Source organism: Fukomys damarensis, unplaced genomic scaffold, assembly GCF_012274545.1.
Source record: "Fukomys damarensis isolate Sample0158 unplaced genomic scaffold, DMR_v1.0_HiC HiC_scaffold_23, whole genome shotgun sequence".
In the NCBI taxonomy this organism is placed as follows: Eukaryota; Metazoa; Chordata; class Mammalia; order Rodentia; family Bathyergidae; genus Fukomys; species Fukomys damarensis.
Window position 1 is genome coordinate 57893538 of NW_022900935.1, and position 71213 is coordinate 57964750.

General features: G+C 51.2%; 1 long non-coding RNA gene across 1 annotated transcript; it reads right to left on the bottom strand.

Annotated features, from left to right (window-relative positions):
- Nucleotides 1–18214: 18214 nt before the first annotated feature.
- Nucleotides 18215–19117, bottom strand: LOC104866580. Its single transcript, XR_781476.2, has 3 exons — nt 18746–19117; nt 18468–18596; nt 18215–18302 (listed from the first exon to the last, which is right to left on the bottom strand). It is a non-coding gene; the product is annotated as an uncharacterized LOC104866580 (long non-coding RNA).
- Nucleotides 19118–71213: the final 52096 nt, after the last annotated feature.

Below are 71213 nucleotides of genomic sequence, written 5' to 3' on the forward strand. Positions count from 1 at the left end.
ACAGGACAAGTTAGATGATCATTCGATCTTCCAGACAGGTCTAGAGGGAGGTGTGGTGGGGTGGCCAGTGTTGGAAAAGATGATTATCTCACCAATATCTGAAACATCGATGCTCCATTTATGCACAGCCACCTCTGTGTCCAGGCCTACTAGTCACCCTGTGTGTCACCCCTACTCCACCCCTGGAAGAACAAAGATTTTGACTCAGCCCCTGTTAGCGAGCAGAGGGTATCCAGGTTCAGAGTCCTTTCTCTTTGATTGCAAAGCCCACTGGAAGTTCTCCCACTGGCCCAAGTCCCCTCCTCTGCCGTTTAGCTCTCTCGCTCTGTCACGGAGCCTTCTTCAGTGAAGTCAGTGCCCTCACAAAAGAGGCTCCAGGAAGCCCCCTTGCCTCACCTACTCTGTGAGGACACAGGGCAAAGGTGGCCCCTATGAACTGGGAAGCCGGCCCTCACCAGAGGCAGAATCTGTTGCCTCCAGAACTGTGATTGATAAACTGCTATTGTTTATAAGCCCTGAGGCAGCGAGCTAGAGACTCACTGTTCCTTCACACCCTAAGGTCCTGCTTCCTTGCCTGTCCTGGGAGCCTGCACAGTTGTGCAGGGCTAGAGGAAAACCCCTAGAAAGGGGAGGAGAGCAAACTGCACCCCTGGGAGAAGGTGAGGGCTGATATGTCTGAGCTGGGGGTCCCAGCTGTATCAGTGCCGGCCTGCCTTGGCCAGGGTGCCAGGGGAGTGGGCCTGCTCCCATCCCTCATCCTCTGGGGGCTGTCATGGGAAGGGCAACACTCAGTGGGGCAGAGATTCCACCCCGCCTCAGCAGCACGGCTCACCTGATGGTAGTAGCCCCAGGGGTGGGCTTTATCTTCTTTATGTCTTGTCTGGTGCCAGCCTTGAGGCCAGCCCAGAGCACATCACAGTAAATAATGGTGATGAACACTGTAACGAGGCTGGCAGAAGACAGGCTGGGCCCCAGGTGGTTCCCTTCTGCCTCTCATTTTTGGAGGTGGAGAGGAGGAAGATGGTGAGTTGCTGCCCAAGTTCTGGGCTTTAGGCCTTCACTCTGCATAGGACTTTGCCCGGATGTTGCTGCTCTCTGGTACTCAGCCGGGGCAGCGACCTCTAGTTCAGGAAGCCTGGCAGATGCAGAGCCGCCCTGTACCGTGGGTGTCACCTCTGAGTGACGGAGACACTCCTAAAGCGGACAGCCACCAACCAGGCTCCATGTGCAGCTCGAGGGGGGCTGCTCTGCACTGCAGGGAGAGAAAGAAAAGTCTGGCTGGGTTTCTGGCCCCTCGTGAGTCCCAAGAGCAAACCTGTTCTCTGGGGAGCTTTCCAGGAGGAAGGGTCTGGCTGCTGATGAACCCTGCCCTCTAGAGGGCCACCTCTCCCTCCCAGCCTCTGCTTGCTGCTTTGCTGACCTCAGAGCACGGCTGACCTGCAGGACACACCCGCCCCCATGTCGGTGCTGCAGCCCGGGCAAGCAGTGTGCCCTCCTGCGGCAGGACCTGCCTGCAATGCCACACACAGATGAGCAGATGCCCTCCATGCCTGGCTCCTGATTAGGCAGAGCACCCAGCACTGCAGAGTTTGCTGGGCAGGGCTTGCTCCGCCCATTCTCTGCAGGTAGCTCTTCCCTGTTCCCTTCAGGACTATCTGATCTGCAAGACTGTTATAAAGGCCCAATACCCTTGTCCCCGAGGGCAGAAACTACCTGTGCTACGATTCACACTTAGGTGAGACTTTTCCCTGGAGCCCTCTTGGCCTAACTGCCTTTCTGTCCCGGCCCAGGGCCCTGGCTCTCTTACAAAACCTTCTGCAGCCATCCCATTCTGCACAAGAATCTCTGAGCCAGGCCCTGCCTCCAGAGAACCTGTCCCAGGACAGTGGAGTCACACCACAGGGCGTTTGTGGTTGTCGAGGACCCTGGGCCGGATGATCTGCCCCCACCCTCTAGCAGAGCTGCGTGTCTTAGGATCAACTAGCATGATCCCATCTGCTCACAGCAACTGTGTGCATGCACACACACACACACACACACCACAACCACACTCGCATGGACACACACACACAAACCACGCATGCGTGGGTACACACAGGCACACACGTGTGTACGCACACACAACCATACACACTGCACGCTGGGTTTTGACAAGTATCTTCCTCCCTGGGGTTCCAAGGCTCTGGAATTTGAAGGGTGAGAGAAGCTGATTGCTAAAGCTGTCAGCTTTGCCTCAAGGCCAAGGTTGTACTGAGGGTTCAGCACCCCCACTCCCTTCCTTCATTTTCCCTTTCTTGAGAGAAGAATGATCTCCTAGGAAGTCTCCAAGGTTGGAAATTGATTTCTCTATTTCCACATGCACTTTGCTTCCAAGTCAGGGCATAGAAAAACGCAAGCCCTTCTCTCATTGATCCTCGGCTGTAGGCCGGCGGCTGGAATCAAAGGGGCAGGGGCTGGGGGATTTCCAGGTATCCTCAGGGTGTGCAGAGCAGCCAGGCTTCAGAGGTGCTGATCTCCTTGTTAGTTTTTAAGATCTATAATCTGTTTTGTTTGGTTCTCCATTTGTTTTTTTCCTCCTTCTACTATAAACAGCATAGGCACAGGGGGCTTTCAAACTGTTCTCTTTGGGCTGGAATTTCCTCTTCCGGGGGCCCCCGTCATTCTCTGGGAAACACTTGTTTACTCCACAGCATGCCCTGCCTGCAACCTGAGTGATAGACCATCTTGCCAAAATACATTGCAGGCAGAATCCTCAGCTCACCAGAGAAAGTGTAATTGTAGACACACCTGCGGTGGTCTGAACGTGTCCGCAGGGCTGAGGGCAGGATCTCCCCCTCCATCTTCTGATTTCTGCCCTGGGATGGCACAGCAAGAAGGCCATCACCAGATGCCACTACAGTGATCTTGGACTATGCAGCCTCCCGAATGATGAGGAAGCACATTTCTGCTCTGTACCAATTACCCCGTTTGTGGCCTTCTGCTGCAGCAGCTTAAGGCAGGTGAAGACCTTGCCCCGTCCGCAGAGTCCTGGCTGCAGGCTTTAGCCCCCAGGCCTTGTTGCTCACTGACAGAAGGGCAGGAGGAAACCCAGGGCTCTCTCACTGAAAGTGGGGTTCAGGGATCTGGGTGAGACAGGCCTTTGCGAAGCTCCCAGGCCAGTTGCCTTGGCCCTGCCTGCCGGCCCAGGTGTCCCTTGGGGTCTGCTCCAGCCCTTCCCTCCCCTGTTCCAGGTATTATGGGCTGAATGGTGTCCCTTCACCCTAGCTCATATTGAAGAGCTGTCAAAGCCTTAACCTCTACAACCTCAGAATGCAGCTGTATTTACAGAAAGGGAATTTTTTTCTTTTTTTTTTGTGGTTCTGGAAATTGAACCCAGGGCCTTTGCACTGAGTTTCATCCCCAGCCTTTTCTTTTTCTTTTTTTTTTTTTTTTTTAACTTTTAATGTTGAGGCAAGGTCTCACTAAGTTGCCCAGATCCTCCTGCTTCAGCCTCCCAGAGTGCTAGGACTACAGAGGCCCATTAATTGCAATGAGGCCATCAGGATGGGCTGAATGACTGCTGTCCTATAACAGGAGGAAGTTGAGACATAAAATGATGTGGGACTTGGGTGTCCGGAGGAAAGACCATGTGAGGATGCAGCCAGGAGGCAAGCCAAGGACAGAGGTGTCAGGAGGAGGTGAACATGCTGAGCCATGGCATTGGATTTCCAGCCTCCAGCACCGTGAGGAAGTTCTGGGGGGAACCTGGTAAACAGCTGCTTTGCTAAAGTACCTGTTGGACAGGAGGGTTGAGCTCAGGTGGGTCCTGGTGAGGGAGTGTCAAAGCCACACTCACTGCTGCGTGGCACTGGGCAGTCCTTGCCCTTCCTGTACCTCTGTGTGATGGCAGCACCTCCTTCCCGGGAGGCTGTGCTGATGCAGGGTGTGGCTTCTTCTCAGAAAGCATCCAGAGCGGTCTCAGAACCAGGGCTGCCCCTACCAATGAATAAGCTGGTACTGGGGTGGTGGTGGTCTGAGGCTCAGACTAAGGCAGACACCCAGGACCCTGGCCTCCCAGATCATGTTCCTTCCAGGGCCCCCTCTACAGAGCTCAGGGACCAGTGTCTCTCACACCTATGGCGAGACAGAGTTTTGGAGGGTCCCAAAGCCAAAACCACAGTGAGTTTGGAGCTGCATTTGTACAAGGACCTCTGCGCTCATCCACCTGTGCCCAGGATAGCCCAGCGGGCCTCTGACTGCAGGGTGACCCTTTGTCTGTGTCCCAGACAGCTGCAGACCTAGGCTTCGATCTCATTCTATCACTGAATAGCCTCTGTATTTGTGCTGTCATCGAATTTCGACTGATCTTTCCCCCTCCCGCCTCCCCTTCCTCTTCCTCCTCCTCTTTCTCTTCTTCTTCGATATACTGGGGATTGAACCCAGGACCCTCATATTGAACTGGGGATCCAACTTAGGACCTTACACTTGCCAGGCAGCTACATCCCCAGCCCTTTTCATTTCTTTGTATAGAGACAAGGTCTCACTAATTTGCCCAGGCTGGAATCGTGATCCTCCTGCTTCAGCCTTCCAGAGTGCTGAGATTACAAGTGTGTGCTAGCATACTTGTGTTTACCCCCCCAGGAGCAATCAAGCCTAGGGCCTTGTGCATGCTAGGCAAGCACTCTATTAGCGAGCTATACCCCAGGCTCAATATCTTCATCTGCACCCGAGGGATTGTGCTATGTGTGTCCCACAAAACATTACAGCAAGGGTAAAATAATATTTTAAGAACATCACAGTAATAATAAGAGGATGAGAGCTATTGACTAAATAGTATTTACTAAAGGAAAAAAGAAATACGCCAGAATGAGGGTGTGTTGTTTAAACACCCCTTCTCCAGTTTCATGCCTTTAAAAAAAATAACACTCCATTATTGACCAGGAATATTCCTGAATATTGGGAGTCCCGCAGACTCACAGCTAGCTGTGCTCTGGTTAATGGATTCAAGATGATTCCTGTTGAGTAATTGTGTTCACAGAGGCTCTGTCAATATGATTTTCTGTCAATTTTCACTTTGTGCAGTGTGAGGGCTCACGGCCTCTGGAGCAGGTGGGCTCAGGTGTGTGCAGCCTGATTGTGTAAGAGCAGTGGTGCTCCTGCCTCCCTGGATCCGCTGCTCCTCATGTCCCCACTCCCCCTGTCCTCCCAGGCCCGGGCAGGGGACAGGCTGTGCTCCCTGAGCAGCGAGACAGGCTACACAAGGAACAGTGGTGCCTGCGTATTTTCAGAGGCCCCCAGGATGACAAGTTAGGGCGGGGATAGCACCTCTGTGTGTGTGTGTGTGCGTGCATGTGTGTGCGTGTGTGTGTGCATGCACGCCACCCTATCGGAAGGGTGACTTACCGAGTTGATTGAAGTTTTATTAACCTGTCACCCACCAAGGGGAGTAAATCAAAGAAGCCCACATTATTCAATCACTGGCTTTAGGGACACAGACATCGTCTCTGCCCCAAGTGCCCTGGCTGCATGATACAGCATAAAACACAGTCACCTTTCCGATGTGTTGGGCGCAAAATCCGGAGCCTTAGCTAATTAAATTCTATTTCTTTTGGGCTTTGAAACACTCAGTTTGGCTTCTTCTTATTTGAGTCACAGCCCATTTGTATTTCTTGTCTTACTGGCTTCACTTGACATTGAAATCAGGTTATCTCTAAGTCCATACCCACACTGGACAAGGGGTCAGTTGTTCCCGAAGGTGCTCTTGAAGGAAAACATGGAAAATCAACTGTCAGAGAGCGAGTGTTTCTGTGGCTCAAATACAATTCCTTCCTTCTCTGTATCTTCTGAGCTTCTTTCCTGCTTTCCCTCTTCCCTCCCTCTTTCCCTTCCTGTTTTCTTGCTTCCTTCCTTCACAACTTCAACTGTCTCTATATATTTATTTGTTCATCTATATGCTTATTTCTCCAAAAATTTTTGAATTCCTGTGCTGGGAACCAGGAATCCAACTACAGGTGGCATCTGTCCTGCTGTGTAGCAGATTACATGGATCAAAGACAGCAGCAAAAGCACCTCCCATCCCACTCACTTCTCTGAGGTGGTCTTGCCACGCCCCCATCGAGGGGTGGAGCCTACATCCTTCTTGAGTCTGCATGTAACTTACAGAACAATGACTCTCTTCACAATGCAGCCGGGAGTCCTGTGACCCTAAATGACTTGTAAGGCCAACTCAGAAAAAGCCATGCAACTCACTCTAGGTGCTGCAGGAAGTCTAAATGCCCTGAGACCACCATGCCTAGGGGGCACATGTAGATATTCTGGTCACCTGAGCTTCTGGCCAACAGCAATCGACCTCTAGGCCACTGAAAGCGCCATCTAGGTTGCCCAGCCCAGCTGAGCCTTTGGCTGATCACAGCCCACATCAGAGATCCAGGTGGAAAAGTGTCCAGCTGAGCCTTCCCCAGGTTCCTGACCTACAAAGCCATGAACAAAATATGATGACTTTTTAAAAAACTACTAAGTTTGGGGAAAATCTGTTATATAGCAATGGGTGACTGGACCATGCTCTCTGGGAATTTAGCCTCCAGGTGGGGAGATGTTAAAATTTCCTACAAAATAAGCATAAAATTATACGTGAGGTCATGGCCAACACTGAAGAGCTCTGCCGAGTCAGAGAGTGCACTGGCTCAGAGATGTCAGAGGAGCTTCCAGAGAAAGTGGTGACTGATTTGGCTCTGAAGAAAAAGCAGGAAGTTAACAGGGGATGAGAAGATTGTTCTGGCATAGGCAAAGATCCTGTGGCAGGAAGGAGAAACTGAATGGACAGTGGAGTTCCAGGGTGGGGAGCAAGGGAAAGAGAGGAACACAAGGTCTGGACCCTACATGGCCACCTTTGCATGTTGTGCTGAGATCTTGGGCCTTTACAGGACAGCAGCTGCAGGCCCTGTCTGACAGGCTGGGGTGGGAGTTGTGGGTGCTGAGTAGGGTGGTTAACCAGCAGGGCAAGCATTCTCCTAGAAAATGAGCTCCAGGATGAAATGATACATGTGAAGACCAATCCTCCAACAGCACCCAAGTTCTCCGGGGGTTGCCTTCCTGCCCAGGGTCCCAATGCCAATCTTTCCTAGAAAAGGCTGCAACTTTGAATTTAATTGCATGAACTTGGGTAGGTCACGTCACCTCCCTCGGGATTGGACTTGTACAGATGATTTATAGGCCCTTTCAAATTTTGTGAACCTGAGAATCAATCTTCAATGACTCTGCCATCATGCATAAAGCACTTCTTAAAACTTCCATAAATAGATTAAACAGGCCAATGGCACAAAATTATTTTATTTGATAGGATTCAATATTATTATGTGCTAGCTATAGTGATCTCTTTCTCCCTGATGCAACACAGGGTTTAGGAAAGGTGACCACCAAGCCGATGCCCAGTGACTACCTGGGGGATGCTGGCTCAGAGGAGAAACTAGTGTTGGGCCCACGGCTGTGGTTTGAGCACAGAACCGGCTCCTGCCTGGCCACTCGCTCTTGGATGCAGATGCTAGTCAGCAGCCTCGTGCACTAGGGAAAGGGTTGTGCTGCAGACCCCAGTGTATGGCGCTTGGGAAGACCCCGACTCAGGTCTGTAGAGCAGTGTGGGGAACAGTGGCACATGCTGGCTTGAGGTCTTTTACTCTGCATCTTTGGACCAGCTATTTGGTGCCTTCAAGTGCCTCAGCCATTTTCCTGTAGGTGAAAGGAAGGAGGAGGGTTTATTTGGGCTTACAGTTTCAGTCCGTAGTTGGTCTGCTTCAAGGGAGAAACGGCACGGTGGAAGGGCCAGGCGGAGAAAAGCTGCTCATTTCCGGTCAGGCCGGAAGCAGAGAGATAAGGGAAGAGCAGGGAAGGGAGAGCTAACCTTCAGGCCACGCCCCCAGGGATGTGCCTCTTCCAATCAGACCCCGCCTCTCTTCAGTGCATTGATCCGCAGATGAGTACAGCGCCCCCATGATCCTGTCACCTGTCTCACGCTTGAGGATCCTGGGGAACCTCTTCGATCTAAACCATAACAGCAAGCAGCAATTTCCTCTAAAAGAGCGATGAAAATACCAAGGTTCCTACCTTCAAGGAGTGACGCAGAGATTAAATGCGCTAATCCCTGTAAATTTCTGTAGACTGCGCCTGGCACGCAGTTTGTGCTGAGTAAGTGTTGACGATTATTATTCCGGTCCATCCTTCAGCTCGCTTCTCCAATAATTGAAGCGGCGCACAGTTGAGATTACAAATGTCAAACCCACAAAAACCAAGGCCCTGTGTATGTATTTATGCTTAAATGGACTGTTCAGAAAACAGAGAGCAGGTTCGGCTCGTCTCTGTGGTCCTTTTTGCTGTTTTTATACAGTCCCTGGTTAAAAATGAAAACAAAAAGAAAGCAGGAAGTAAGGTTAAAGAGAGGTGCCCCGCCCAGGGTCCAACTGATGTCTGGAGTTGCTCTGAATCCCCAGCGGGCCCCTCCCTGACCCGGGATGCAGGCTCTGGGTTTGTCACGGTGCACACGGCACACACACAGGCATCGCCAGATCGCTTGTTGCTGAGAGAGTGTGTCTGGAAAATTAACTCCTGTTTCCTTGACACAGCCCTGCTCTGCTCTCGGAGATGAAAAGCATCACACCTCCCGCGCCGGCAGCCTCGCTCTGGGCTGATGAGGGCAAGAGGTGAGGCTGGAGGCGGCAGGGAGATGGGGCGGGGAAACAGCACCTTGCCCGCAGCTGCCCGGCCCCTGGACGTCCACGGCTGGGGCCACGCGTCTTCAAGGCCGGCAAGATAAAACAGTTGCGTCTTGGATCCATCTAGACAGTAAATTTTTTGAGTCCCTATAAGCTAAAATCAATATTGGCACAACTGTGTGTCATTAAAAACTAAATGAACATGACAAAACCAAACTGCTGCCTATTAAACAAATGAGTTTTCTCTCCGCACAGGCACAGCGGGTTATTAAATTCTTTATTACAGGAACATCACCATTTGAAGGGGGTAAAATACGTCTTTATGAGTCATCTGTATGTGCAAGCAGCTTAGCCTTCCTGTGCCTGCCCTGAAGATGGAGGGCAGCCACTGACCCTGTGCTCCATCGGCATCGGGAGAGGGAGAGAGAGGGCGCTGTGGTCCCTGGAATTCACTCCCATGTCAGGTGTTCATCTGATCATTAATGATTCATCAACAAACACATACTGAACACTGTGGGTAGTTCAGGCGTTCTGCCGGGTCCTGGGACAGTCTGTTTGTTCAAGCCAAGGCATGGACTGTTTCTCAAAGACTCTGCTCCCAGGGGCCTAAAATCTAGGGCTGTTGGTTTTCTCCCCTATCAAGAAGTCTGGAGGTGAGGTGATTGCAGGATGGTGTTAATGATTCAGTGATGTTGCCATCATGGAAGATGTCGCCATCTTTGTACTCTCAATGTGATGCCTATGCCGTTGTGGTCACAAAACAGCTGCCATTGCTCGAAATATTTCGCCTGCACATAGCTACGAGGCATGATTGAGAAATACAGTGAATGATCAAATTTTTAAAAAATTTATTGCAGTAAAAGGCACATTGTTATTAATTTCCTCAAGATACTCGCCCTTACTTCAAACACACTTTCCTCATCATTCGTGCACTTCCTGTAACATTTCTTGAAGTCCTCTTTCGTAAGTGTCTTTAGTTGTTCTACCATGGCTGCCTCTTTGTCCTGAATTGATTCTAAACGTTTACTTTTCATAGTCACGGGGAAAAGCCAGAAGTCGCGCAATGCCAGATCCTTCAGTAAATACGGGCGAGGACCCAGTGTATATTTTTTAAAGCCTGCCTTCCAGTGGATGGCACTCCGCAGCAGCACTCACTGTAGTTTTGATGGCACGTTGAAAAGATACTCATGGAAGAGGACGACCGGAACAGCTCCAGAAAGTGGCAAGAACAGTGGATAAGTGTGCTCAAAGTGAGGGGTAGGATTTTGAGGGGGATTAATGACATTGTGTCTCGTACAGTGACACAGTATTTAAGAACTCAAACATTCACCTCTTATATATCCAGCTGTCCTTCCTGCCTCCACATCACAGTCATTGTTATCAGGAAGCTGAACAACTTTTTCCGGAAGCCCCACCAGGTCTTGTTTCAGGCTGGCCCAGCTGTAAAGGAGACTTCATGGAACAGGTTGGGGTGGGAGCTTATTCACAGGCTCCCTCTGGGCTTCCACAAAGGAATACAAGATAAACAGCCTGGAAAGCTTCCACAGGACAAAGGATGTTGTTGCCAAAATGAAACCACAAGCTACCTCCTCTCTTGCTCACTATCCTGGCGTTCTCTGGCTCCTGCTGTGCTGGCTTCCGTCTGCTCCCCAAGATGCCCTCTCATGTCCTTCTCTCCCTTGCTCTGTACTCCCGCAGGTGACTTTCATGGACATCTTCAAGGGGCTCCACTTTGGGGCTAGGGTACTGGAGATTCATCCCGGGAAGCACTGAGCTACAACTCCAGCACATTTTTATTTTATTTTGAGATAGAGTCTTTCTAAGTTACCCAAGGCTGGCTTCGAACTTGTTACCCTCCTGTCTCAGGCTCCCCAGCAGCTGGTTTTATAGAAAGGAGCCCCTTTGCCTTCTGGCTTCAGTTGGGAGAGAGCAACACAAAGAGATGAGAGGTGAGAAGAGAGGGTGTTGGGAGTTTCCGCAGTGCCTCCTTGCAGTTGTGGAGTTGTCTGTGTCTTTTGCTGGGCTGTTCCCCTCTATAGCTACTCACTCAGATTCGGGTACCTGCTCCCTTCCCTTGCCCTTCACACCCTCCCCGGTGCCCTATTTGGGCACGGCATCCGGTGGGAGGCTGGGCCCCTGCCTTTCACCAAGTTGTCTACATTCATTTTGTTCTCCACTCCAGTTATGCACCTGGACCACTGATCTGTGCTATGTAGCTAGGGGTCAGCCCTGGCCCATTGCCATGCCCGCTACTGTTGTCCCCGACCTGAGCCTGGATGTGTGTCTGGGCTCCCACTCACCCAGAGAAGCACGGAGACTCACCAATGCGATGCCACCCGGAGGTTCTAGTGCCCTAGAGGATGGAGGATGGACAAGGGAAGAAGAAAGATGTGAAAGGTGGGAAAGGGAAGGGGCTGGGCAAGAATCTCTCTGAACAGCCTTGGCTGTCCCCAGAGAGAGTGTGGACAGTGTCCCATCGCCCTGGCCTGTGTACAAAGATGCCTCAGTCAGGTCTGAGAGGCAAGGACTCGGGACTTAACACTTCTACATATAAAAAGTGATGGAAATATGCAGTGAATGTTTAAATTAAAAAAATACAGTGAAAGACACATTGCCATTAATCCCTCTCAGAACTTACCCCTTGTGAGTACACTTACCCATCATTCCTCCCGTTTTCTGAAGCAGCTCTGGAAGTCCTCTTTCCTGAGTGTCTTTACAGCGCGTGCTAAAAATACAGTGAACGCTGCTGCTGAGTGCCACCCGGTGGAAAGGCAGGTGTGTAGACATCACTTGTGCATCCTTGTCATCAGTCCGTTCACTGGATCTGGCACCACGAGACTCCTGGCTCTTCCCCAAGGTCAAAATGACCATGAAAGATAAACACTTTTGAATCAGTCCAGGACATCGAGGCAGCCATAACCTGGCAACTAAAGACACTCATGAAAGAGGATGTCGAGAATCGCCCCAGAAAGCGGCAAGTGTGGTCAAAGTGAGGGCGATTCATAGCAACACACCTTTTACCGCAATGAATTTCTAAACATGTAAACACTCACGGTAGTTTTCCATCACACCGTGCGTGTTGTTGCCCTTCGTTTTCACAGCAGCCAGGCAGAGTAAACATAATGATCTCCATTTTCCTGAGGAGGAAAAGGAGGTTCAGAGCTGTTAGCATTCTGTCCAAGGTCACGTGTTATTCCTCCCCAAGATCTCTTCACTTCAGATTCCTTGTTCTTTCCTCAACACCTGGTCTCGCCTCTGAATGCTTCTGAGTCCTCTATGCAGAACTAAGGGCTGTCCTACTTGTGAAATAGGATAATGACTATCTTCTCAGTGTGACAGAATTCCTCAGTATGTGTAATTTCTTTGATTATTCTGTTGCTCTCTGAATTTTTTTGGAGTCCTCTGTCACTGGTGTGCTATCGTCAATACCAGCCTCTCATACACGGGGCTCTCTGAGTCAGCACAACATTACGTTATTAACTCCAGCCCCTCAGTAGTGCAAAATGTTCTGTACGGATTACGTGCACTTTCCTGTGCCCTGTGCCCCGGAGAGCAGTTTCTCACAACTGGATCCACACCCTGAAAGGTGATCCTAGACACCTCGAATTCTAAATAAACAGGCAGAGTGTCCCCGGGGTCCTGTGTTGGGAGGGATGTGTGCCTGCAACTGGTCTCAAGGTGGGAGAAGAGCCGGGCTCCGCTAGCTGATGTTTGCCACAGGCACAGAAGTGGGGCTGCTGACATGCTGGCCTTTAGTTAAACACCCAGCCCGTCCTTGTTCCTCCAGCAGAAGAAACGAAGCTGATTTCAACCCATCTGCTTCTCAGCACTCCTTGGGGTGACAAAGGTGCAGCCGAGAGGCCAACCTGACTTCATCCCCCTGCCGGAGTTAGGCTGCAATCATGTCTGCACTGAAGATGTTCACTTAATATTTTTTAAGCATGTTTTTCAACAGTCACGACAACGGTCCAACTCCACCTTCTGACCCTATCAGTTATTGGGCAAAGCGCAGTGGCCTGGCTTCCGGGAAGAGGCCACTCCAGGCGGAAAGCCTGTCAGTCACCCTGGCTTGTTTTCTTGGAGGTGACATCTTGGTCGGTGAGGTGCAGAAGGCTGGGTCCTGGGCTGCTCCCCTGAAGGTGAAGATAGAGGTGAGCCGTGGAGGAGGCAGACATCCCGGAAGTTCAGGGGCACATGGAGCAGCGCCCCCTGCTGTCCAGGAGCAGAAGAACATGGGGACCAGTGGACTAATAATAGGAGTGTCTCCCATGATTTTTTAGTTACCATAGCATTTTATCCCAGCCCTTAGAGGGAGGGTGGAGAAAAGTGTGCACGGGGAGGATTAGTGTGACACTGAAGCATGGCCGCTCTCATCTTGGAAGGGCTAGAAGGGAGTGGGGTGGGGACGGCCACCTCTGAGAGTCTCAGGGACAACTGGACATATACTCTAGAGTCCTGGGGAGGGGCTGGTGCATATATGCTTTATGCCTTTCGTGCTGGGGTTCAACTGCGACTCCTCTTGGTGATCTGTCAACTAGTGACTGACTGTTGGGGACATTCTGCTGTCTTTGGGGACAGTGGGTCATCCTGGAGACTGGTGCAGTCTAGAGCCTTTAGATGTTCTATCTCTGGCCCCTTTGCTGCTGGCCCCACATGGCCGGCACTCCAGGTTTCCTGCAAGCCGCTCCCCAGCTCCCTCCTGTGCACACCATCCCTGCTCCCTGACGCTGTTCCCTTCCTAATCCACCTGGTTCACCTTGTCTGCTTGGTAGCATCCATCTGATCCTGCGGGACTTAGTTGCCCTGTCCCCAAGTAGAGTTAACCTCACCCTCATCAGATACCTTGTGCTGAGAGTTCTGTATATGTGTGATAATGTCCTTACACTAGGAAAGGGACCACAGCTGTGACTGGTCGGGCACCTCCTTCATGGGCACCCTGAGCAATGAGCATGCGTGGATGGTCTCCTTTTATTCTCATGACAGCAGTGTGTGTAGGTGCAATTATTATCCTGTTGAGGGACACAAAAGTGGGGATCAGAGTGGATGGAGTGATCACACAGTTGCAGTCCTCACTTCACCTGGAAAATACCTGAATTGTGGGATTTGCCAGTTTCCATGATGTAAATATCCCAGTGGTAGTGATTTCAAGCTATTGCTGCTCTCACAACTGCTCGTAATATCACTGGAAATTTAGCAGTCAACGGTGAGCTGACGCAAGCCAGGGCCCCTGCTACCATTTTCCATCTCCAGGAACCATACTCTGGCTGCTCAAGAGGAGGGACTGGATGCATAACCCATTACTGCCAGTCCCTTCATAGTGACTGAACTTCGTAGATGCTAGGTTCACGGGTGTTGAAATGAGATGGATTTCTGAACATAGAGGGCAGGGAGGTGAAGGTTCCTGGACAAAGTCCCTTTGCAGGAAACTGCCTGCCTTCTCCACCACTGAGGTGGACACTGTTCTTGAGGCTAAGACCTATGTCCTGACTGTCCAAGGAGCAGGGAAGGGACAGAGCTGGAAATGGGATATTCCTGGACTCGAAGCACACGGTGGACCTGAGGTTGTGGGCTGCCAGGGCAGCAGAAGTTCCAGACTGGGGACAGAGTCACATCTGGGCACCTGAAAGGGTAGAGCTTCTAGAGATTTGTCCAGTGGGCCTGAGGGTCAGTGGGCGTCCTTCTGCTTGGAGGAGGTTCTGGGACTAACTTTAGCATCTTCTTCTCTGCAGTGTGATTCCTCGCTGATCCTTTCTTTCAAACGAAGGTGGGGGTTTTATCTGAAGATTGCAGATCCTTCAGAGTTAATATCTATGCTTCAGGAGGTCAAGGGTGCCTGGGAGGTTGCAAAATGTAGTGGAATCTTGTGCACACATCTTTTCTTGGGAAGGGGATCCATAGCCTTTATCAAATTCTCAAAAGATTCTGTGACCCTCTTAAAAAAGGATTTATTGAAAGGATTTGTCCAAAAAGGGGATTATCCAATAAGTGGTTTGGGACAACAGGCTAACTCTTTGGAAAAACAAAACTGGTTTCCTACCTAACTTCATGTCAAAATGTACCCCAGAAAGATAAAGGATTAAAATGTTTAAGAACTGAAGCAATGAAAGTAATAGGAGAAACTGGGGTAAATATATAACATTGTAGTTGGAAGAAAATTAAAACTTTTGTGTGGGGGAAACAAATGAAGATAAGGAACAATTGGGGTCAAAAGACAAGAGGCTAATGAGAAAAATGTTAATAGCACAAACTGCAGACAGGAAGTCTATTTATGAAGCTCTCAGACAACCCATAAGAAAGAAGCAAAATAACCAAATACAAAGACATACATATTACATGGCTGGGCAGTGTACATTAAAGAATACAATGACTCTATTATAAAAAAAAAGATGTCTAGCAATCCACTAAATAAAGCAACCCAAACGTACACCAAAACTGAGATTATATTTTTTTTACCTCATGGATTGAAATTCGTATCAATAGTGTTTTATTACATGCATGTTTTATATATACATATATTTTAGTACTCTATAGCTTCACATTTAGAATGCATCTGATGCCCAGGCATTCTAAACAATATTACCAAGAATAATTCTGCCACTAAATCTATGATTAATGACTTGAGATAAATTCCTAGAGGATCCCCAACATTTATCATTCCATAGCTGATCTTTCCCAAGCCATGGCTGTTGTAAGGGATTCTCAGCCTTTGCCGGAAAAGCACGCTGGGTCTGTAGGCAGGAAAAATGGCAAAAAATGTCAATGAGCATCTATTATGTACAAAACAACGCACTGGCCACTTTTGCACTTATTGATCACCTTGTACATCCAAACCAACAAGAAATTAAGTAAGCGTCTTTGTGCCACTATCCAGATGAGAATACCAGAAAGGTTTAATAGATTCCCTGAGACTGCACAGTGAATTAAGAGTTGAGACTGGGTGCTCAGACATTCTCTTACTTACAAACCCCGTGTTTCCTTCACCTCTCCAGGGGGAAAAAGCAGCAGGCAGTCAATGCTGTACTCCAGGAGAGTAGGGTTGGAAAGGAGAAAGACATTGTCCGCAAGGTTGAAGACCCCCAAAGTCAATCTTGGCCCTATTTACAATTTTCCAGTGGTTGGCCCCACCCCTGATAGGTGCCCTGTTGTTTGTATTTCAAGGGAAAGTTCTGGATAGGAGGCTCAGGGTGGTTTGTATGACTTTGTATAAAGAAAGGATGAATGGAGATTAATTAGCAAGGAACCCAGGGAGGTCACTGTCCCCTGACATTTTAGGTGCATTTAAATGCACCACTCAAGCCAAATCAGAACACTTGCTCCTGTAATTGCTCTTTCAACCCTTCTAACTGGCTTTCTCCTAATTGCCTTTGGCAGCTAAACCAGCCTAGCCATCTTCTCTGTCTTATGCTAAACCAGGGCTCTCCCCAAGATCACCCAGCTAAGTCAATGGGTTCAGGTCAAAAGCCCTAAACAGCAAAGAGCAGGTGTGATGTTACACTTCAGATGAATTCTAACTTTCCATTTAAGTTAGGAGTTTGGGGGCTCGAGACCACTTCCTAAAAGGAATTACTACTCCAATCCATAACCCTGTCTCCAGATCTGTTGTAGGTGGCCAAAGGAGATAAAGTATGATTCTAAACACAGCCACTATAAGCAGAGAGATGAACTGTCTTATCCACATCTGTGAGAAACAATGTTACTCTCCTTACTCTGCTCTTATCCTGAATTGGCCACTAGATACAATTATTCTAGAAAGATCTAGGTCTTTTTGATGGCACGGAACATAAGAGACAGTGTAGGAAGGATCAAAAGATATATATGTTTTTTTAACATATCCATATTCTTTGACCCAGCACAATTTCCCTCCTGCAAATTTATCTCAAGGAAATGATCCGATTTGTACAAAGATCCATGTACAATATGTTCTTTCACAGCATCTCTTACACTATTGAAGGAATGGAAACAAACCAATTGTTCAATAGCAGGAACTGACCAAGAAAATTAATGTGGCTTTAACAATTAAAAATTGTGCTCTAGGAAAGACTGTGATGTGGAGGGATGATCGGAATATAACAGTTAGTGGTGTGGGTGGAAGGACAGCAGGCTAGAACTCAGTATATGCCACGTGGTGTATTTAATAAAGAAAAAAATACTGGGAGGAGACAGAAAGAAGGATGGAAATCTATATACCAAAAATGTTAAAGAGATTTCCTCTCGTGAAGGAATTACAGGCAGTTTTTCTTTTTCCTTGTGCTTTTCGGTTTTTCACTTTGACTGCATCGAGCTGCCTTTGTAATTAGGAAGACCACTGTTTCAAAGGAGTTGTTGTGTCGCAGATCCTTTGGTGCCCACTCTGGTTGCAACAGGCTGTGGTAGGCGCCTGGAAGTGTCTGCCTGAGGGCACAGCAGCTGCTAAGTTGGGTCCTGGATGCAGGTGGCAGAGAGAGGCTCTGCTTATAGGAGAGGGGAGCTTGGCTGATGGATTCATCTCCTGTGATCGCTCTTACCTTCCTGATCCTACAGGGGACAATCAGTATCCCAAATATCCAGCCTGTTAGACACAGTGTCTGATTGAAGATCGAGCTCCTCAGATTAGTGCTGGGGTTGAAAAATGACCTATGAATCTCTGGAGATGGAGCAGAGCTGGAGCAAAGTGTGGTATTTATAACCCAGCCTCCTAGTGCAGGACCTGGACACCACACGGTTTTGACAGATGATCCTCATGAGAAACTTTCAGTTTCCATTTGATTATGGGCCCATAAACACAGATTGCAATCGAGCAGCATTAGGGCTCTGCTCGAATTGGGCCTGCCAGCACTCAGGCAGCTTGCTGCGTAGCTCATGCATTCCTGCCCTGCTGGCTCTGAGCAGCTGCCCCAGCTTTGCATGCTGTCTGCTGTGGATGGCGTAGGTACCCACTCGTGTCCTCCACCTGCGTGTCTGCCTCTCTGTTAGCTGGGGCCAGATGAGTCTTTCCCCTGGGTTATTCATTCTCACCTGGCTTTGGGTGTATCCAGCCAGAAGTTTCCACCAGTTTTTGTTGGGGTTCACCAACCTGCTCTTTCTTTCTTATTCACCCATCCATTCATTCACCGTTAGACATCGAGCGGCTGTTGTGTGTCGGAACATGGATCCAGGGCTGTGAGGCAGGCCTAGGTAGCCACATGCATTGATTTAGAGGACAGCTAAAGGACCAAGCAGATGGAATGGAGGGAGGGTCAGGCTGGGCTGGGAAGAGAGGATGCTGGCTGCTAACTTCTGCTCCATGAAAGTGTTCTGAGTGCTTACCCTGGGCAGGACCCCCTGAGGATTAGACAGGACCATGAAGTGGCTCTGTCCCTTCTCTCATGTTGCTTTGCATAACTGAGCTTTTCTTACTACATTATGGATTAATGTGGCTTCCTTCATCCTCTACCTTTGGGGAAAAGATTGGAGATTGCTACAGGACCTTGAGCAGAGGGAAAAGATGAAGCCATGGTCGTGATACCTATGGGGTCTTAAGTCTTCAGCTGGAATTAATTCAATACCTTCATATTGATCCTGTGCCAGGCACCCTTTGAGGGACACAGCAGGAGAGGCCAGCAGAGACACAGGCCACAGACACGGGGGACTTCCGTTCTCCTGGGGAGGAAGACAGAGAACATAGCTGAAGACAAACACATGCATGGGTGGAGTGCAGAGACGGTCATGGAAGAAGATCGAGCAGAAGGAGTGAGCAGCTGGAGGCTGGTGAGGCAGGCAGCGTGGACCGTGCGACAACAGAGGAGTGTCCCGGACATGACTGACCTCTAGATCCATTTGGAGAGTACAGCCTTCAGGGAGGGCCATGAGAGGAAGAGAGGAGTGGAGGGGGGTCAGGAGGGTTTTAGCTTGGCAGCTAGGTCCGTGAGGCGTTGCTGGCTGAGGCAGAGAAACCTGGAAGGAAGCAACTGGGAGGTTAGGGTCACAACTACCCCTCACCCTGACGCTTCCCCTCTGTCCTAGGTAGTCCTCACATGTTCCCACTTCAGGATCCCTCTTCTGGTTCTATGATGTGGTGAGCTGTGTTTTGTTATTCCACTCACCTTGCTGCCTCCTTCCCTTGTTTCCTTCCTGCACCATTTGTACTGTGCTCGGTGTCCTGCATTCAGCAGCCAGCAAGAAGATACCTGTTCTCATGGGGCTCGCCATCTAGTGCAACCCACAGTGCGCTGTACTCCGGCTCAGAGCCAAGGGCTGGACTGTCCAGTCCTCAGCACATGGGTCAGTGACTCAGCGGCATCCCAGGCCCAAACCCTAGGCCCGCCTGGCTCTGGCTCCTTCTCTCTGCAGACAGCCCCGCCCTCCCCATGGTCTCAAGGCCTCCAGCCCCAGCCCTGCTTTGCACCGGCCTCTCTGTGTACCAGCTGCTCTTGGGTAGCTACTCTTTCATCCCTGCTCCTGGGAGGCCCCAGCTCCACATCCTGAGCAAACACATCTGGACTTCTTCAGACCGCATGACAGGAACATCTGCTGCAGAGAGAAAAGGACACGGAGGCCCTTTTGTAATCACATCTAATTGTCTCCAGCCCCAGGGCACTTGCATTCTGGTTATGGAATAAAGGACTTCCAAGATGTTTCTAGAAGTGGATGATTGCCCTAGGCCCAGCAAAGCTTCTGTGGTCCAGGTGACAATAGGATGAAGGGCAGAGGAGGGGTTCAGAGACAGCTGGGGCTGAGAAAGAAGCGTTGCACCGTTTTCTGTCTCCCAGCTGCTCATAGAGCAGGAAAGGGCTTGCGGCAGGGATGAGGGAGCGGGAGGCACTGCCTTCGGTACCTGCCATCCCCGTGGCCTCAGGACTCCCAAGCTCCTGTTGCCTTTTGCCTGCCAGGTTCTCCATCTCTTTGCCTGAGGGCTTCCTTTGAAGTTGTAAAGGTTTGCTTTGCAGGAGTGGGGAATCAGCTGGGGGGACTCAAAAGAATCTGTTTAGGTCCCTGAAGACTCCCAAGGGATGAAGTCCCAGCTGGCCACGTGGGAGCTGACCTGATGGCCTGCCCTTCCGGGCCACTTTCCTGCCCCTGCATCACCTCCTGCTTGCTCCGGGTGGTCCTGCATCCCTGACAGTGAGCTAGGTCTTCCTCTCTGGACCTGCTTTGTGCTGATCCTGAACTGAGACCAGCGCTAGCACACGCAAGCAACTGTGGGTTTACAGTTTGTCCTAGGGCACTCTAAACACAGCAAGAACCTGAGGCGTTTCAGGACCTTGAAGTGGACAAGACGTAAGATGATCATCTCTGCTATTATCTGAGAGCCCTCAGAGCTCTGGATGGGCTCTGCATGTAGCTCAAGCCCTGAAAAGTGTGTCACCGTCCTTGTTGGGCAGGATGCACCCCACCGGCACTGGTGAACTGCTCCTCTATCCCCACTGCCTCCTCTCAGAAAGAGAGCCTGCTTCCTTGTTGGAGTCATGACTTTCAACTCCGTTCCAGAGCCCGAGGCAGAATTTACATAGCTAATGCGGACATCACTTAAGACTGTATTGAGATAAAGTCTAAGGGGAAAGTGGAGAGTATAGTATGCTTAACCTCAGCCAGTCCTGCAGATTCCTTCACTGGGACTACCAGTGTCTGGAATCCCTTGGCCTCCTAATTCTGCCAGTGTGATTGTTTCCTGGGCCATGGGGACATCAGCCACCGCTCAATCCCAGCATCATGGGAATCTGCCTTTCCTTACACAGCAAGACAGCCGAGCCCAGTGACTTACTGGTCACTCCCCCAAGCTCACACCGTTCTCACGTGCCTCGATGCACAAGGCGGGCAAATAATAATTCATTTGCTACCTGCTCACCGATTCTGTGTCTTATAGATTTAACAGAGGATGGATGGAAAATATTTTCAAAAAATTGTATCTGTACAAGACAAATACAGATTTTTTTTCTCGTCGTTATTCCCTAAACAATACAGCACAGCAGTATTTACATAGCGTTTAGATTGTATTAGGTGTTAAAAATGTCTAGAGACGATTTAAAATGTACAGGTGGATTGCATAGCTTATCTGCAAATACTATGCTGTTTTATATAGAGGACTTGAGCATCGCAGATTTTGGTCCCATCAAGGGGCCCTGGCACCCCTCCCTTGGACATGCCTCGTCAGCCTGCCTCATGGAGTAGAACAGGATGGGCCAGCAGGGAGGACCATCCTGTTGGATCGAATGCAAGGCCAGTGATAGGAAAGAGCCAAGAAGAGAGCCCACACGGAGAACAGACCCTTCCGCCCAAGTTTGGCCACTTTAGGCTTTGTGACCTCGGGTGGTGTGGGAGAGAATCATCTGGACAGATGGGCCTGTTCACGAACACTTCCTTGGAAACCCGACAGCATCACATCCTGCCTGGAGTGGGTGGCTGCAAGTGCAGAGGCCGGTCAGCCCTCCAAGACGCACCTGTCACTGGCATGCAGCCTTTGACTGTCAGCTGAGGACCCAAGCGGGTCACCTTCTTTTGCCTCTGAAAGGACTTCTCTCAGCGCAAGCAGGCAAGGTGTGAGCTTCTGAGAGCCAGAGGTGGGGCCCACTTCCCCGTGTCCTGACTTAGAGGCCGTGTGCTGAGGCCTGGAAGAAGGAAAACAGAATAGGGGTGGGCAGGATGTCCAAGTATCAGAGTATCAGCTGGAGGCGACACAGCTCTGCTCAACACCGGCTTGGGGCAGACAGTTTCTCTGGAGCTGACTCTAATCTGAAAAGGTATCTTTGCCCAACCAGGCTATCTTTTGGTCCCAGACTTACCCAATTTTCTTCTCAAGGACAGGCAGCCAGCCCTGTTCCCTCTCTGTAGTCAGGCTATGCTGCTGTTGGAGAAAGAACCCTGGAGGCATGGCAGTGTCCCCAGTGTCATTCGTGAATGTGCAGCAAGCACAGCACACGAGAAAAGGGAACAGGAAGAAACTCCATGACATCTGGTACCAGCTGGGACAAGAGGGGCAGATAGCAGGCAAGGATCCCACCAGTCCATGTCCCGTGCCACAAGTAGATGTAACGTGTGCTGCGCTGATGTTCAGCTGGGACACGACCTCAGACTCCTTCTTGATCCTGCCACCGCCACGCCGCTACAAACAGTCAGATCCAGTGCTGACGTTCAAGATGAAAATTTTTTCCCCCTCTTCCCTGGGGACTTACCTTTGAAAACTGATTCATTGGCACAGATAAATGTGCACCGGCTATGTGGATACCTTGATAAGAAATGCTTAGTGATTTATAATAGCAGAGATGATCATTCACCTTGCCCCAAAGTTAAGGGTTTTTGCTACATGGTGAGATTGCAAATCAGAGTATCATGTGGTTCATGTCCCTGAATTTGACATGAGAGCCATTACATTTGAGTTGGGAGGCTACAGCAATCTTTGCTAGGCTTTCTCTAAGGGGCCCTGTCCAGGATGCAGAATCCCGACAGAGAGCAAAGCAGATAGGACTGGCTCTTCTCCTCTCATCTCCCAGGCCGCACCCCCCACTCTCTCTCGATCCTTAGCTCCTTCAGGTAGGTGGCCACGTATGTCATCATCCCAAGTAGGAGGTGGCACTATTAATAGCCACACCAGAACAATAGGAATACCAGGAAGTTTCCTAGGCAGACAGAGATGCAGATTCCCATGGCTACAGGTCCTCTATTTTTTTTATAGGAAGGTGTGTTTATGTGCATTGAGTGTGTGTGTGTGTAGTTAGTGGGCAGGAAGAGAAATCTGATCCTCACCCTACCCTACTGAGGGGTCAGTCCCTCCCCAGACCTGAGTCTCTCTGGCTTCTCTGGCCAAGCCTTGTTCAAGGGGGAGAATACCAGCTGATGGGGACTCCTGGCTGAGCTGATGAGGCTCCTGGGAGTCAGAGCCATTAATGAAACCTCAGCTGGCTCTCAGCACAAGTCCGCTCTTGCTGAGAGGGCCTTTTAATCACCAGTGGCACAGGCAGTCCCCTGCCTCCTCTGCACATCAAGATCCTGCCCAGGTGGCAGAAGAGAGACCCAGAGAGGTGGTGGAGCTGGTCAGTGCAGCACACTCAGCCCCACAGGTCAGGCAGGCCCAGGCAATACTCCTCCAGCTGCTGCTCCCTGATATGCCCACTTTGGGGTCTTCTGCAGATACAGAGGTATTGATCATACTCAGGCAGTAGTGCATGCAAGGCAAGTCTGAGGTCTTAGGGTATACCCAGAGGGGAAGGGGCTCTCTGGGGCCTCACGCTTCCCGGGAGGAGGAAGGAACTCTAGTCCTGGCAAATGACACAGTAGACAGAAGAGATCAGTGCCAGCTGAGGCACAGAGGGCTGGGCTTGGAGCCCTGCTCTGAGCGTCCTGTTGAAAGGACAGGGCAGAAGGTTTCCTAATCAGACAAGTGGAGCCTACAGAACCTGGAAACAAATTGCAGGGAAAGCCCTGAGTGGAGCCCTTGGAAACATGGGCCAGGACACTCAGGGCCCCTGAGTGCTACCCATGGAGCTGCCAGTAACGCAGTGGACCTTGAAGCTGACTCTCACCTCTGCAGTTTGGTACCATCGTGACTCGAACCCAGTGCCAGCTAGTGACTATGACTTTGCCTTTGCACTCAGCCCCATCCTGGAGGAATTGGCTGCACAATTCTGCCCAGACAGCCAGTACCACAGAAACTGCTTCTATTTGGAATGCATTAGGATTCCACTTTGCAATTTCCCTTCCTAAACCCACTTGGCTGGCAGATGCACGAACACTACTAGCTGAGAGAGGGCAGGGCCCTTGTGCGCCAGTCCAGAAAGGACTCAGCAAGGGGGTTGGCATTTTCAGTGCAAATCTGCTGAAGGGAAAGTGGGAATGGAGGTTTATGTGCACTTGGTGGGGAGAGAGGGAGAGGGAGAGACGGAGAGAGGAGGAGGGAGAGGAGACCTGTACATGTTAGGAGATAGGGATGTGGAGGCTCAGTCCAGTGACAGGGATGAGGGTGACAATGCCTGGCAAGTGCCCTGGGAATAGCAGTCCATGTCCTCATGCTTAAGACAGCCCAGGGTCTCATCTACCTTCTTGGCTTGCCCAGTGCTCAGCCCTATGGGATGGGCACTACGCTAGCCCCATCCCACAGATGAGAACAGAGGCCCATTAATATAGTTCTACCACTAGTGACAAATGGAGGTTGGAAGGCTGCTCTCTGCCTTGTGGGGCCTTGTGCTGGCCTGTACTTGAGCCTGCCACACTCGGGCAGAGTGGGACTGGGCGACACAAGCTTCCCCACAATGGATTTTCAGTCCGGATGAGGCTGAGAAAGCAGCTGCCGCGACAGTGTCCACGTGTCCTTCACTACCCAGGGCTGCTCTTTGTTTCCCGGGCCCCGGGGAGGCGGGGTGGGCCTTGGAACCTCTGGTAGCTTTGCCCAGTTATTTGTGCTCCCGACAACATGAGCAAAGAAGGCAGCCGGTTATTGACTGGTTGTCTGGGGGTTTTGGTAGATGTCTCGGGGTTTGATCAATATGGCAGCTCTGTCTTCATTAAGGTCCCAGCCAGGGGTACAAACCAACCTGCTGGGTGCCTTGGGCCCTGGGGGACACAGCTCTCTGCAGGGGGCTCCCCAGAGCCAGGGTGATGTGTGCAGAAGGAGCTGGGTGGGCTGGGCCTTATGCAGCCACATGGAGGACATGGGCCTTTTCTCCCCTCTGTGCTGAGAGCCGATAATCAGCTGCTGGTGGCAGGGGGTCAAGTCAGGCTGGAGCTGAGTAAACAGTGCCCATCGAACTGTGGCAAAGTTGGCACAGCCAGCTGGTTCCCTGAGTGGAGTCCAGGTCAGGGTGGGAGTGGGGTTTGTAGGGGGAGCTGGGAGAAGAGCAAGGAGATACCAAGGTGTCCGTCCTCTTGGCTAGAGGTGATTGGAAATGGACCTCAAAATGGCTTGAGAAAAAACAAAAAGCAGGAGCATCTCTTAATGGGAGCTTTCATTAAAATCCCCACACCTGCCTGAATCCAGAGGCAGTGGTGTCACTAGGATCTGGTCTCTCGGGGTCTCAGCTTGGTTTCCTTGGGTCCTGGCTCCTTGCTCAGCAGACTGGGACAAGATGGCAGCTGTCGCTATGGGCTGGGAGAAGAGAGGATCTTTTTTTCCTCAATCAATAAGAGAAAGGCTCTGAATTGGGTCACCTGGGCATCCTCCAACAGCCTTTTTTTTTTTGGTACCGGGGATTGAACTCAGGACCTTGTTCTTGCAAGGCAGGTGTGGTGCCACTGACCTAAATCCCCAGCCCATCCTCTAGCCGTCTTGTGGCCAGTGACTGTGGGCTCTTGGAATGGGAGGTGGGGCCGGCCTCACAGGGAATGAAGTGGAAGGAAGGATGATGCAACCTCAGTTTGAGAATGGGAGTGGACACCAACTGGCCCAGGGAGTGAGCACTGCCCATTAGGGGGCACAGTGCCTTCCTGGCAGACTCAGGAGCTGGTGGTTCTTGGATAGAGTTGTGTTCCGAGAAGCCTGTGCAAGCCAGCTGTGGTGGCACAGTCCTGTGATCCCAGTGCTCTGAGGCAGGAGGATCAACTTTTAAGCCTAGCCTAAGTAACTGAGCAAGACCCTGTCTCAAATTTTTAAAAAAGGGCTGGGAATGCAGCTTAGTGCAAAGGCCCAAGTTTCAATATCTAGTACTGAGAAATGCAAACAAGAACCCAGAGAAACCTGTGCTGAGGCAGAGGGATGGTGCCTGTGTGGCCAGTGAGACAGAGAGAGAGAGAGAGAGAGAGAGAGAGAGAGAGAGAGAGAGAGAGAGAGAGAGAAAAAAAAAAGAGAGAGAGAGAGAGAGAGAGAGAGAGAGAGAGAGAGAGACGGAGAGGGAGAGAGGGAGATATCGGACTGCACTCTGAGTCCTGGCACAGCCATCAATGAGCCTGTTATCCCTGGCCTTGGGAAGGTCTCTGCTGTCACTCAATGGAAGCTTGTGAAGGTGCTTGTGTGTGTGTGTGTGTGTGTATGTGTGTGTGCGTGTCCCTTGCTCCCTAGGGACATCTCAGTCACAACCCACCATCATGAGCAGATATATCCCCTAAGGCTTTCCACATAGTGTGTCCTGCATCTTCTCCACCCTCCTGGACTGCAGGTCTGGCCCACATGGCTGGGATCCCTACTCAACAGGTGGGGTGGGGAGGCACAGCTCACAGAGCAGGACAGTGCACTGCCTTTGGGACCAGGCTGCCTGATTCTGGGCTCTGTCCTTTGTTAGCTGTGTGATTGCAGGTGAGATGATCCACCTCTCTGTGCCTTGTTTTCCTCATTTATAAGAGGAACCAATACAGTACCTGCAACTCAGTGTGTAGTGAGGAGGAGATGGGTGGGCGTGTATGAGATCGCTTGCTGGGTTGTAGGATGGGAGGTAGCTTGGCTTTTCAGCCTCCATTCTAACTGGGCGAGTGATTTCCACCACTCACGGCCATGTATGTGCTGCTCTGAATCAAGTTTTCTTGCCGAAGTCCTCGAGCTGCTCTGCGAGCACCCCTTCCGCCACCAGCAGTAGAAGTGAGCTAGAGATCCCGGGGGACCCCTGGCTGATGCTGAGCTGGTGAGCCCTGCTGCACTGCTATTAAACAGGCCGGCTGACGCTGCAGGTCTGAGGAAGCTGCTGGGCGGCCCGGGAAGCCTCTTTCTCGGTATTTCAGCCTGGGCCACGGCTCTGGGAGCAAGGGTGCTGGGGCTTTGGAGATTTTTTTTCTCAAAAGAGGTAGAGAGAGAATGATCTGGAAGGTGGCAGTTTGGGCAAATAGAGTGAATAGAGCCAGGGAGAAGGAAGTTAGGGCCATTTGCACACCAGGGAAAGAGGGGAGATTTCAGTGCCCTGTTGCTCAGAGTGGGGTCCACAGATCAGCAGTTTCATCTGGAAAGCACTTAGAAAGGCAGACCCTGAGACTCGCCCCAGACTCTCTGTGCTGGAGTCTGCTTCGCAATATGGTGAACTGACACGCGTCTGAGAAGCACTGTGTTAGCTGTCGTCAACCCAGGAAAGGTTTTGCTGAGCCCCCGCGGAGGTCCCAGGAACTAAAAGAAGGAACTTCTGGATTAGCCAGAGGGCTAAGGTCTAGCCTCGGCTTCTCGTGCTTCCTGCCCAAGGTGACTCTTGACACGTGTGGCTAATGAGTTCAATTGCAGATTAACAGAGATGATGTGCGGTGAAATATTCCAGTCCCCGATCACACAGTCACACAGTAAGTACTCATAGCCATATGTGGTTTGTGGCTGTCATAGTGGGTGAAACAGATTGTAGGACACATCCAGCATCACCGAAAGGCCCACTGGGCCGTGTTCATCTAGCCAGGTGTGGTGGTGACAGAACCAGCCCCAGATCTCACCAAATAGCAGACAGGGTGGTTGTACGGGGTCAAGACGCAGGTGTGTGGAGGCTCAGATGTGGGCTGGGGTACGGCAGACTCAGGAACATCTGGTAAAAACCAAGGCTTGAGTTAAGGTGTGAATTACTGGGAGGGAATTGAGTGATCATTTAGCTCAAATCTGTCCCTCACTGTCCCAACCTGTGATTGAACAAACCAAGACTTAGGAGCCTAGAGAAGATGCAGGGCCCCAACATGATGTTGAATTTGGATTCCAAGCCCAGTGTCTGACTTTCTCCACTGGTAGGAAAGTGAGACACACTCTCTGTAGTGAAGACAGGAAGACAACTATGACATGCAGGGAGAGACATTGCAAGGAAGAGGGATAATCCAGAATGCAACATCCTATATCTAGAGTCTTGATAGGAGGTGCTCAGAGGGATGCAGCCAGGTTGGAGTGCTGCTGGGAAAGGAAATTTTAAGCAGGACCAGGAGATGGTGGTCAGCAGGTAGAAGGAGAACTTAGGTCAGGAAGATCTTAGCTCTGTCCTTGACAATTATTCTATTATATTACCCAGCAGAAGCTGGAGAATTTTTCACCAAGACCCTTGTTCTCTCTCTTTCCCACTCACATTTCTTTCCTTTCCCTCTCCAGTTGGGGGGTGGTGTCTCCAGGGGACTGAGATCTGGTCCATAGAATTCCTGAAGCCACTTCTGGGGTTACCTCTTCCCTGGCGGCCCAACCAGATGGAAATCACACAGTGAAAGACCACTTGGTCCTGGAAGACGGGCAAGATATCGAGTTAGAAGTGTCCAGACCCGAAAGAGTGTTGTAAGAGTGGAACATCCCAATTGGCCCACTTCAGACCATCCCATAAGAAATACTCCTTTGCTGTGTTAACACCACTAAACATTTGGGGATATTTGTTACACAGTTAGTCTACTCTGACTAATACACCAGGTTTGGAGTGTGCTCTGAAATGTCCATCTCCTATCAGATACCACAGGCTTAGGATGGCTCTTATAAATCCCTGAAGAAGGCAGCCTATTCCCCTACAACCCTCTGTTCTCACTTCTTTCTGCCTAGGAATTCATTGTGTACCTCAAACTGGCCCTCAGGTCACTCAGTCCAGGAGCAGTTCTTATGAGGGTGACTCCAGGCTACTCTCATCTTCATGAGGTTGTCAGGATCATGGCAGATCCAGGGACAGAGGTGCTGTTGTCCTGAGGCTGTGTCCTCATCTGTCCACCTCCTCTGGGAGCCTTTCCTGCAGTCTGGGTTGGGAACCATCCCACGCATCCCTGCAGAATGCAGCTGATGGTAACCACCCACATTGGCTGTCCCATCGCTGGGACAAAATACCCAACATCTGCAATTTAAAGGACATGAGGCTTCATTTGGGTCTTGATTTCAGAGAGTTCAGTCCATGATCAGCTGGATACAAGACAGAAACATCATGGTGGCAGGGCATGGTGAAAGACAGCTGCTTAGTTCATGATGGCTAGGAAACAGAGCACAGAGGAAGAGCCAGAGCTACAGGTACACCTTTCAAAGTTATGTAATCAATGACCACCCCCTCCAACAGGGCCCCACCTCCTAACAGCATATATATGGTTCCCCAAGTTCCACCCCAATGCTCTACTCCTTTCAACTAGCTCCTTCCTCTCAATAGCGCCATCAAATTATGATTTCATCAGTGGATTAATCCATTGATGAAGTTGGAGCCCTCATGATCCAGTTACCTTCAAAAATCCCATCAAGATCCAAACAATGAGTTTCTGGAGAAACATTTTGGATCCCAACCATAGCACTGCATAAGGAGTAAGAGCCAGGCTCACAGATACTCACTGTGGTCAAAAGTTTCTGACATGGCTCCCAAGGACATCTCTCCTGCTGTTTTTGACCTGGGTGGTTCCTACTGTTGGAGTGTAAGGTAGACCTTGTGACTTGTCTCTAATGAGCAAAAGAATAGGGCAGCAGCAGCAGCAGGAGATTAGGTTTTATAGGGCTTGCTTGTTTCCTCTCATGTAGGTACATATCTGTCTTCTCTCTTGCCTGACTGATGGTCTCACTCTGATGAAGTAAGCTGTCCTGTTGGAGAGGGCCAAGTAGAAAGGATCAAGAGTGTTTTCTAGCCACCAGCCAGTAGGAAAGGAAAGCCCTTAGTCCAACAACCCTCAGAGATCTGTGGCAGTGAGCTTGGGAGAGGGTCCAGTGCTGGCAAAGCCTTCAGATAAGACCCCAGCCCTAGCCAACACCTGGACTGCAGCCAAGACACATCCTGAGCCAGAGGACCCTGCTGAGTCAGGCCAGGACTCCTGACCCCAGAGATTGTGAGGGGATCACTGTGCACTGTTTTAAACTAGTAAATTGCAGGGTAATTTGTTTAGGCTGCAATAGATCCTAATATACCAATTGGGAAAAGGTAATGAAGGAAGAAAATTTGGTGCTCACTGTCAAGCAGAGGGTGATTAGGGTTGGGCCAGTGGAGATGCAGGAAGTGGAAGAGAACAACAGTCTAAAGGTAAAACTCAGGTAGGGACAGAGATGATCAGATGGATAGCCACCAGGGAACCTGTCAGCTGGGGTGGCCTGGAAACACTCCTTGGGGAATGCTCCTGTAGCTTCATGGGCCTCAGGTGGGTGACAGCTCTCCTAAGTCCTTGCTCCCAAGGCTGACAAGCTCTCACACTCCACATTCTGTTCACGAAGCTATAAATATTAAAACGCACCAGAGGAGAGATTGCAAAATAGGTCTGTGGGCAAGATACAGCACTGAGCTGGGGAGAGGGTGTGGGAAGGAATTTTCTCTTCCTGTTCCTGCATCGGTCGGCTTAGTGCAGAAGGTGCTGCTGGTGATAAGGAGCAAGAAGCCTGCGCTTCATGGGCTATGAGAGAAAGCAGCTCTGCTGAGGGTCCCCTGGAGGAGTTGGGAGGGGGCCCTCTAGTTCCAAGGCCTGAGATTCTTCACAAAGCCCTCTGAGAAGCTGGCGTTGCTCCCCAAACTAGTTTGGATGCTGCTACTAAGCAAAGTTCTGGGGTCCCAGCCCCGCTGGTTCCACACTAGGGCAAAACCAAAAAATTGAATAAGATAAAATAAAGGAAAATACAAGCACATAAGTCAACGTACTCTTGTGTGGGCAAGTGGGGTGGTCCAGGGCTCTTCACCCCAAACTCTGAGCTCTACAATGGCAGAGGAAATCCAGCTGGCCTCTCCTACTCCTCCATCCTCGGGAGTGCAAAGAGGCTACTGGACGGAAAAAAAATCTCCCAGGAAGAAAAGGTGGAAAGACTGAGGTGTGAGGATGGAGGAGAGAACAGAAGACACAAGAGTCACCCGTAAATGTTAGGACAACAGCTAGGCCAGTGCCCTTGGGAGGTACACAGGGTGGGTGGAGAAAAGAGGGTAGAGGACAGATGGAGGAGAACCTCACTCAAACTGGAAAGAAATGGAGGATGCTCTGTTGCCTGAGGGCCCTGCCTCCTTCTAGAGGGATTTCCGTTTTGTTCTGTGGCCTTGAGGCTGGTCTGCCTGTGGCACTGACTGTGCTGATACTCCGGAGCAGGTATGAGTTCCCTGCAGTTCCCGTAACAAATTATCATGGATGGGGTGGCATAGAACATTAGAAATCTATTTTCTCACAGTTCTGAGGGAAAACGTCCAAAATAACTTTCAGGATCAAGGTATGGACAACCACTTTGAGGCTCTCGGGGAGGCTTTGCCTTTCCCAGCTTCTGGTAGCTTCCTCTGTGGACCCATTGCTGTCAACTTTTCCTCTACCTCCCTCTCAAGACTGCATGTGGGGCCCACCCAGATAATCCAGGATCACTTCCCATTTTAAGAACCTTAACCTAGTCAACTATGCAAAGTCCTTTCTTTTACCTAACCATGTAAAATCACACTCACAGTTCCTAGGGATGAAGTCATGCTGTATGAGTCACTTTTCTATCTCTGAAACAAAATGCCCAACCCTCAAAATCTAAAGGAGGAAGGTTCAATTTGGCTCATGGTCTTGGTGTTTCAGTCCACAGGGGAGGGAGATTCACCCTCCAAAAGTGGGTCCCCAGTGACACATCTCTTCCAACCAGGCCCCACCTCCTAAGGGCACATTTGACTAGCAACTTATCGATGGAACTGATGAGTATAACACCCACATGATACAATCACCTTCCAAAAGGCCCACCTCTGAACACGTGTGACTTTGGGGGACATTCTAGACTGAGCCCATAACACATCCATATCTTTCTGGGAAGGCTATTCTGTCTACCACATTCCCTGGGGCCTCTATAGGTCCATGAATGAAAGTAGAGACCTGTCTGTCACTCTGTTGCTCTTGTGCCCATTTCTTTCTGACAGTGGATGGGGCCCAGCTTCCCCTTCCTACTCCTCTCCTCTTCTCCCTCATTTTGGAGTCAGCAGTAGGATGGGGTTGGAAACACTGCTGTGTCACTGGAGTAAGAAAGTATAGAGTCTCTGTCCATCCATCATTCCATTGGGAGAATTCCCATTGTTTTCAAATGGCTTGCGGAGCAGTTTCCTGGGGTGCTGGATCTTAGATCCCTGTTTCTTGGTTAGGGATGATGAAGCTCAGGTCCCCAGCCATGGTCTCCTTCACAAAAGAGGGATCCAGACAGGCCTGGATCACTATTTGCCCTTTGATAGCCTCCACTCATCGACCCCAGCTAGTTGTGATTTGGAGGAGGTGAGGGAAGACCAGATGAAGATCAGTGTCCCTCTGCAAACAAGCAAGGGCAGTCAGTAAGACGGACACCCCCTTACCCTGTTTAGAAACAGGTATGGGAGGACAGTTAGCAAAGAAGGACCTGGCAGAAGACAGGACAAATCTGAGGAAGAACTTCAACATCAGTAGAAAAAGCACATGATTTGGAGTTAAAAGTTGGGCCAGGGATTTGGCTCAGTGGTACCGCCACCTGCCTCACAACTGCAAGGGCCCAAGTTCGATCCCCGGTAATAAAAAACAACAAAAAACAAAAACTTGCCTGTAGCCAGTGGAGTTAAAGGTAGGGTGCAAGTCACAACTTCCCCTTTCTGTGTAACATTGAAGATGTCACTTAACCTCTCTCATCCTTACCTGGCTTGTCTGCTGACCAGCAGGTAACAATATCCCCTTTATAGGATGGCTATAAAGATCACTGGGAGGAGGTGTATGGATGAATTTTTCTACACACTGTCTACATGCAAAGAATTTTTGTGCTTCCAATGTGTATATCCTTTCTGCTAAGGGGAGATACAGTTCCCCTGTGATATTTAGAGGCTTTAGACCAGATGAAGGTTAGTGACTGTTGTTACTCCAGTCTCTAAGGAGGTGGAGGGGAGAGCACAGGGGGCCCTCTTAATTCATTCACCTGTAATGAAGGGATGGGGCGGGGCAGCCTCACTTTGATGCTGTTTGTTATTCTTGGGCAGAAAATCACCAACCTGATTCGGCTTGAAGCCTGGCTGTCTGGAGTGATGTCTTGACAGGATGATGGATGGTGACCAGTCAGGGTTTCTGACATCGAGGCACATAGTCTGAATTCTTTATCTGGAGCCGCCAGCAGTGCAAGGCTGCAAATAAGCAATCCAGTTACGGGGATCCCTGATAAAATTCCATTATGGGCCCACGAGACAATCAGGCTGGATTCAATAACACGGGAGGCTGGGGAGGCGAGGGGCATATTGGGAACGAAGTGTTGCCACTGGGGAAATTTTTCTGGGCTTGGACGCCCTCCCACGGGGAATTCCATAAAAGTCTGCCGATCGCAGACTCAAACCACCTTTGACATCCAATTGTCTTTGTCATTTGAAATGCAATGAAAATTACCCAAGTAGGTGGATGAGGGCTGCCCTGCGCTGAAAGGCTGGGACCTGGGTGTTGCAGTTTGATTGTGAGATGCTGGATTTCACCCTGGGGACTTGTCTCAGTAGCCAGCTCAGCCTTTTAGCTCACTCTCTGCCCTCTAACTCATTCATCAGGACCCAGGGATGCCCAGTAGTAACTGCAAAACGCCCCCACCCCGGAGATCTTGGAAAACCTGCCACAAACACTCAGTGCCGTGCCTGTGGCCACTGTGGACATCACTGGGCCGATGTGGATACACAGCATAACCCTTCACCATTTCCCAGGCACCAACCCCGGCCATGGGATCGGGCCAAGGCCACCTGTCAGCCCTCCTGACCCAGCTCTGCCTTTTCTTAGGTGCAGCCTCAGGCTCTGAGTCCCAAGCTCTACCCAAGCAGCCTTCCCCTAGGGTCCCTGAAGCAAAGCTGTCCACTGTGTGTTCAAGATCTTTTGTCGGCTGCTGGAGGCAACGACGCTCACTGCTGTGCATGCGCGCAGCAGATGGGCCTGGGACCTCCTCTGGATGGACCAGTCCCTCCTGCAGGTGTTGTGTGCATAGCCACACATTCAGTTCTCTCAGTGAGGTGGGTGTTGTACTTGTTCTAATTTCTCACAGGAGAAAGCTAAGCTATAGCTCATTTCAATCTCCCACTAGGGCTCATGGCAAACCCAGGAATCGGGCTCCTGTCTTCTTGTCACCACCACTACCCTGGATATAGATGGACCCTCTCGGGCCCAGCTCGGCCACAGTGCCACGAAGCCCTCCCAGAAGGGCTGAGTGATCCTCGCCCGGCCCAGCTCCACCCTCGTTTCTGCTGTAATGTCCTCCCCAGTTGTCTCACTAGCAGGCGGCTCCCAGGGGCAATGAACACATCAGGGCCAGGTGACCTGGCTTTGCATCCTGACCTTGATGCTCGCCCTCCACCGTGACCTTGGCTGATGCTTTGAGGGGAGCAGCTTCCTCCACAGGGGCATCTGAGACATGGGACTCACATCTGGGTCCTCTCGTCTGGAAGGTTTGGGCCGCCTCTGCCAGGCCCCGGAAACCTGTGCTCCTCCAGCTCTGCTGGGGCACAGCCTCCTCTGATCTGGCTTTGCATCCTGACCTTGATGCTCGCCCTCCACCGTGACCTTGGCTGATGCTTTGAGGGGAGCAGCTTCCTCCACAGGGGCATCTGAGACATGGGACTCACATCTGGGTCCTCTCGTCTGGAAGGTTTGGGCCGCCTCTGCCAGGCCCCGGAAACCTGTGCTCCTCCAGCTCTGCTGGGGCACAGCCTCCTCTGATATGAATGAGTCTCAAGAGTGATCCTCCAGAGCTCCCACCACTGGGGTGCTGATTAAGTCCCATCTGTGCCCTGATTGGAGTCCGCCCGTGTGTCCAACATCCCGTCACAGCAGCTTTGGACTCATTCCTGACCTCTGGTCTGTGCCAGTTCCTCTGCCCACCCTAGATTTCTGATCTCGTGCTTGATACTGATGTCTGCTAATATCAGGAGCCTCAACCAGCAGTGACAGCCTGGCTGCATCACAGGGAAGGAAGCCAGCTAGCCAGACACCCCAAAGGCAGCACTCCGTGTCCCCCCACCTGTCAGCCGTGGCACTAGGAAGTCACCAGGTCCTTGTGGCCGCTTCTCTCTGTGAATGGAGCTGCTGCTGCTGCCTTCCTCATTCAGCAATGCTGCCATTGGGTTGGAAATGATGGGGCCAGGAGAGGCCCTCCACAGCCAGATGAATCCAGCAGAATCTGGATTCCACTTCCCTTCCCTTGAACTGTGCCGACTCCTGGCCGGCATGGCCCAGCCACAGGTCCCTGGGATGGAGACCTCAAGTTGGTCAAAGTCCCGGCTTCTTCTGCCACCCAAGCTCTAGGATGGGAGGAGACAGGGGGCAGACATTAGTGACAGCAGCCTGATCCCCTCCTGTGGCTTCTGTCCCATTGGCTGCCTGGGACTTGAGATGACAGAAGATTGCAGGTCATGGCCAGGCAGAAGGAAAAGAGAGAAAACAGACAAAGCAGGTATGAGAAACATGCAGGGGCTTAGAGCAGAGGCCCCCAAGGAGTCAATGTTAGCAGTTGGCTTTGCCCTGTATCCTCTGTGTGCCTTCTCTGCTGTGCCCTGTTATGGGCTGAATTGTGGTCCCCCCACCCACAAATAAAAACACCTTACATTGAAGCTGTAATGCCAGTACTTTAAAATGTTACCGTGTTCATAGATTTTTCTTTCTTTTTTTTTTTTGATGGTACTAGGGATTCAGTCCAGGGCCTTTGCACTGAACTACATTCCCCACCCCTCTTATTCTGAGACAAAGTCTCACTTAGTTGCCTGGACTGTGCTCAGCCTTGTGATCTGCCTGCCACTTGCCAGGGTACTGAGGTTACAGGTGCGCGCCACTGTGTCCAGCTAGATAAAGGGTCCTTACAGGGTATGTAAAGAAATGGGCAGGCTCTAATCCAGGATGGCTGGTGTCTATATAAGGAGAGGAGAGTAGGAGACAGACACACAGAGGAATGACTGCAGGAGGATCCAGGGAAGACCGCCATCCACGGAAGAAAGCAACCCTGCCAACACCTTGATCTTGGACTTCTGGCGCCTGGAACTGTGGAGGCCATTTCCATGGGTAACCCCACCCTGCCTGTGGTCCTGCTGTGTCTCAGCCTCCCACCGAGGTGCCTGATTGGCTTCTGCAGCTGGGGCAGGAGCCAGGCACATGCAGATGTTGAAAGCAGAGAGGTCCCAGGAGGGGGAGGCCTGAAGACTTGTAAAAGCGCCACATGTTGCCAGTCTGCCACCTCCTTTTATTAGACTGAAAACCCGCAAGAGGATTAGAGAGGGATGTAGAATTTGGCAGAACCTCCATGGACTGGAAAATCATCCTGTGATCACAGTACCAAGGCAAGGCCCAGGCTGACCTCTCTGCCTGTGCCTGGGGGCCCTGGTCCTCACTTGCAGACCCTCTGGAACCCCAGGAAGCAAGAACCTTTTGGACAGGTGCCTCGCCGCCCCCTCCCATGGTGACGGCCCTCTGCTTCTCTGTCCTCCACCCTGCCGCCCTGCTCACTGCCAGCCCTGCACAGCTGCTCCTGCCCTCAACTCCTCACCAGCCCTGGCCTCTCCCCTTGCCCTGTCCACGCTGCCCAGTCCTCACACTGGCCCGCTTCCCTGCCCACAGGAGGTCCTGTCTCTTGTCTCTTCTTTGTGGCTCAAAAGGGACCCAAGAGCACCAGAGCAGTTCCCATCTGGGAACGCTTTTGTGTTCAGCCTGAACACAGGGAGGCAAATCCCCAGGCTTCATGGTGTCTGGATCCAGAGGCTGTGGAGAGTTGAGCCTGCTGAGCTCACCTCCCACCTTCCCTCCACCAGCCCTGTCCTTCATGATCGACAAAGCGATTGTGAGCATTTAAGGGTTCCTTGTTGTGAGGCCTGGATGTGATTTTACCATATATATATATATAAACATACTCAGCAGCATTCACACTGGTTTGTTCTCTGAAGGACTATGAAAGATTCAAACATTTTCTTGTGTTCTCTCTCCAGTAAAAGTCTCAGTGTCAACTGTGTTTGTCAACTCTTTCTCTTCTTCCTCTTCTCTACCTCTTTTTGTCTTTCTTCCTCCTCTTCTTCCTCCCCATTCCTTTTTTTTTTGGATGTGCACTTGGTATCAGCTACTTGTATGAAAGATGGCCCCGTAGAGAAAAAGATTCCCTGGCTCCGGGAGATGCATGATCCATTTCTACTCGGGAAGGAATTGGCCTTCACAGCACAGCAATGCTGAAGTTCCTTATAGTCTTCGGGGAGGGGCAGGAGCAGCAGGTGTCTGGGGAACTGGGATGGAGGCTAACTTACCTTCTGCATTCCCCTCGTCCAGTGGAAGGTAACTTCCTCCAGATCCAGGTTCTCTGCTTCTCTGCCTTTTCCATGTTCCCTGCCCACCTCTCAGCCACTGGCTGGGGCCCACATGTCCCCATGCCCTTCTCTAGCCCTGTGAGCCAGGGTTCCTGCCTTCCTTGCTACCTGGTGTGCCTCTCTTCTTAGGTTGTTGGCTCAATGGCTCTCTCACAAGGCACAAACACCTCCTTCCCCGTATTCCCTCCATGGCAAACAAATAATCTGTTTTTGGTTTGCCCTGGCCCTGTCCAGCCTTGTCTTAGTTTTCTGCTGCTATAATGAAATACCTGAAACTAGGTGTTTTACAAAGAATAGAAGTTCAGAATGGCTCACAGCTCTGGATGCTGGAGCGCCCAAGGGTTGAAACCAGCATCTATTGGGCATCTGGTAAGGAACTTCTTGCTGCATAAGAATTTGGCAGGGCATCACATGCAGGGACAGAGCATGCACATGTGTCTGCTTGGTCTCTCTTCCTCTTCTTACACAACCACAAATGCCTTCCTGACCTCAGCTCATCCTCATTTCCTCCAAAGGGCCCCACCTGCAAGTTCAGTTAGCAGATAAATAAATGTGGAGATTAAGATGCCAACATGGACTTGGAGAGACACATTCAAATCAAAGCCATTTCCTCACTTTCTCTTGAAGGGTACTTTCTACTAAAGACTCAAGGCCTTCCCACCTTCTTTTCCTGATAACCCAGGAGAGGCAGGGGCAAAGGAGGGCAGCAGAGGATGCCGGTCCTGCTGCAGCCCAGCCAGTACAGGGACAGCCTGGGCTCCGGTCAGGCCTCGGGAAGGCTGGACAGGGTGCTGCAGCGAGCTCATCACTGCCCATCACTGCACTGGGCCCATTCGAGGGAGGGCAGCTGGCACCCTCCAACCTCCCGTACTCACCTGCGCTGCCGTCACCATCTCTGCATGGCTGGCACGAGCACTGTCACACCCGCTCTGGAGCAGGGGATCCAATCAGCCTCTCGGCTATTAGTCCCCAAGTAGTAATTGAAGTGGGCTGATTGGATCTATGTATTAGGCCCGGGGAGCTGTGGGGAGATGGCTTCTGGAGCATTTCCTCCACTCGCTAATCTATCTGTCTGGCATTTTATCTGGAGCCCAGAGCTCGTGCTTGGGCACTGAGGCATTTTATGGTATTATTATTACTTGGTACTTAGAACACACTTCATCAGAGAGGGCTGGGCAGCTGCCCCTATCGAGCCCCACCCTACAGATGGAAAGATACCGATCTGGTGCTGGCTGTGTAATATATGACGCATGTGTCTGTGTCTTCTTGCGAGCTGGTTATTAGTTATGTTTCCTCCGGGAGACACCTACCTTCTTTCTTCGGATAAAGGGAAATCAAGGGGACAGGAAGCACGGGGAGGGTGCCAGAAAGAGAAAGGATACAGCGCTCAGCCTGAGTTCCTCCACAAGCAGACTCAAGACAGGCAGTAGTGGTGAGTCATTTATTGGGGAGGGGATCCCAGGAAGTGGGAGATGGGGCAAAGAGGAAGCCTAGCAAGGAGGCTGCGCTGGTGAACAGGTGGTTGCTATGGCAACTGGGGTTAACTATCCCAAGAATTTGGGGAAATGACAGGAACCCCTTAAAGTTCCTCCACCCAGGGAAGAGGAAGCTGTGGTTTTGAGTTTTCACTTTTGTGTTTTGCGATGTGCTTGCAGGGTATGGAGCTCAGGGCTTCGAGCGTGCTAGCAATCCTCTATTACTGAGCCACACTGCAGCCGAAACGGCGTTTTCATTTTCCACTTGTGACCTAGTCGCGGCTGTGGCTGCTTCCAGGGGCATTCGCTCCCCAGTCCTTGAGTGTAGCCCCTACCTGGACTAAGGGCAGCCCTCGGCTGGAGCATCGCAGGGATGGTATTGCGAGCTAGCCCTGTGAGGGGAGCCAGCCCTGTATGGAGCTGGGCACAGGTGTTCTGAGCACAGGTGGAGTCTGGGGAAGCAGCCCTTCTCCCTCGGGCCCTGCCAGCTCTGTTCCCGAGACCTCTGTGTCCATTCAGGATCCAAGGCCAGGCCACAGTGCAGAGGACTGGGAGCTTCCCAGGTGCTCTAACTCCCCTGGATCTCCTGAGGGGCCCCTCGAAGAGAGACATGGTTTGTGGTCTAGGTTCAAATGCTGCGGGGCCTCTCAAATAGTCCAACCTTGGGTGAGTGATTACCTCATCTGTGAAATGGACGTAACAGTGCCACTGGTGGGGCAGTATGCAAGGGGTAAACAGTGCAGTGTCATACACTGCCTGGTCTAACACTGTCACAGAACAAAGCCTTGCAGCATTTGTTTCCCCTGGGAACCCATTTCCCATGTGGACTCTTGGGGGTGACAAGGGTTTTCTCCCTGGCCCACATCCCTGGGGTTGGGACTCCATGCTCTGGGGACATGCTGCATCCTGGGGACATGCTGAGGGCAGGGAGGTCCTGCTGCAGCCACTCCCACAGCCTCTTGCCCCTTGCCTCGATGCCTTGCTGCAAATATCCCTGTAGTCGCCAGGCCAAGGCAAAGCCATGCAGCATCCCCCAGGGGCCAATTTATGCAGCAGTTTAAGTATCTTTTAAATGCCTCCCCTTCCCCGCAGATGTGGGAAGCAGCCACTGCTGCTCAGGGCTCCAGGCTCTGCTTCAAAGGGCACCCCCCGGGCGTCTGGAAAACTTGCTAGGAAAAGCTCTTTTCTCTTGTTTTTCTTACCTATTTTGTCTTGGTGGCAGAATTCTTGCTCCTACCTCAGCCCCTGACTTCCCTAGAGCAATCAGGGGACCCATGGGGACAGAGACACCAAGTGCCCCCAGGGAGCCTGCTGTAGAAAGACTCCCCTAATTACCCCAAGGGCATCAGCACCCCTTTCCTCCCTCCTCCGCTCTGCTCCCTTTGGCTCTGGGCTGTGGTGTGCGGCTTCCTCCTGGCCATGTGCTCAATGTGGGGAGTCTTTGTGGTCCAATAAGTGTATGAGATGGGAACTCGGTGTCTCTCTATTCAGAGGGATGACAGCATCTCAAAGGATAGGAATTATCCTTCCTTGGAGCCTCCTACAGGGCCTGGCAGAAGGTCTGGCTGGGGAAAGCAGTGTCTGAGCTCATCACCAGGCTGCCTGCCATGCAGGTGGGCTCTGAGTAGGCTGTTCTGAGGGCATCCATCAAGCCATCTTACAAGGGGCCAAATTGGTGCGGATCAAGAGAACAGAGTACCTGATCTCGTGGCCCAGGGAAAGCACCCATCCTCTGGGGTGAGTTGGGGTGGGCAGGGAAGGGAAAGAACCTGAGGCGTGTATGTTCCCCAGCAGGGAAGCCCCAGGTGCTCAGGGTGTCTAGGCTCTTATGTGGCTCCCTGCCTCCTTCCTGGGGCCATACTTCCAGCCAGAGCCCTGAGGATGCTCAGAGGTCCTGGCTTTTTTCTGCAGATCAGTAAATCAAACTTCTGTCCAGGGCATTGTCAGCCACCTCCCTGCCTTGTCTGCACTGGCTAAGTCAGAGCTGGAGGCAGTCTGGGGATGGCTGTGCCCAAGCTCAAGGGCATGAGGGAGGAGACAGGACTCTGCTCTATTTGTACTTTACCTTTGGGAGGGAACAGGAGAGCCTGGAGCTGAGTGCTGCCCAGAAACCAGAGCTGGGCCGGGTGTGTTCACTGCAGGAGGGGCAGAGAGAAGAGAGTGGGCTCTTATCAGTTCCATTCATGTGGCCAGCACCAGGCCAGGCTCTATACCCATCATTTCTGGAGGTGAAGACAGCATGGCGGTCTAGGGATTAGGCCCTGGAGACCACAGGGCTGGGAGAGCTTTCTGGCTCTCCTAGCTTCTGGCTGGGTGGCCTTGGGCAAGGGATTTAACGGATGTAAGGCTCAGTGGGCCCATCTGTAAAGTGTGAACAATCCATATCCTTCGTCCTTGAGCTTCCACAAGGGCTGAATGAGTCCCTGAGCCCTTAGGACACAGCACAGAAGGGCTGGCTCCTTTAATTATTGATGATGATGATCGATGGTTGTGCCTTTATTTTTGCTAGCTGCAGCAGCCATGAAGGGACGTGAGGACTGCCTCCAGACCACCGAGTTAAGAGTGCGGTAGCGTTGAGACCGAGCAGGCATCACTGGGCTCCTGAGCCCCAGCCTGTCTCAGATTCCGTGGCAGAAGAGAAAAATGAGCTCTGGGCTTGGGAGGTGCCCGCTGCTCATCCACGCCGGCAAGGTCAAGGAGGCCCGGCTGCCAGGCTCCTGACAGCCAAGGGGCTGGCGGGCCCTTGTCTTGGAGCAGACACAGGAGCTGCTAGAGGCGGGCCCTGGAGCGGAAGCAGCCCGGGCTGGGGCTGGGACAGCGGCACTCTTTAACCTTGCGCGGACTCCGTCCTTCAACAGTCTGCAGAGGGATCAGGATGGCGGGGAGGCCGCGGCCCCCACACGCATACACTCGCTCACTCATGGCGGCACTGACTCTGGATAAACAATTACAGTCTATTTACCTCAGACCATATGGTGTTGGGGAACAGGTGTGTGGGTAATGAAGAGCCCAGCTCCAATTAAGCGTCTGGGAACCCGGCCGGATTCCCGCTGAATCTTTTGCTTGGGCTGAAGCCCATTTACAAATGAGAGCTAAAAAGGCTGAGGCTTGGCGGAGGTGGTAGAGGGGCAGCGAGGCTCCTGAGATGCTGCACTGGGCCCCACGGGTACCTGAGATGGAGTGGGACAGGGCGAGCCATTATTTCGTGTCGGCCAGCCGGGAAGGGCCTGGGGACTGCAACTAGGCCTTTCTCCATGGCAACCCAGGGTGCACTTGGGGCTGTGGAGGGGAACTTCATGGCCACTGGTTCTTGGCAAGGCCACTCTGTGCCTGTCAAGGTGGAAGTCTGCAGAAGATTGCTGTAAGACTGAGGGGCAGACAGGGTTCTTACCATTCTCTGCTGAAGTCCTTTCCGCCTGGTCCTCCCTCAGTTTCCCCTGCCTTAATTTCTGATCACTCAGCACCTAGCTCTGGGTGTATCTACTCTTCACTGAGCTAGACACGAGGACATGCTGATAAACAAAACCGAAAATGGCCTCTCTCTTGCTGAGATTATGTTTAGGGAGGTAGAGATTTCAGACGTTTTAGGGGGATAGAAAGACAAACAAATGAGTCACCAACATGAAGAAGGGAATATCAAAGATTGATGCGTGTCAGGAAAGCAAACCACTGTGTCTGCCTGATGAACTCCTTGCCATCCTTGCAGAGTCAGCTCAAGCTGTTTTTGACACTTCCCACAGGCCTTCAGGGGTCAGTCACCATCTCCCTGGGGCTCCTGTCACTGCCCCTTGGTGGCTTTGTAAACAGCTGCTCCAGGACCCTGACCTTCTCCGGGGCAGAGAGGATGTCCAGCTCATCTGCTGTTTCCAGCTGGCAGCCCGGGGTCAGGCAGGCAGCAGGAGTGTTGGGAGCAATGGTGCAGATGGGCCCGAGCCCTGGCAGCCCTGGCCTCCTGGGAAGTTTGTCTGGCCTGCCGTGAGAACACGGTCCACATTGGCCTGGCCTTGCCAGAAGACACTGTCTGCCTCGGGATGTGGATGAGCTACAGTTTTGGGAGAGGGCCAGAATTCAGAGAGCCCCCTGCCTCCTCTGATCATGGAGCTGGGCAAGGTGCCCCTCACAAGTGTTCTGAAGGCTGCAGGCTGAGCCAGAAAGAAGACGAATAGCTCTCATCCCTGTGGTGGGCTGATGGGAGTAGAACGAGGGCACATGTTCCAATGAATCTCTTGTGTCACTTTTACTGCAGAGTGATGAGGCCGTACAGATGGGGGTGGGGGGGGGATGGGAGGAATTGTTTCTTCCAAGAAGCCTAGGTTTCTGTCACTAGAAAGGGGAGAGACAGAAATGGATATTTTTTTCATGCTCCTTTGCCTGGTGAACCTGGAGAATATTTTTCTTTTCATCTTGGCTTCATGAATTGCTTTAGGACCTGTCAGATCAAAATCCACACCTCCACTAACTCATCTATGGGGACACCCTTCACAGTGTCTCCTGTCAGCTCGCTCATGGCCTGGCACTCCAGCACATGCCCTTCCACCCTTGGGGGACTCACGAACAGTATAGGGCTCTATCCAGTATTGTCTGAATACAAAGGGGAGATCTTCTGCCAGAAACACATGGCCGGCTTGCAGGAACTGGCTCACAAATGATTCTGGGAAAATAGCAGTCTTGGGGACTTATATAATTTGGGGGAATCCAGCCTTTCTGGAGCCAGAATTTTGGAAAACTCCAGCTTCCGGCCCTGCCTTTCTAACACAGAAAGCAGGAAGCAAACTAAATGAGTTTCGAAGTGCGAAACAAATTGGATTTTTTAAAAAATGTTCTGGTTCTAATGATCGGAGGGGTTATTCATAATCCCAGAGTACAAAGTGTGTCTTGAAATCTATGTTTTGCGTTGACAGCTTCTGCCTAATGGGCAAGATCTCACACATGATAGGGCCATAAAACACAGAACTTGCTGGCCCTGCTGCGTGTCTGGTAAGGGAGATGACTGAATCTCCAGCACAGGCAGAGGGCACCACACACCCTGACCGCATCCCTCCTCACCCTACCTGTCTTAGGCTCCTCGCTTTTTACCTGTCCTCAGTAGATGGAGAGGGGCAGGAGGCAGAGCCCTTGATGCAAAATGACCCTTGGATCTAGAAGTGTCCAGAATGTCAAGAGCATACACTGCAGCACACATACCATGCTTTGCAATAAAAGGGGTCCGGGTCAATTAAGTCTGGGAAGTCCTCATCATCTGTCTCCTTCTCATAGACTCGAAATGGCCACTAGTGATGGCTAGAAGGGGTCTTGTAGTAAAGAAACTTGCTTGGGCTTGGCTCAGGAGTCCTGTTTTCACACAGCCCCCATTGACATCCATGAGGATCAGTTTCCCAGAACACACAGTGGTGAACATAATCCCATTAGTTTGCCAGGTCTACCTCAGTATACTGTTTTGGCTGCTAAGCAAACAATGGAAATTTATTCTATCACAGTTCTGGTGGGGACAAGTCCAAAATCAAGACGATGGAAAGACTGGTTCCTCCTGAGGGCTGTGAGACATGGTCTGTCCAGGACTCAACTCCTGGCTTGTCACCTTGAGTATCCATGCCAGTGTCCAGATCTCCTCTTCTTGTAATGACAGACATATGACCGTTGTGTGCTTAGCCCACCTTTAACCACCTCATTTTAAGTTATTTCTCTAAAGACACTGCAAACATGGTAATATTCTGAGGCAATGGGGAAAAGCTTTACACATGAATGTGAAGGGCTAATTTCAACCCATGACATAGTAATGGGTCTTGACATTATGATCAGAACCTTGGTATTGTTGGGAGCAGGAAAGCAGCAGAGAGATGGGTGCCTTGGCAGGAGAGACTCCTGTTGTCCATCTCAGAATACTTTCCAACACAACAGTGATGGCATAAAGGGTGTCTGAAATTGTGGGCATTTTACAAATTATGAAATCTTTTTTTTTATTATTATTATCAGTTCCTGTGATCCTTCTAAGAACCCATAGGGTAGGAGGTCCTGTTATTGTTTCTATGTGTGTTAGTTCCCTTTCCATCACTGTGTCAAAATACCTGGAAAAAAATCAACTTGAAAGGTGGAAAAGAGTATTTGGCCTCACAGTTTCAGAGGTGCAGTAAGGGGTGAGGAGGAACATCAGAAAGTGTGGTAGGGGAGGCTGCTCACCTCATGGCAGCCAGGAATCAAAAAACGAAGAAAGAGGAGCCAGAGTTCCAATGTTCCCTCCAAGACGTGTTCCCAAAGACCTAATCCCTTCAACCAGGCTCCACCTCCTAAAGTTTCCACTACCTCTCAATGGCACCATCAGCTGGGGGCCAAGCCTTTAATCCATTCAAGCTCCAAACCATAGCACTATGGTATACAAGAGGACACCCACACTCAGGGAGACTGAATCACTGGTGTTAGGTCACCCAGAAAATAGTACAACTAAGGACTAAACCCAGGGGAGCTTAAAATCCAGGCCCAAGGACCAGCAGTGTACAGACACCCTTCCCTGCCTGAGTAGGGTGCTGCTGTAGCTGGCAGCAGATCCAAGAATGAACTCAGAACATCTCGGGGGGGCCCTGCCACCTGCAACCTGAGCACCTGCAGGTGGTACTTGTCCTAATGAGCTTGGCCTGGGCTGGGATCTGTGGCTACCTCCTGCCTCCTCAGATGGAGAGCTGGAGCTTCCCAAGTGGTTTCAGCTGAGCTGATCATGCCCAACACTCTAGACACCTGCCCATCAGAGCAGGAAGCTGGAAGGGGAAAGAATCAGAGAGCTTTTAGCTGTCCCATGGGTCAGAGGAAGGTGGAAGGGGCAGAGCACAGAGCACAGCCACTCCAATGTCCAGTACCATCATGGAAACAGGCCTTTTGGGCAATATTTTGGAGCAACTCAGGTACAAGTGGAGGCAGTGAAGCCAGAGAATTTCCTGCTCCCGAGGCAGCAGAGGGTGATGACTGATTGACCAGTCCCCAGAAACCAACAGACCTGGCCACCTGCCGGCCACCCTCCGTACCACTCGGCAGGCTCAAGAACCAGAGAGATCCCTTTCTCCCAAGGATTCTTCCTCTTATTCGGGTGACTCTAGGCATCAAGGCCACTCACCTGTGGTCCCAAGTCTCCCCTGGACTTACTGGGCATCGTGGATGATGTTTAGTCCAAGATGCTTGGTCAAGGGGTGCAGCAGTCGTTTGGAGGGTAGCCCAGTCCTGATCCCCATTTTTGAGCTCTGGCAGCTTCTTCATTGCCTGAGCCTCAGTCTCATCCTTGGTAAAATGGGCTAAGGAATGAATGTCAAGGGCATCGCAAAGATCTTGTGAAAGGGGATAGAAAACGTGCTTTAGAAAACTGCAAAGCATCGGTACAAATGAGAGTTGTTAGCAGAGCCAGGAGAGTGAGGGGGGAGGAGGAAGGCTGGGAAAGCTACCAGGGATCTGCTGCCAGGTGTGCTGGCAGCAGGTGATTCCATGGGTGATGCCCAGAGAGTACCACACTGGTAAAGGCTCATGTCAGCCTCCGGGAGCTCACGTATGAATCTGGGTCCTGCAAGGGTCTCAGAGGATCATGTACTCTGCTTGGGTAAACCACAACTAATGGCTGAATCTGTGCACCACCCAGAGCCCCAAGGTGCACTGTTCACACATGGTGATGAGGGGCAGGGCAGAGACCCTTTGGGGAGGGCATTCTTGGCCAAGCACTGTTTTCTCTTCCTAGGACTGTTCCTGACTCCGTGCATGGCAAAGAGGGGGCTGCAAGCCCGGGAACCTGGCTGAGAGGCTCCAGGCAGCAGAGGACTCGGGAGTCTCCCCTTCACTGCCCAGGAGAGTCCACTCAAGCTGGATGGCCAGTTCTGGAACACTTCTCTGGAGAGGCTGGTTCCATGGGTCAGAATCAGGACTGGGGAGTGGAGAGTGAGGTCCAGGTATGAACTTAAGTAGACCCTGTGTTCAGAGGTCCACCTTCTACTCGGGGAGCCCTGCTTTAAATCCTGCATTGTGGGCACCACTCTTGCCTCACTTTAGCCCTTCCCTTATTTTGAGAACCTCCTTTTTCAAATCCTCCACCCAAATGACACCCACCCTCCACCATAGATCATCAAAGTTGTGCAACTCCATTGTTTCAGCAAAGAGTGAACCAGTAGTCTGCCCAGAACCTGTGGGAGTCACACTGAAGGTTTGGTTTTGCTTAGAGATCAGCAGACAGATTGAAAATACACTTTAATGGTATGAGTGGATGGTGTAGTAGGTTAAAAGGTAACCCTGGGGAAAAAAATCTGTCTGGAGTCCTAGCTTGCCAGAATCTGCACATGTGGCCTTATATGGAAAAGCTCAAAGTAAGATCATCTTGGATTCAGGGAGGGCCCTAAATCCCATGCCAGGTGTCGTAAGAGAAAGGCAGGAGACTTTGGGGAGAAGCAGGAAAGGAGGCAAGGCCATGAGAAGGTAGAGCCTGCAGGAGCTGGAAGAGGCAGGAAGGCTCCTCCATGAGATTGAGAGCAAATTCAGTTTCACCAATACCTTGGGTTTGTACTTTTAGTCAGAGTCAATTTCTGGTGTTTGGAGTCCCCTAGTTGGTGACAATTTATTACAACAGCCACAAGAAACTAATAGAGAATTCTTATGAAAGAGGATCTGGTCTGTGGAGCCAGACATGGCATCCGGGCCCTTGGGTGGGAGTCCAGAGAGCCACCTCTCTAGACAACTTGAGGAAGAACTTTCTAGAGTGAGAGAAGTCCCACATCGCAGAGCTTGGAAGCATGATGGACAGGGCTACTTTTGCGCACGAGGCAGGTCAGTGACCTTCCTCAAAGGGCACGTGCTGGATGGGTCCCTGATGCATATGAACCATAATTGTGATATTTCTCCCAAGAAAGTGTGCAGGAATGCATGCATGGGGGTGATGGGCCCATAGGAATCATCTTTAATCAGCACTAATTTCCTTTTTCAAAAAGTGACTCCATTTACAAAAATTGGTCCTATGACACTGCTGAGACTTAAGAAGGTGATGAGAACAACCCAAAGCCTTCTCAAAGTGGACAGCAGCCTTCCTGTACTATGTGTGCACCACAGCCCCGGGCACCTGCTCCAAATGCAGGTCTGACCCGATGGGCTGGGCTGGTGCAGGAGATGCTTTGGCTGTCACAGGCCTCCTGGTACCAGCGATGCTGCCTTGGACAACGTCCTGCATGGCAGGGGTCTCAAGGGGTTCATGGATGGTTTCTGGGCATCTGTAGCTACTGCTTACTACCTGGGCACATTCTGTTCAGAGTCAAAGGATTCGGTGTGAAGATGCTGAAGGCACCCATGTTCCAAGCGTTGGCATTAACTGTCTCCTCTCCTCTCACACCTACCAGACACAGGCTTCTCATCAGCTTGCAACACAGTGGGGAGAACCAAGTGGGTACTGGCCTGGAGGAGGGGAACAAGCCCACCCTCATCTGTAGATTCTCCAGCCAGCAGGAGAAGGAGGGAAGGCGCTTGCACACAAAGGGAGAGATTGGAGTTCTGGGGAGAAGGAGGCAGCTCTGTCTGAAGTTACCCAGGAATAAGCATAGGCAGCCCATATCCACATCATTGGAGGCCCAAATGGTTGGGCAGTGACTCTGCTTCCTCTCTGTAAAGATGCACCTCTGAGCTCCACCCAGCCTTCTCCATCTTTGCTGCCTCTCTGCATCCTTGGAGCCTCCATGGCACTCTTTGGATGCCCAGAGAGTGTGGAAAACAGGAGTCTGGTCCGGTCCACCCAGGCAAGGAGAGCCCCACGCTGGTGCTTGAGGGGCAGTGGTATGACCTCTGTGGCTCTTTCTAGCGAGCTCCAGAGATCTAGGCTTGGGGTTCAGGTGTGTGTGCGACCAGGTCTTTAGGGGCCAGGGCTGACCGAGTCACAAGGAGCAGGCAGGGATATTCTCAGGCCACTGCTTAGGGGATGGGATTCCCCTGCCACCACAATGCCTCCCGAACAGGGGTAGGGTCCCTGCTCCCTTGGAGGTGTCTGGAGGGAATGCTCCATTGCCCTTCTAGAGAGGCAATCCATGCGGAGGTCTGGGCAGGTGCCTCGTCCCTAGGAAAACGGGACAGACTCAAAGAGAAGCAAGTAAGCCAATTAAGAGTCCGTCCTGTCCTGGCCACCAGAGAGAGCAGCACTCGCTCTCATCGTGTGATATGTAAGCGGCTGGGGCTCCAGGAAGGCACAGCACATCCTAAGTACACACGCCTGCACGCCAGGTGGTGTCAAGGATTAAAGGAATCAATCCGAGAGGCTCGCCAGTGGCCCCCTCCCCAAAGAGCCAGGGCTGCAGTGAGAAAGCGATTATGCTGCTAAGGCAGTGGTTCGAAAGATAATTTTCCCTGGGCCGGAGCTGTGTGTCAGCATTGCATCTTGGCCGCCTCATCTGGGCCCTTCGGATTCATTTTCATTTTTGTTGGCACAGCCAAGCAGAAGAAAACAAATTAAGCACTCTTGGGCCTACCTCCCCTCACCACATCCAGGGCCTTCCCGATCCAGGGTGTGAACTCTTCTCTTCTCCTCTCCTCCCCGCCCCTCCCTTCTGCCCTCCTTCATCTTCCTCCTCCCCTTGTTCTTCCTCCCTCTCATTTGCTGTCCATCCTTACACTTTCTTCCTAGTTATATTTGTCTCATTCTTATGGAGACGAGCACGTCTCTGGTCTCCACATCTTTCGTTCCCCTCCTGAAATACCTGTCAGAGCTTTTGGAAAAGGAAGCCACTATGGGCTGCTGTTCCTCTTTTTTCCCTTCTGATGGGCTTTAAAATAGTAGCAGCAATTATCCAACCGCTGAGGGACTGAGCACTTCCCTCCTGCTGGCCCACGTGGCTGCTTTCCTTGCATTGGTTGTCAACCCTCACGATGTCGTCCGCTAGCGAAACTAAGGTTCAGGACTCTGTGACTGGCTCAGGTCACAAGGGTGGAGAGGCTGGAATTCAGACAATGAGCTCTGCCTCCTGGCTACAGGGGACCCGTACTTCCCCCGAGCCCGGGGAAGGAGGAACAAGGGATGACCAGAAGCGAGCGTTTGAAAGCAAGACCAGAAGGCACTCTGAGAGCAAACAAGACTGGGCAGCAGTGAAGAGGCCCCAGGTCCCAGGACGCCACGCAGACCCTGATGGGCAGCTGCCCAGCCTGGCCACCAAGGAAATGGACTATCATCATTCCCGATTTACTGTGGAATGGATCGTCCTTCGTAATGAAGGGATGCTGTGCTTCCGATGTTCTGGTGCAGAGCCGTGGTCAGGAACTGGTCCAAACCTTTGCTGCGTGGGGAGGGGCTGGAGCTCTCAGAGGTCATGCGATTTGCCCAAGGTCACCGGGCAGGATGGAGCCAGGGTCCTGCTCCCCTGCCTTCTAGCCTGGGATGGGGGCATAGGGTCCTTGGTCACCTTATCTGCAGCATCAATATCTGCAGGGCCCTTTCCCAAAGCCTAAATATTCTGAGGGGTGGGTGGGGCTCAGTGACAGAGAGGGTCTATAGTGCACGTGAAACCCTTGGTTTCATCCCCAGTAGTGCAAACAAAAACAAACGAAACAAAACACACCAAACCTCCGGAAGTTTTCGGAACCCTTTCGGCAATGGCAGAGCGTGTTTCGGCGAGGGGGAGGAAAGATGCCCACAGGGAGATGGGGGAAGTGGGCACTGGTCTTGACGATAACTCCTGCTTCTGGGGTCACGGGGCCGCGGCGTGGGATTTCCGGTGGAGAGTTTCTTAATGCCACTTCCCGGGGACAGGTGCCATTTCTCGTCCCTCCCCTTGCTCTCCCGTGAGCAGCGCCCCGTGGGGAGGGATGTAGAGCTTCGGCATGGCCATTAGGGAAAGGCCCGCTGCCTGCTCCAGTTAATGTGGAGTGTCTCCATTACCATAATAACCAACCACTTAATAACTGGCTTCCCCACTAATTCTAATTGAAACACGGAGTGATATTTCCGGGCGGAGAGTGACAAGCCCAAGTCTAGCACACGTCTCCAGGGGCCCCGGCTTCATGTGGCGAACACCCTGTGCGCTCCTTGGCTGCTCTGCCGGAATGGACAGAGACAACAGATAGCAGCTCCTGGACGGCGGCCAGGAACCGCAGCTGATGATAAAAGCCATTAAAGGTCAGCTGGGAATAGAAAACTATTTATGTTAAATGTCACAGATTAAGCCGCAGAATGGGCCTCGGTGGGGAGCGAACGGTGAGGTGAGAAGCGCTGGTCACTGCGCTGTCTCTTCAGGGACCTGAGGAAGGCGGGGCGGGACAGGTGGAGCAGCTGTTGATTGGCTAACTCCATCCAGGCAGTGGGTGTTCGCAGCCACAGGTGATTGGCTAGGCTGGCCGCCTGTCCGGGTTGCTAGGCGACCTGAGCAAAGGTTGGGGAGAAAAGATAAAGCAGGCCTCTATGACATCACTACTGATGGGGACCTGAGTTGTGTCCAGGAGAGGGAATGGGAGGGAAAGGGCAGGGGGCAGATTGCTTTCACTCAAAGAAAATGCCCTGCTAGCTCTCTGGAGTATGTCATGGGGGTCAGCGGGAGTGTGTTTAACCAGAACTCAGTACGAATGGGATAAAACCAAGACTTCTTTATGCAGCCAGAGGCAGGCAGGGAGACAAACCACACGTTCCCTTCCCCACTCCCCTGGTCTCCAGGGCTGGACTCTGAAGGACTCGAGGGGCCAGGTCCTCAAGGGCAGTGCCAAGAGAACAGGGACCCTGTAACACCCCGCCACAGAAAGGGTTGGTGGTCCTCACCCCAGACCTGAGCATCCACGCTAGATCTGCTGTGCATTCAAAAAATGCACGTGAGGAGCCAGATTGCTGACAAAACTAAGATCCCCCCCAGGTGTTCATTCCACCACTGGGGCCGCACTGGAGAAGTCCCACAGCCCTGGAGAGCCAGCTGCAGCTCGTGCATCTGCAGGGTGGGGTGCAGTCTCCCTTCCTGAGGTTCAGCCACCCACCTTGCCTCCGGTTGCCTTATCCTCAGTTGCCATGTGCACCGTGAACACAAACCCATTTTAATAGCGGTATAAGCAGGCATAATTAGGAAGGTAAGTCTACAGGGGGCGGGTGGGCAGGCTAAATATATAAATGAATAAATACCACCATAAAACCTTGCCACGCAGCCTTGGGTCAAGTCACAGAAGGGTGGTTATTGTCAGCAGTGTCCATGCAACACATTCCCCTATTAGCTGGGATCAGCTGAACCATTTGATGGCACCTGAAAGAGATCCTGAGGTTTCCCCCTGCTAAAGGCCTGGGATGGGAATAGACCCCTGCACCCTGTTGGTGCCCTGGGAAGGCCCTCTTCCCAGATCTTCCTACGTGATGTTTGGCCTCAGAATAACCGGGTTGGAGGGGACCTGGCCTAGAAAGTCCTGCGGAAGAAGGGAAGGGCCAAGAAAGGTCCTAGGAGGCCCTAAGCAACCAGGCACCCTGCCAAGTGGTAGAGAAGCAGGGCCTGGCTGGGTGGCTAAGGTGATGGCAGGGCTTTGAGAGGCAGGCCATAGGAGGTCATAGCCAATCCTTCCCCCGGTTGATGCCTACTGGCAACTACCACTCATGCCATTATTTGTGCCCCTGAACCTCATTGTGAAAAGGAACGATCCCTAAGTTCTCAAGTCATTACAGTATGCTAAACTCTGGTTAGCAGAGAGGGGATATAGATATGCTTCTCCAAGCACGGAGAAGCATGATCCCATGTTGGCATTCCAGCTCAGGTTTTGGCACAGGGAAAGCGGTGTGTGGAAACCCCATCAGCACCCCTGCCTCAGACAAGGAGGCTCAGGGGGCTGGGAAGCCATCGCAGTTCCAGGAAGGCCTGGATTTGGAGGTCAGAAGCTTGCAAGGACTTGAATGCAGCAGGAAAAGTAGTGCAGCTGGGACAGACGTGGCTCCCGGGTTGGGGGAAGGCTGATGCACCTGGTTGCTGGACCCCCAATTTGCAGTCCAGACATGAAAATAGCCAGTGGCAGCTCCCTCAGGACCAATGCCCCATTGACACAGTCCCTGCCTCAACTGGCCCTGGAGTCCTCAGCCCTGGCTGGATCCCTGCAGGAGGGAGACATCTCCTGGGACTGGCGGAGAATCGACCTCGGGCAGAGCCACAGCCAGTTGCTCTCGACATCTGCCACCATCCAGGACCTGGTGAGGCTCCATCAGGGACAGCAGGTGAGCAGATAGAGGAGCTTGGAACTCAGCGGCCAACAGAGCCCACAGAGTCCTCAACAATTTCCTGGTGCGCTTTCTCCACCCTGAGCCTCCCTCCCTGCCTCTCAGGAGTCCTGTCGTGCACTTGCCAACCTGACCCATTCAGACAGAGTATACGACAAATCTGACTGTGACTTAGGGGAGTCTGGTGTCCAGATCCAGACTACTTGGACCTGCGTTAGGCACACACTGCTCAGGGCTGGCTTCTCGGGTAGCCAGTGTGAGGGTCTCTGACTGCCCATTAACTCGCATGCGTACCTCACTCCGCCATTCCGGGCTCATCTCCATCCAGAGTTCACGCCCAAATGTGATTGTCCCTGGCTGCCGCTGTTCTCCCAGAAGTTCCAGGGCTCAGTGCAGCAGTTCTTCCAGGGATGGCAGCAAGCTTTCTGTTCCTTTAGTGCCCTGGACTCTCAGCCCTCGGTCCCCCAGGATTCAGGTCTGAAGGGCTGTGCCTTCCACACTTTCTGAACACACAACCCTTAGTATCCTTGGGGTCTGTGCTGCTTCGCTCTCCTGCCCATGGCCTGGCTCCATCCTCTCTCGCCACCTCTCCCTGCACTTTGTAGCTGGACCAGATGTGGGTATGACTGACTCTTCTGGCAGGAATATTAGCATGGACACCTCGCCCTAAACCCAGCCACGTAGTGCTGACCATTCCTTTCGGGCCAGGCTTCCTTCTAAGCCCATGGTGACTTAGAGGGGGCTCCTTGGGTTCCTGGGGGCAGGGGAGTGGCTCTGGCTGGGTGGCCCTGCCCAGAGATTTAGAGGGGTGGGTGGAGGTGGCTCAGAAAGGAGGGGAGGTCAGTGCCTCCCTGTGCTTGCTCTCCAGCGCCTCCTGTGGGCAGCCTGGCAATTAGCCCCTCCCTGCCCAGAAAAGGCGGGAGGGAGGTGGGAAGGGTGGTGGGAAGCTGGTTCGCAACAAGCCCCGGTCTACTATTGGGGATGAAGCAGCTCCCCGGGAGCCAGCTCCCACCTCTATCAGGGCAGCAGGGCAACAGATAGAGGACCCCCGTCCCTGTGGCTTTCCACTCTGAACCCGCAGAAGACTCTGCAGGCATCCCGGTGTGCAATCAGAAGGGAAGGTAGGATTGTAACAAAGTTGAGGGTCATCTCAAAGGCCCCATAAAGCCCAAGTAGCATCCGAGGGTCCAAACACTGAGGATCCACCTCACACCACCACCACCTCTAGAAGTTGGCAGCCCTGACTGCAGGTAAAATTCAGTTTCGCCGGCACCATCCCATGGAATGGCACCAGGACCCTGAGAGGAGGACACAAAGATCGAGGTAGGAGGTCGATCAAGGACAAGCAAACAACAGTATGCTGCGGGACAAGAATTGAGAGAACAGACAGGACAGAGAAAAGATGACAGCTTCAGAACACTAAGAAACCAACAGATAAAGGCCGCCCCAAGCCCAAGAACCCCAAGCTTTCACCAAGCCAAGAGTAGACCTCAACTACATTGCAGTTTTGACCCCATCTACCCACCTGGGCTTTGAGTGCTCTGACAGTTCCTCTAAAATCTTATATGGTCAAAAATGCCTCATCCTGATGGGTGGGCCAAGTTAGGTACCCCGCTGGGCCATGCTCCAGTCAATCCCCAACTGTGGATCCCCTATAATCCCATAACCTCAAGAGACCCAGTGCCTGCCCCATTGGGCCTGAGCTCTTCTCACTTGCTCGCTCCCACCCAGAGGAATGTGCTTTGGCTTTGTTCTAATTTTAATAAATCCTACTCTTGCTACTCTTGGTATCCTACTCAATCCTTTGTTCAGGATAACAAGGACCTTGGGAACAACTTGCAGGGTCCATCCTTCCCCCCATTCAACAACAAGATCATTATCAATATGGAGGTGAGAGAGCAGAAACTGAGAGCTCAGTACCTGGCCCAAGGTCACTTAGCAAGGACTGTCTGCCCTACCTCCCAAGTGAATCAGTAACCATGACAGCCTTGAGCATAGAATCCCTGCTGCAGAGCAGCTGTGCTGTTCCCCCAAAGTTCTCACCCATTACAGTGAGGACCCCACACTCAGTCCTAGCAGGTGCATCCTCCAGATCGACCTCTGACAGCATCGCCAACTTCAGCTTGAGGGCCAGGTCTGGCTGTTACCCGTTTTTATGAAATTTTCTTGGAACACAGGTTGTGTCAGTACTGTTGTAAGGAAAGGGGGTCATAGGCAGGAAAGAGAATAAAATAGGACCTTGTTAAGCTTTATTAAAGAAATTAGGAAATCTTAGTAAACGCGGCTTTTGCCTCTGTAGTTAGACTCAAGCAATTAGAAAAACAAAGGTAAAGAAAGAGGGAGAAACCAGAGTTGGGGAGGTGCCAAGTAACACAATAACATAAGAATTTAGCAGGAAGAATTGACAGACAAAACAAAGATGTAGCCACGAACATAAAAGACCAGGGTAACCAACCTCTCTCATCCCATAAAATGTAAAGGAGACAAGGGGCAAGCACTTTAAAAACCTCTTATTTAGTGTATAAAAGACACACCCCTATACATTTACACATATATGTATAATCTCACTCTAGGGTCAGTATATTACTGTACCAGATATACACTTTACTTAATTTCTAACTCCAAGCTGCCCTTCTATGAGGCTCCCCCTCCGTAAACTTATCCATCACCAAAAGGCAGGAAGGAAGCAAAGGACCAAACAGAATGCAGGCAAAGGTGCCTGGGCTGGGGTTGAAGACAGCCAGAGCTGATCAGATCGTTATGACTTTCAGGTGCCTAATGTGGGGCAGGGACACCAGTCTTAATATAAGGAAACTGAGGACAAAACCCTAGGGGTATTCACCTTTCAGATGCCCCTTACTGTTCTGGAGTATTTGTCTATCTTCTTTTTTCTCCCTCCTCCTCTTCAAATAAATCATCTTCCTTTATTTTAAACTTGGTTCCTTTAACTTTTTATAGATTTGTTTGTTTGTTTGTTTGTTTTCGGTACCAGGGATTGAACTTAGGATCTTGCACTTGCCATGCAGGTGGTGGAACCACTGAGCTAAATTCCCGGCCCCCTTTAACTTTTTACTGGTGCTGAATTTCACGATCCCCGTTAGCTGTGTGTTCCAGCAGAGCAGTGGTGTGGTGAACACTCCCATGCACAACCCCGTCCATGGCTGCTCTGTGGCGCTGGCTCAGGGACTATAATAAAATGTTTATTATCAGGCCCTCCACAGAAAATGTGTTGTCTGAGCTTAGTCTGCTTAATGAAATACTATGGGCTGGGGGTTTAAACAACAGGCATTTATTGCTCAGTGTTCTGGAGGCCGAAGTCAGATTGGGGTGCCAGCACGATTGCATTTTGGTGAAGGCTCTCTATCTCCAGACTTGTAGACCCTTACTTCTTACTGTGTCCTTATTTAGGAGAGAGGGGAGAGTGCAGAGAAGGGATGGGGAAGAATCTTCTTTTAAAGGTGCTAATCATGAGGCTCTACCCCATGACCTCATTTAACCCCAATTACCCACTTAATGGCCTAATCTGTAACCATCAACATGGGGGATTAGGGTTTCTCTGTATGAGTTTGGAGGGGACACAAAACTCATTTAGTCTGTGACATGTGTTACCTCTCACCTTCAGTAAAAGCACAATCTTGTCAGTGTCTAGCAGAGCTAGACTGTGGGTGGTGAGGGTGGTGTGTGTGTGTGTGTGTGTGTGTGTGTGTGTGTGAGAGAGAGTCCCTGACACCTCCCCATGGAGAAGCTGTGAGTGTGGCGTGGGCAGAGATCTCCTGTCTAAAGGAGCTGGGATTAGAGGCTTTTATGGCCAGAAGAGTGCATGGCTGCTGCTGCTGCTGAAATTTAAGTAATTTTCCCCTAATTAAGCAATTATCTCAGAGATAGCCGTTCCCATCTCCAGGAACATTTTTGCACAGGGTGGGGAACAGTGACGTGGGGGTGTAGTGCTCCGGAAGCCCCGGATATAGAAACATCCTATGTTTCCCTGCTTCCGTCTTGAGGGCAGCAGCACTGGAGGGTGTGAGGACTTCACAGGCAGGACGTCATAGTCGCCCTGCTCTCCCTGGAGCCGAGCACACATGTGGCAGCTGGCATCACAGGAGGCCTGAGCCTGCAATGCCCTGAGAGCTGGATTTCGGGGTAGAGGAGAAAGGAGCTGGGCTGCTCCAGGTCAGAAAGGAAGGAAAGCTCCATCTTTCCATCTGGAGGGAGAGGGGCTTCTCTGATGGCCTCCTGGACTCAGCAATCCCCTTGTCAGCTACTCTAAAGGCTTCTGGGGTTTTGCAGGCCATAGTTCTCCTCCAAAGGAAGATGACCCACAGAACCCCACAGCCCCTTCTGGAAGGCTGGACATGCAGTGCAGAGCTAGGATTGGCCAGTCAAGCCCACGACACCCAGGAAGCTGGAATTACAGAGAAACAATGGGAACATTTGGTGTACATATGTCCAAAATACCCCACGGGACAGACTTTCACCAGCAACCTTTTTGTCCTTTAACGTTGCTGTTTAGGCAAACGGGGTGTCCAGTAGCTTTGCTCACTTAACTCTAACCCAAGACATCTTCCCCCTAATTCCCAAGCAAGGGCATGATTGGGCCCAGTCCCCTGGATCCGGCTGAGGCAGCACAGGGAAGCTGGAGACAGAGAGAAACTCCTGGCTCTGGGAATTGGTGTAGAAAGCCAAAGGTTCTTCCTCACTCTCCGGGCCAAGGAGGCTAGATGGACAAAAGGAGGCCCCGTGGAAACTTTGTGACCAGGATTGGTGCATAGGCAGAATGGAAAGGAAGGGAGAGGAGCCCTGACTTTTTACTGCAATCACCATTCATTATATAGGGAGCTTTGTGTTTGTTTTATGAAAGGCAATGGTTGGCAGAGATGTACCTTTGTAAAAGGCAAAATGGCAGTGGGACTCACAGAAGCACCGGGCTGCTTCCTTCTACAGCCTGGAGCCTCCTCCCTTCTGATGGGATAGACCTGATCCCCAGTAGATCCTTCAGAGGGATCCCTGATGCCCTTGTTTTCTCCATGGGCCTTTGATCCCAGATTAGCAAGCATAAGCAGCAAGGCTGGGTCCCACCAGAGGGCCACATGGGCAGGCACAAGCGAGATGAGATGGTGACAGGACTGTTTGGTCCTGGATTGAATCTGGCGGTGGTGGGGTCTCATTTCTCCAGGGGCATCACAGTCTCCAGCACTCACTTGTCCTGGGATCACAGGACAGGGCCTGGGAGCCCCACAGAAATCCTTTCTGGATTCCTTCAGGGGAGAGAAGGGGCTCAGCAGTTGGCATCCCAGGACCCTGTGTCCATCAGTACAGCCTCCATGGAGGGTGGGGTTGGTGCTTGATTTCCTGGCTGCTGCATCTGGCTGCTGTCAAGTGCAGAGCACACAGGTGCCATTCTATTCCAGGGGTGGGCACCATAGGGTCCACCTAGCTCCTCAAGGGAACCTGTGGCAGGTGTCACAAGGGTCATGAGAGGGAGCAGCTCTGGCCAGGGAGGACCCAGGGAGCCACTGGCATGGAGAGCTTTAGGTTCAGATGCATAGAATCCTCCTAGTGCCCAACTTCCTGCCTTCTGGCTACCACTGGGCTTCTAGATAGCCTCAGGCCCATAGAGCCCAAAGTCCTGCAGCCTGCAGTTAATAAAGACTGCTAAACATCATGCTGTATTTCTTTATTCTCCAGAAGTGCAGTGAGATTTGCATAAAAGGAGAGGGCAGTGCATGCAGAGACCATAAAAAGAGAGTTTAGTCTTTATGCGGTGGTAACCTGGGGAATTAATGTCCAGCTGACAGAGGCCTGTCACAGGAACTGAATGTTAAGCAGGTGTAAAGAGGCCAGGGAGAGGCTGTGGGACCCTGCAAAGGTGGAGCTGGGTGGAGGGAGTGTGGAAGGTGGCCAGGTCATGTGCTGCAAGAGAACAGTTGAGGTGAGGACTTCCAAGAGCCAATAATTCAACTCTGATCTTGTTCAGGCCACATTTATTGGGCACCTACTGTGTACCCTGGCTAGGTGCTTTGGGATTCCAGGAGTGGACGAACTGGGTACCCAGCTCCTACACTGTGTATGTGTTTTGGAGGTGGGACTAGGAATGGCACTAAGTGGGACAGGGGCCATTGGCCTGGCAAACGGAACACAGGCTGAACTAGTCCTGTGGTCTGAACTTATACCTCCTCTACTTACAAACTTTCTGATGCGGGCAAGATGTTTCATCTCTCACTGCCTCTGCTTCCTAATATAGAAAATAAGAGTAATCCTAGCAGCTGCCTAGTGAGGCTGTCCTGGAGATTTATATTAATAGTAATGGCCTGGTACAGAGTGCTTTCTCCCAGGCCAGGTTCTGACAAACCATTTAGTTGTATTTTGAACAAAGTTCTAGGGTCGCCCAAGGCAATTCATTCATTTAGTCATTCATTCATTCACTCCTTTGTTCATTCATTCATTCATTCATTGAAGAGGCATGGGAAAGCTCCATGGGAGAGGTAACTTTCATTCTTAAAGGATGAACAAGACATCAGTGAATGGAGAGAAACAAGACTTCAAGGCAGGGGCTTAGGATGAGAAAAATCATGGAGGTGTGATATCAGTGCTGCGATGTGGGCCTGCGACTGAAGGTATAGTCTCCTAGGGATGCCCTGGACAACTTTGGGAACTAAAGGGTCTAGATGGGTTAGGGTTTGGGTCTAGAAGTCCCCCCAAAGTCTCATGTGGTCATAGGCTGGATCTAGAGTGTGTGAAGCTGGAACTGATTCATGGTGCAATGCTAGGCTCAGGGGCACTAGGGTTAAGGCTGTGAGTGTTACCCGCCCTAAATAGTCTGAATAAGACAAAAGGGGCAGGAAATTGCTGTTCAGCTTCTCTTGTTGTCTTTGCTACCTTGTGTGTGCCTTGTTGTTTCTGCTCTGCTATGTCTGTTTGAGATCTCTGCCTTGGAGTCAACAGATTACGGACTGAAAACTCTGCGAACTGTAAGCCAAATAAACCCCTTCCCCTTTAACTTTTTGTGCTGGGTATTTCATCTCAGCAACGAGAGAGAAGTAACTAACACACCCCTAAACATGTAAATCTGAGGGGCTGGGCAGTGGGCAGGCAGGGACTCCTTATGACAAAGAACACTCACTCGGCTGTCCTGTCCCCTTGGAATTTTGTCCGTGGGGCCAGTGGCTATTTTGGCCAAAAGCAGCAGCACTCACCTCTAAAAGCAAATGTTGACCAAGTCAAACTCTTGAGTCGGGGAGAACAGTGAATATTTTTCAAAATGTTGAAATCTCTGAGAGTGGAGACCAGAGGTACCCAACAGAAATGTAACACAGACCACAAATGTAGTTTTAAATCTTCTAGTGGCCACATTATAAAAGTAATAAGAACCGTTGAGATTATTTGCAATGGCATATTTTATTTAACTCAATGTATGAACAACATGATCATTTCAGCATGTAATAAACATAAGAGAACTATTCACAAGATACTTTGCGTTCTCTTTGTTCAACTCTGACCTCAAAATCTGCTCCCCTCCCGGCACTTGGTTAGGGGATGCCTGGGGTCCGGAGTCACATGTGGCTCTGGTTATTGCATCACACAGCACCGGGGCAAATAAAAACCACAGTGAAACTCTCCCACCCTCAAACCCAGAGACGTTCTGTTTCTCCACATCCTCCTGCATGTGTGCCCTAACCAGGCACATCTGGATTCCGGGAAGGTCAAGCTGTGTCGGGTTGGGCTGGATCACGTGGTTTCTGTAGCTCTGACCAGGGAGGGAATCTACTTCCTTCTTTCTGCGGGGCATTGGTCCTGGGCATGAGCTGGGGACGCCACTGAATAGAATAGGAGCCCAATGGAGCCTTGTCCAGCTGGGGACAAGGTAGCTTTGGGGCAACTGTGGAGGAAGTGGATGCCACAAAGAGGAGCCTGGATACACCTCTGCCATCACAGGGCAGAAATTACGCAAGTGTGTGCCTTCCTTCCCCTGCACACAGGCACATGAATGCGCTATCACAAAACCAATTCGTTCACTTCTGGCTAACACCACAGGCTCGGGGTTGACAGGCATGAGGCCATATTAGCCTCCCCGTCACCCTTGACACAGATCCTATTATCACCTCCGTTATAAAGATGAGAAGACACAGCTCAGAGAGGTGGAGCATCTTGTCAAAGTCACACAGCCGGGACCGGGACCTGGGTGGAGCTCCGTTAAGGCACCAGCCCCTCCCCACGGCCCTAGTCTCTCCTACGAATGCTATCATCTGGAAATGAGAACGTGACAGCAGCAGGGGAAGGTGGTGGGGAAATGGAAGAAACTGGGAGGTGTTCAGACACTGGTGACAAGGAGGGGGAAGGTGCTGTCTGGCAGCACTGTGCAGCCAGTTCCAGATGGCAGAGAACCCACGGCCACTGCCTGGCCAGGTGGGAGCAGGAAGGGTGTGGACAGGCACGTTCCTGGCAGACGGCTCGGGAAGAGGGGCTCTGGCTGCAAGGGGGAGCGCCCAGGGAAGGGAAGCCTATGATTTCATCCCTGGGCCAGTGGCCAATGACGTCACCAGGAGGGCGAGGAGCCAGGCCCGGCAAGTTATTTATGGAAACGGCTGGCAGCCAGGCACAGCTCCTGAGCTGTTTCAGATGTGGATGGATAAAGCCTCCAGCTGGCCCAGCGGGACGGCAGGGCCCGGCAGGCGAGGAAGCAGGAGGTAGGCTGGAGGAGTTGCTCGCTGAGGGGGCAGAACTTCCCGGAGTGCAGTGGGGACTCCTGGGGCACAGCTTCTCCCTGTTGGCATCTGCCCATCGTTTCCATCTTTGCACCCAAGAGCTGGCCCTCTGCAGCCCTTCCTGGGGTCAAGACCAGACGAGCACAGATAGTGCAGCGGGAGCATTTCAGTCCCAAGCAGCGCCTCCCGTGTACGTCTCACTTGGGAGCACGTGAGGCGTGCTGCCCTGTCCCTGGGTAGATGTGCTCCTTGGCACCTTGTACGCTGGGGTCCCGAGGGACTGTGTGTGCAGCTAAGTTTGTGAGTACACAGGATGGGCATCTTTGAGCATCACACGTGCAGGCGTGTGTGTGAATGGGAGAGAGGGCACGAGGAGCAGCAGAGGAAGAGGGAGACTCTCCCGCCAGGGGAGAGAAATCATCGTGGGAAGATGGGAAATATCATTTCAGTGGAAGACACAGAGGCACTTATAGAAGCTTCAGCAAAACCAGACAAACCTTTCAATCCATTTATCAAAAATGCCTGCAGCTCCGCTCCTGAGCAGGTGCAACAAGAATAAAATATTGAGCAGAATCTGCAATTGTGGGGCTGGAGGAGCCAATAAATAAGAAGTTAGTGAGATGTTTGCCTTGACTCGATGGGTTTCCTCGGGCCCACCCCTCCACCCATCACATCCCGTGGTCGCATGGCCAATGGCAGACGCAAGGCTGGCAGGACCCCAGGGGGCCAGAGCGCCGGCATCTTGACTTGGGGCCTCAGGGGAGGATGCCCCGGGGAGTCAAGAAGACCAGAGCAACCAAGGCCCATGCAGACAAGCTGCTCCTTGTATTTCTTGGGTTTGCTCAAAGCCTGCCTTCCCTGTAAGGTCCTCTATGAGGGAGCCGAATCTGAGTGTCCTTGTGGCGGGCAGGGTGGTTCTTTGGGCCTGTATAGGATGGGGGTGGGGAAGGGTTGGGGTAACTAAGGAGGCCCCAGGCTGCTCTCCCACAGACTCCCCCATCTCACATGTCGTGATAGCCTGGGCCTTTGGGTGATCGAACATCTGCTGAATGGGGGTTCCCTCCCCTGGCACTCTCATTGCATGCTACCCCTCCTCAACCTCAGAATAGAAAAACAGTAATTCTTCACACGCTCCAAGACCTGAGCCCACAGAACAGGATGTTCCGTTGATTTCCTTCACCTCCAAGTACAGAAAAGAACACTGGGCATCAGCCCCTCCTGTGCCAGGCACAGGCTTCCCTGGTGCTTAGGGAATTGCCTGGCACTTGCCACCTTCAACCCGCATCACCAACCACTCATCAACAACCCAAGCCAAACCACCGCCTCTGGATGCCGAAGACCAGACAGGCAGGAGAAGGATCCAGGGAGATTCTGTTCCAGCAAGGGTGGTGAGTGGAGCCTGACCTTTTAGTGCCCCCAACTGCAGTCAGGTGGAGGGAAAGGCACAGTGTAGTCCTCTGGCTGCCAGCATAGATATCCAGGATGCAGGAAACAGGACAGACCCCAGCAGGAAATCTAGGGATAAAAGTTAATGAGTCAAGCCAAGAGCACCCAGGAGCTGCTCCAGGGACAAAGAGGAAGATCCTGGCTCTGGAAGAGTAGCTGAGGTCATATTTTATAACCCTCTGCATTTCAGAAATGCAGCAGAGCCGGGCATGGTGGCACATGCCTGTAATCCCAGCACTCGGGAGGCTGAGGCAGGAGGATCACTGTGAGTTCAAGACCACCCTGGGCTACATAATGAGTTCCAGGTCAGTCTCAACTACATAGCGAGACCCTGTCTCAAAAAACCCCCCAAAATAAAAATAAAAATAAAAAACAGAAATGCAGTAGATAGACCCCCTACTTACTCTAGGATGGTCTTGGGAAACAAATGTCCTATCTCCACGATGCTCCTCAAGCTGCCTGCATCGCTTGCCTCGTGCAGCCTCTGTCTTTCCTCCCGTTCCCCTGGGGCTGGGATTACCCGTGGTTCTTAGGGAAGCTGGGCCAGCCAAGAGGCTCTTGTCTCCTCTGAATCTAGCCTCACCCCGTCCCCCTGTTCTGTCTCTTCCTAGGTCTGGAACTGCGCACGCAAGCAGGGTGTGGTGTCATCACCTCATGGCCCTGGTACACCCAGCACATCTGCAGAGAGGCCCACAGCTGGAAAGAGACTTTGCTTTTGATTCTGAAGGCACTGTCCTCCTTTGGCCAGACAGAAGAGGCACAGCAGAAAATCTTGTAGCCATTGCTCCGGAATTTGAGGGACATTCTATCCTGGCCTGGTGATAACACTGAGCAGGGACTGAGGGAGTAGTAATCTGGTTCTCAGGGCTGTTACTGTTTTATTGCATTTCTGTAAATCCGTAAAACACCATTGCAGGCTGCTGGCCCCAGGACCTTTCCCTCTCGTTTCTCTCTAGTCCTGTTTCCATGTGGAACAGGCCTCGGTATGGGAGGGGACAGGGAGGAAAGTTGCCAGGGCAACCATCCCAGCTCCCTCTTTCTCTGCTTCTGGGAATCTGTGAGCAGAGGAAGTAGTCATTTTTCTGGGGCACTGGGGTGCAGCCTCAAAATGATGCAAAGCACAGCGCTGAGCAGAGGGACGTGGTCCAGCCATCATCGGTTTCCCAGCTGCCTGCTTTATTGGCTCCCTTAAAGGCCCCTCTGGGCTCCAGCCAGGGCTTTCCCTGGAGGACTGGGGCTGGATCTGCAGTGAGCTAGAGGAAGCACATTGTTCTGCCAGCTTTTAGCAGCCCTCCTGCCATTCTTATGCTTTTTCCACAGTCTTATTGGAGGAGATGTGTTCAAATGCTGCTGCTGCTGATAATATTGCCGGCACTTAACTGAATGTTCTGTCTTTAATCAGCAAATACATCCTATGAAATGGGCATTACTATCTCCATTTTTCACAGGAGGAAAACGAGGCTGTAAAAGAATATGTGATTTGCCAATGCCCACTGGTAGCAAGTGACAGATCCTGCACCCAAGTCCAGGCCTGGGTGACTCCAAGGCAGCCATTCTTGCCCACACGCTTTTCTGATTCTGCACAGAAAGTAGTTTAAGGGCAGAGAAAGCTGGAAGCCAGCCCGAGTTATTAACTTCTCTCATCAGTGGACACTGCTTAAGGCAGTGGGTACAGAGTAGGTGACTCGCCTCGGTTTGCCTGGGACTTTGATGGCTTTGTCACTGCAAGTCCCGTTTCCTGGGACCCCACACTAAGACAGTGGGTGTCCTGGAGGGGGTGGACACAGAGGATGTGTGGGGTGGGCACCCTGAATAGATCCTAGGGAACCGTCCACAGTGGGTGGTTCAGTCAAGGGACAGAATGGCATCTGCTGGTGAGCCTTTTCCAGCCGGCTCATCTGTGGCTCTGGGAATTGGCAGCCTGGACTCCTCCTTCTCCGCTGGAGAGGATGCTACCTGCAACAGCCCTGCAAGCCCTTTGCTGTGTTCACACCGGGCTGTGAACGTGCCACGTGCCTGACCCTGGCTCCGACCCTCCCTGCGTCTGATTGCCCTGCAGATGCTAAATGAAAGAGGTGGATGATTTTCTTTGCCTCTTGTACCACTAACAGTCTTCACCCTCCGAGAGTCAGGTCAGAGAGGGGTTCGGAGGGGCTGCGTTTATAGGCAATGGTACAGGGGCCAGAGAAGCCAGGTACAGGGTCCATGTAGCCAAGGAAGCTGGTGAGGTGGGGAAAGGTGAAAGAGGGAAAGGAAAAATTCCTGGTGAAAAAAAACAGTTCAATCAGATTTGTAAAGGGCACAATTTACAAATCCGTCACATATTTTACTAGGCCGGGATTTACGGATTAGCCTGTAATACTTAGGCAGCTTTTTGTAATAAAACCCTGAGCCGAGGCAGCCTTGGGGAAGTGAGGAGGAGGAAGGAGGCTTCTCTCCCGATCTCGCTTTCATTTTCCCAGCATTTTTTGATCTAGGCAGCCCCATTAATCTGTGCTTTATCTGCCTATGGAGAAGGATTGAGCTCTTTATTGGATTTTTGTCAAGAATAAATGATTTAGTTTGGGATATGGTGGAAACGATTTTTGTGGTATTACACCATCTAATAAATGAAACAGCAGGGATCAATTCCTTTCTTGCGATGTGTTCAACAGGCAGGGTGAAATATGCCCCACAATTATTTGCGATTGCACTCCATAGATATTTATAACCGAGCGTGACCGTGTGCGTGGGTCTGCCCTGGCCCGGGCACCTGTCCTGGATGATGTGACCCATTTGCCCCAAAGCAGGAGATTCCAGACTCACGTGACAGGCCGGGTGGAAACGCAGGTCAAGTTCACGTAGGAATTCCGGCAACGCGCGGGAGAGAAGGAATCAGGCATGGGAATGAGGGCTGGGGGTTTGGGAGGTTGTATTTACCGAGGCCCTTGGCTCAAACGCTTTTGCTCGAGAAGCTGGAGGGCCAGGAAACAAATGGGATGGAAAGTCTTTGCTGTAGCAGGCCTGGCGAGCGCAGTCCGCACGACCCACCCCCCACCACATGCGAAGAACCGGTTCCGCCCCACCTGTTCCTGCCTCAGTGCCCTGCTCCTTGGACACTGCTTCGAGGGGAAATGTCTGGAAGAACTTGGAAGGGTGAGCTGGCTTTCTGCCCAGGTACGCTCATAAGGTTTACATCCCTGAAGCTCACAAATATTTATTGAGAGGCTATTATATGACTGTGCTTAGCGCCGGCCTGGCACAGAACAAACCGAATACAGGTATTTGTTCACAGATTGACAGATCCGCAGAAATCTTCCAGGACGTCCTTCCCAGACACACACTGTTCTCCTGAGCGGAAAGGGGACTATTCATGGAGGGTAACCTGATTGGCAGGTCTGGGGCGCGGGTGGGGACAGGGCTTCTCCACCCTTGCCCAGCCCCTGCTCCGGAGGAAAGGGCAGAATAACTCCCAGAGGGTGACAGCCAGGGGACAACAGCCCTGGGTGACCTGGCTCCTGCCCCACAGAGACACCCATATTGAAGAAGGTGCTTTCCTAGTGGTTCCTTTAGTCCACAAGACCGTCAGCAGCATCAGAGAAAAGGCCACGTGCAATGGTGCACCCCAGTAAGTCTGTGCAAGTGTAGCGTTTGGTTAAGTATTCACCGGACAGTCGTCTGAAAGAACGGACATCAGTATCCAAGGGGTTTCGTGAACTTGGCAGGTGGCAATCCCGACCAAGTTCCCCTGAAAATGAGACCTGGCTGGAAAAATAAATCAGCTGTGAAAATTAAAGAGCAAAAATGCCGGCCTCGATTGGCCTCCCTGGGCCGCACCTGCCTTGTAGAGCAGCCGAAGACCAAGAGAACAGTGAAGACGAGTAGGGCAAGGACCAGCGGAGAGGGGCTGGTGCTGTTGAGTTTGTTTTCAAGAGGGATTATTTTCTGGTTAGGTCTTATTTTCAGGGAAAGAGAGGATCAGGGTTCTTTACCAGGTTTTCGTGAACTTGGTATTAATATCCATTAATTTCCTTGGCAGGCCCTGCCACCCAGCCTTATGTTCTGCAAAGGCTGGCAGAGACTAAGACACTGCAGCTCTCTGTCTCTCTGCGCTGAGCTCTCTATTTTCGTACTATTTTGTACTGTCTTCACTGGCTGTGTTTTCTCTGCCACAATCAGAATTCGTGGAGCTTGGTGTTGATGGGAGGGGAATTTTAAGTGTCTTTGGCATGACGAGTTTCTTCTGCCTGGAGTTCAATTTGAATTCATTTTTTCCCATTTCTTTCCCCTTCCCTTGCAAAGAAATACTATGAGACTCCCTGTATAACCAATTTAAAAAGCATCAACAACCCCCACCCTAACCCCTTGAGTACAGCAGCTCAGAATGCTGACCGGGCTGTTCAAATCCAAACATACTGATATTTCCGGGCCAAGAGCAGGGTGTGGCCCAGCCATAGAGATTGGGGTGGAGCTGGGGGGGCTTACGGAAATCTGTTCTGTAAACCCACTAGGGGGCGTTCAGGAGTCTTCCCGCCAGCTCCCCAGCTGGTTTTTAGGATGTCCCCTTGGGTCTTGGCCTTGAGCCCTTTGGGTTCTTCAGTGCTTCTCTGGACTTGCTAAGCGGGGTTTTCAACCATCTGGGTCTGAGAAGCATCAAAACCATCATTGTTATTCCAACTACAGCCTCTTTAGAAAGCCCTTCCACTTGGCTATAACACCTGTGTAGCAGATAGCCGCTGTTACTCCACCCGGTAAGGCGGAGGTTCCATCCTCAGAAGGAGGGACCACACTTGTGGAAGGCAGTCTCTTCCTGCATCCCAGCTAGAGCAACACAGCCCTTCCTCAGGTCACACCGCTCCGAGCCACAACGCATGCATCTCTCTCGCGTCCCGCATCCCATTATCTGGGAACCTCTGCTTTGGCCTTCTCAGGGTCCTACCATTATTCTTCCCCATTTCTATAGCCACTGACCTGGTTGAACCCCCGCCTGCTGGGATTCCCAACCACTGGTACCACAGCTTTGGGGTAAGCGACTCCTTAAACCCGAAGAGAGCCTCCTTTCCCCAGAACCAAAATCAAGTCTACTCAGGGCTCTTGCAATATGGCTTCACGACTGCCCTGTCCAATCTTCCCAACCCCCAGCCACCCCACCCCAGCTACAGTGGCTGCCTTGCACCTCCTGCCTCGGGACCTTGGCACTAGCTCTTCCTTCTGCTTGTAATGTTTTCCCCACAAAGACCTGCATGGCTGACTTCATCACCTTGACTTTTTGACTCAAACAATGAGGAAGCCTTGCCTAGGGGATTAGAACACAGACTAGAGTCACAGTGCTCAGCCTCGAGTCCCTTTGCCACACTTGCTATATGTCAGGCCTTGCTCATATCACCCTGCCTTTTGGTGCCTCAGTTTTCTTCTCGGTAAAATGGGATAACAGCATTGATTTGCACAGTTGTAATGAGGACTAAGTGACCTAATACTGACACAGAGTGAGTGAATGCAACCTAAACGATTACTAAAGAAAGAACAACACAAACCATTTTACTTACATATGCCATAGGCTCTCCACCATACCCCAACATTCCTGGTCCTCCCTCTCTGCCAGATGGCCACTCCATTACGTGGCACTGCAGCTCATTTATATCTTGTGCTTCACGTTTACCCTCTGACTCCCCGAGCAGAGCTGCTGGAACATAAGCTCTTCGAGGACAGAAGTCTGCCATGCTCAGAGATGAACCTCGTGTGCAACACAGAGCCTGTCACACAGTTGCTTTTTGCAGGTATCTGTGCAGTGACACGCCCTCAGCTCCACGAGGACTTTTGTCTGCTTTTTAAAGATAGCTTTTCTGAATATAGAAGTAAAATAGGTAGGAAGTTTCCCCATGGGGAAGCCAGGCTACGTGGAGATGTTACACCAGACACCGGGGAGTTAAGTGATGCCCTGAGTCTTGTGGGCAGAGCACTGCAGAATGTGGCCCTGAGAATGGGTGTATGAGTTTTCCACTGCTGCTGTGACAAATTGCCACAACTTGGTCACTTAAAACAATACAGATGGGTTGGCTTGGTGGTGCATGCCTGGAATTCCAGCACCCTTCAAGGCTGAGGCAAGAGGATCACAAGTTTGAGCCCAATCTCAGCAGTTTAATGACTTAGCAAGATCCTGTTGCAAAAAAAAAAAAAGGAAGAAAACAAGCTAGTGATGTAGCTTGGGCCCTGGTTTTAATCTTGCACTGCAAAACAAACAATACAATATTTATTATCTTATAGCTGTAGAGGTCAGAAACCCCAAATAGGCATTGTGGGGTTAAGTCAGTCTGTCAGCAGAACTCTGTGTCCCTCTGGAGGCTTTGAGGAGGACCCTAATCCTGCCTCTCCCCGTTCTCACACACTGCCCACCGACCCAGCCCCTCTCACCAGCATCCACAAGGCTGTGACCTCTGCTCCCAACCCTGTGTCTCCTCTCAGCCTCTGTCCCACCTATTAGCACCCTTATGATGCCATTGGATTTGGCAGGGACTCCAGGGTACTTTCTGTGCCTCACAGTCACATCTGCAAATGTGAGTTGTGTTCACAGAAAAATGCAGACAGTTTTTCATATGAAAAGTAGCCTGACAGTCCCAACACAAAATAATCCAAGTGATGACATGTACATACAAAATTCAATGTCTTTTTAAAAACTTTAGTGTGAAAATGCGTATCTGTATAGACAGTCTGCCAGAAAAATGTATACACACTTCAGAAAGAGAAAAACTTGGGTAAATATTTTAATAATAAATTTATTGAGACATTATGAGATTAATACAAGTTACCTCTGGCCTCTACAATTACAAGAAGTCTCAAAGTGGTGGCCATGAGCTTCCATTTAGTAGTATGGTGAACTGCCGCTTGGGTAACCTTGGTCACTGAGATTGCTGCACAGACATTTTCAATTTCTTCTCCAAGGTCTGGCAGTGTAGTGGGCTTTCTGTGATACACAATATCCTATAGGGCCGCCATACTAGGGTCATGCCATCTATTGAGAAAAACATCATATGATTTTTCTTTTCCTGAAATGCATATATATTTTGTGGGTGCACCCTGTACATATATAAGTTGAATAGCCCTAATTTGAAAATGCAAAATTGAAAGTGCCTCAAAATCTGAAACTATTTTTTGTGGTACAGGGATAGAACCCAGGACTTGCACATTGAGTTACATCTGCAGCCCTTTGTTATTTCGAGACAGGACCTCAGTAGTTCCCTAGGTTGATCAGGTTGGGCTCTTACTTTTGATCCTCCTGCCTCAGCCTTCCAGAGTGCAGAGATTACAGGCCTGTGCTACCACACTCAGCTTAAAATCTGAGACTTTTGGAGCACCCACATGATGCCAAAGAGGAAAGTTCCATAACTGATCTCCTGTGACAGGTTGCAGGCAAAATGCAGGTGCACTAAATATTGCTTTTTTTGGCTCTGTGTAGATGTTGAATATGAAACGTAAGTGAATTTTGTGTTTTAAACACAGGTAGGTCCTATCCCCAAGATATCTCATTATATACATGCAAATATTCCAAAATTGGAAAAGATGAGGAACACTCTGGGTCCCAAGCAATTCTGGATAAGAGATGCTTAACCTGTAGGCATGTAGTTTTCATTTACATATGTATCTGTTACAGAAGCCTTGGGAGATGATATGTCAAATGATTAACAGTAGTTTTGGCGATGTACAGCTTTCATTTCTATCTAATTTCAGTTTACCTTCCTGTATAATGAGAATTTATTCGCACATGGAAAATGTCTTATTTTTTACTTTAAATTTAATTGAAAAATTAAACTAGACAGGATAAAGGTACTTTGTGGGGCATATGGAAGACAGCCATGTACAAAGAAGAACATTTTTGATATGTTCCTTTGTAGTCTTCTTTGCACATGTATTTTCTGGCAGGTACTGAATATGTACTTTTAAGACCTAATTTTCTAAAACTCAATTTTATATTGGGAACATTTCCCATGTCATTAAAGACATGCTGCTTAAATGCTTTTAATGGCTGCGTAATATTCCTCCCTGGATACGTCATCATTTATTTATCCCCCCCCACAATTCTCCTCCCACATCTCCAGTAAGACTTTAGCCACTTGGGTGAGAAATGGAGGCCCTCACAGCCCCTGTTTAGTGAGTGTAGAGTAGGAGAATTTCAGAGAATCTCAAAGTCACTACTTCATGAATAGAAAGAGGGCACAGACCAAAGCAAATCAATATGTCTGTGGTATGTCTGCCTCCCTGGCGTTGTGTTTCAGGGAGGGAGGTGACCCGCCGTGCATCTTCTCTGTCTGTATCGTCTCTCTTGGCTTCCTGTCCCCTGGCCTCTTTCCGGGCAGGTGCTCTGAACAGAACTACCTGGCCTTTTAGCTCATGAAAAAAAATTAGTCTAGGATAAAAATAAAATTGAGATACAAGCTTAGTCACGTTCCAAAAATAGTCCTCCCCAGGCCCAGCTGCCTGAGCTTTTGTATGACAATGCAACATTTCGCCTACCAAAGATGGCCTGTGGGTCAGACAGGAAATGGAGGCAGCCAATGGAAGGGAGGAGAAGAGAGAGAGCTCGTTGTTGTCATGGGATTCAGAACCCAAAGGACTATGTCTCTCCGCAGCTGTCTAGTGGACCAGAGAGGGAAGGGTTCAGGAGGTCTGGCCAGGGCCAGCACCCCCTACCCCCACAGCATGGCATTTCACAATCGGGGAGCAACTGCGACCATGTATTTCTTGTTGCACAGGAAGAG